We start from the raw sequence: 72,089 nt of genomic DNA on the forward strand, positions 1-72,089 counted from the left end.
TATCACTCTGGCGGCTCTGCGAAAAACGATGAGCCCGAGGACCATGATGCAAGGGGCCCTGGTGGATGCCGCGACTGTCAGCCCACTCCCAGCTGACGCCGTGATGTGGGAGTGCTATGGCCTCTGCGGTGCTATGTCAGAGACAGGTGTGGCTTGCCCAAACCTCTCTCACTGATGCCATCAGGACAGACCTGTTAGGTCTCCCCGTGGTGCCTGGGCATGTGTTCCATCCAGACTCCCAGGGGTGCTGGACAGAGTGGAACAGGCTGGCGCTTCTAGAGAAACTGGTCAGCGTGTGTGTGCCACAGGCAGGTCTGCTCCCCACAGGGCAGCATCAGGTGGGTATGGGCGGTGGCAGCCCGCCCAACACCACAGGTAAGTATCAACTATGCTGCCCCACAGGACCGGGCGCTGCACACCAGACAAGAGCTCAGCCCCAACTCCCTGGCCCAGACGGGCGCAGGCAGAGGTGCAGGCCGGGTGGCGGTCCTGCCTAGGATCCGGGCTGCCTGTCGATTGCCCTTCCCAGCTGTCCAGGACCTCCTGGGAAGGGATTGTGCCAGACTCTTGGGTTGTGGCTACGGTGACTCACGGTTACCGCCTACAGTTTCGACGGGCGCCCCTACGTTTTCAGGGGTCAAGATGACGCCTGTGAAAGACCCCCTTTAAATTCCATGCTTGTCAAGGAGGTCCAGGAGTTGCTTCTGAAAGGGGGCCATCTCAGAAGTACCGCTGCACGCCACGGCACACTGGGTTTTATTCCAAATATTTTATTGTGCCCAAAAGACGGAGGTTACCGGCCGGTCCTCGACCTCAGGCCCTTGAACCAGTACTCAAGGTGCTGCCATTCAAAATGGTCCACGTTGGAATAGTGATTCGCTCCATCCAGGAAGGGGAGTGGTTTACGCCTCTGGATCTAAAAGACGCCAGCTTCCACGCCCCTATCTGCCCAGCACACAGGTCCTTCCTCCCGCTTAGCCTTCCAAGGCAGGGTGTTCCAGTTTCAGGTCCTCCCATTTGGCCTTTCACTGGCCCCCCAGAATTTTTACTCTGCGTGGTGGCAGCCGCTTAGCCCCCCCCTGCAGGTCCAGGGCCTAAAGATCCCACCGCACCTGGACGACTGGCTAATTTGTGCCCCATCTCAGGTGCAGGTGGTGCACCACACCAACACGGTTCTGACCCATATCCAGGCCCTGGGTTTCACGGTCAACTGGAAAAAGAGCAACTTGCAGCCCCCGCCAGCAGGCGGATTTCCTTGGTGTCCTCCTCGACTCGGGTCAGCATGACGGCGTCTCTCACTCCACGGAGGGCAGACAGCTTGACCGGCTCTGACAGGCTTTTCGGCTGGGCAGACTGGTCACCCCACAAAGTCCAGAGGCTGTTGGACTTAATGGTCGCGCAGCTGCGGTACTGCCATTGGGCCTGCTGAAGGCACGCCCCTGCAGTGTTGGTTCAATGCCTTTCAGCTCCACCCGAGAGACGACAGGCATGTGAAGTTGCGGGTGTCTCCTGCTTGCATCCGAGCCCCAAGGCCCTGGAGGGACAGGAGGTTCTTACTCCAGGGTGTTCCACTGGGGGGCCTTCCTCACAAGAGGCAAGTCATCTCGACAGATGCTTCTCTGACAGGCTGGGGAGCTGTCTGGGAAGGGCTGTCAGCTTAGGGGCGTGTGGCCTCCCTCCTGGACGCCAGAGCACATCAACGCCCCTCGAGCTGAAGGCCATCCATCTCGCCCCTGCAGAGGTTCCTGCCAGGGTTGCAAAGCCAACATGTTCTGGTGAGGTCAGACAGCACCTCGGCGGTGTATCATGTCAATCACCAAGGCGGCACGAGGTCCTGGCGGTGCCTCCAGGTGGCGGAGGAGTTGCTGTCATGGGCATGGCCACGTCTGGCTTCAGTGAGGGCAGTACACGTTCCAAGCGTGGAGAACAGGGAGGCCGACATTCTCTCCAGGACCGGGCCACTCCCGGGGGAATGGAGATTGAACCCAGAGGTGGTCAGCCAGGTCTGGGCTCAGTATGGTACTGCACAAGTGGACCTGTTTGCGTCGGCGGAAACGACTCACTGCCCAGAGTGGTACTCTCTCGTGGGACAGGGAGGCAGTTTGGGCCTGGATGCTATGTCACAAGACTGGCCGACAGGCTTGTTGTACGCTATTCCTCCATCCCCTCTTGTACCTCAGGTCCTGCGGAGGATCAGGGAGGGCCAACACACAGTTCTGCTGGTTGCTCCACGGTGGCCGGCGAGGCCTTGGTTCCCAGACCTTCTCCGGCTCCTGCAGGGTCAGCCATGGCAGTTACCCTGCCGGGCGGATCTTCTGTCACAAGCAGACGGGCAGATCTGGCATCCGAACCCAGGTGCCCTGCGCCTGTGGGTTTGGCCCCTGCAGAGTCCGTTATTGAACAGCTAGCTGAGTCTGTGCAGGAGACTCTGAACAACGCCAGGGCTCCTTCTACTAGAGCTTGCTATGCACTCAGGTGGAGGATCTTTTTTCGATTGGTGTGCCAGCTTGGGTCTTGAGCCAGCGGTTTGCCCTGTGCCACAAGTTTTGGCGCTTCTTGCAGTCCTATTTGGATCAAGGCAAGGCGGTCAGTACTGTGAAGGTTTATGCCTCGGCCATTTCAGCCTTTCACCAGGGTGCGGATAACAGGCCGTTGGGTAGGCATCCATAACCTGACCCTAGCCAGATGAATGTCGTTCCGCTTAGCTCCGCCTAGCTTCACTCACATCCATCTGGGACCTCTTCCATTGAGAGTGATTTCTCCAACCAACTTTATGGTTTAGCCAATCAGGACGCAGGGCGGGGAGTTTCATAGATGTGACATAGCTTAGAAGCGACTGTGAGTCTGTTATTAGCGCCACGGGTTGGCTTCGATGTGAGTGGTTGAAGTAGCACGTCAATAGATGACGGACAAGTGGCTTATTCAATCATATGCAAGCATTTTTTGATTAGGCCCAGCCTTCTGAAGCAACACTTCAATGGATCGGTTCCAGATGGATGAGTGGAGCTAGGCGTAGCGAAATTCATCTGGCTATTGCCAGGTTAAGGCATCCACTGATTGGTCAGTTTTTAAAAGGAGCCCGCCGGTTGCGTCCAGTTCGCACTTTGCGGGCACCAAACTGGGATTTGCCCACTGTTTTAATGTCACTTACTGAAGGCCCATATGAGCCCATTTTAGATGCAGATCTACATCTTTGTCTCTGAAAACTAGCTTTCTCCTGGCTCTTTGTTCGCCAGGTGCGCCGGGAGCTGTGCGCCTCTCCGCCAGCTTAAGACTGCCTGAGGTGGCAGGCAGGGGGCACTAGCGTGTCACTTTGGCCTAATCCAGCCTTCCTGCCTAAGGTTCTAAGTCAGCAGTCTATCAACCAGGTTCTTGAGCTGACCCAATTCCAGCCGCCTGCTGCCTCACAGGCAGAGCGACAAGTTGCTCACTCTGTGCCAGTCAGGGCTTTGAGAGCTTATCTGGCCCTGCACGCAGTCGTTGAGGAGGGAACACACTCAACATTTTTTGTCTGTTCTGGGGCGGCGAAGCAGGGACTACCGCTTCCAAACAGCGGCTGTCGCGATTGGCTGGTTGAGGTTATTTCCCATGCCTACCAGGCTCTGGGAATGCCGGTCCCTTCGGTACAAGGGCTCACTCCACCAGGAGTATGGCTACGCCTTGGGCTGCCCTTAAGGGGTACCAGCAAGCGATATCTGTGCAGCGGCTTCATGGGCTTAACGCCTTTGCACTTTTACCAGGTTTTATAGGGTGGACGCCACTTTCGCCCAGCTCTGGTTGACGACGCTGCCCTCATGTCCGCGGACGGACCGGTTTAGGTTTTAATGGTTAGCTTAGAGCTCCTCGCGAATTTTTTGGTATGTGTCATCCTTTTTAGACCGTGTGACGGTCAGAGTGAGGTCGTAAAACAGATCGTAGTTACGCGATGTAACTATGGATCTGTGAGACCGAGGGATGACCGGGCCACTATCCTTGTCGCCGGACCATCCTGAGGGCCAAGGTAGGAGACTGAACCGAGCAATCTCCGGCTATTTACAAGCTCAAGTCGTTCTGCTTCCGGAGGTCATGGGCATGACTTTGTTGACATATGGTCTCGGTGATAGGCAGAACGAAGGTTATCATTCCTTTTTTAGACCGTAGTGACGGTCATCCCTCGGTCTCACAGATCCATAGTTACATGCGTAACTTACGTTTTCAGAGCCTGGGCTGCCTACAGAGACCGTTTTTTTTTTTTTTACAATGTAGGCCTACTTACAGAATTGGTTGCTAGCGGATTATGAGGAGGTGACTGCTTAATGTAATAAAGTTTTATGGGATTGTACAATCACTGACTGCACCTTTAATGTTTCTGTTTCTGGAAAAATTAACAAACAGGCTTTTGATTTAGCCACCTGTCCCACGATTTCCTCACCATGGAGATGCCATAACTCATCTTCTTCACTATCGATGTGTTCTGCCCATGAGAGCTGACTATCTATTATTGTACCCAGTAATTTTACTTTATCTACCTGTTCTCTAGGTTCCCCAGACAAGTTCATACTTATCTTTGGCGTGGTTGACAGTTTCTGACTCGATCCCAAGATAATTGATTTGGTTTTTGAGATGTTCAGTACCAACTTATTTCGCTTTATCCAATCAAAAAACATATTTAACTCACCTGTTAAAACATTGTCCAATTCACTGATAGTTTCTGCAGCATAATACAATGTGGAATCATCAGCATACATTTGTACAGTTGCTTTACACAAAACCGATGGTAAATCGTTTGTGAAGATGGCGTATAAGAGGGTCTATGTAGCACTCCACCCCTTTGTGGTGGATCAGGAAATATGCAATACCACAAGCATCCAGCAGGGCTCGCTACAACCATTGGGATTATGAGGAAATGGTTTGTGAATCTCCAGTGGTGCCAGTAAAAATGACAGTCAACGAGCTCCAAGACATGCAGCAACCCGCTGCAGAAGCCAAAATGTTCCTTTTTTACGAAGTGCTGTATTTAGTTTATTCTCTCTACTTGGAAATGTTGTTTCACTGTATACACTAACAAATATTGATAATTATTTGCCTGACTTTGTCTTTGTTCTACCCTTATAATCTAATCCAAGTACAAGAATAATATAAAAAAAATTATGATGAGTTTATTGTCACTTGTGGGAACTATGCTATTTCATTCCAACCAATTCGACTTATGCTAAGCTAAGGTAATGATGGAGCATCAGATACACAGAGATGAGATGAAAGGGGTATGAACAATGCAACCAGAAAGTTTTCAGACCCTTTCAAGTCTTACACATTTTGTTATGTTTTACACCCGTCTTACATCATCTTTTCACATCAATCAACACATAATACTCCAATACTCAAAAATAAAAAAAATCAGGTGTTTGGAGTGTTTTGTATTATGTATAAAAATAAAAGACTGAAATTTCCCATTTACAGTATTCAGCAGACCCTTTGTTATGATGCTTTCAATTGAGCTCTGGTGCATCCTACTTCTATCAATGGTCCTTGAGATGCTTCTACAACTTGATTGGAGTCCACCTGTGCCTAAATTAATTCATTGGACATTTTTAGGAGAGGTACACATCTGTCTACGTATACGTATAGTCTCACAGTTAATGGTGTATGTCAGAGTGAAAACCAAGCCACAAGGTTGAGAGAATGGTCCGTAGACTTGCAAAACAGGGTTATGTGAAGACACAGATCTGTGGAAGGATACAAGAAACTCTTTGCAGCATTGGAAGTGTCCAAGAGCACAGTGGCTTCCATCATTCTCAAATGGAAAAGACCGGAACAAACAACAGTCTTCCTAGATCTTGCCGCTCAGCCAAACTGAGTAATCCGGGACTAAGCGCCTTGGTCACTATGAATGAGATCCAGAGCTATTTTGCGGACATGGCATAAGAGCCCTTACAGTTGGACAAGCATCAGTGCAGCACTTTACCAATCAGGCCTTTATGGTAGAGTGGCCAGACGGAAGGCATTTTTTGCCAGGTGTTTGCCAAAAAGCACCTAAACAATTCTCAGACCATGAGAAGTAAAATCCTCCAGTCTGATGAAACAAAGATTGAACTATTTGGCCACAATTTCCAACGGCATTGTGGAAGAAACCAGGCCCTGAGCTGCACTGATGCTTGTCAATCTATATGGGTTCTCCCATGTTTCACTGTGTTATTAGTGTGCTTTCAACATATACTGTATATCATTGATGTCATTATACCATTAGACAATTTTTATATACAGTCATTTATACAACAGTATACAACGTTCATATTCATGGTGCTGGCACATGATTTGGGCCTGCAAAACAAATATGTGACAAACACGTGTGGACACCTGATTTTTGATTCCTGCTTTGCTCTCTGAATTTGCTCGCTTACTAAATTCTTCAGTGCAGCTTAGAAACAAGCCTTGGTTTTAATTAGAGAGAAAAAAAGGAAATCAGGGTAAATCAGGGTTCAAACCCCGACCAGTAGGAACGGCTGAAGTGCCCTTGAGCAAGGCACCTAACCCCTCACTGCTCCCCGAGTGCCGCTGTTGTTGCAGGCAGCTCACTGCATCGGGATTAGTGTGTGCTTCACCTCACTGTGTGTTCACTGTGTGCTGAGTGTGTTTCACTAATTCACAGATTGGGATAAATGCAGAGACCAAATTTCCCTCACGGGATCAAAAGAGTATATATACTTATAATACATGTATTTAAAATACATTTCAAATACAAAATACTATTTTGTAATTTGTATTTTATTGAGATGGCAAAAATGCCTTTGTATTTTGTATCAAAATACTTGTGTTGATACTTTTGTATTTTCAAAATACACGGCCACTAGGGAATTTTGGCGCTGTTTCACACTTGCTATGGGCATGTACATATTGCACTAGTCATCACAACACTAAAGGCCCAGTGCTGCAGATTTTTTTTTTTTTTTGTATTTACATTGATAGAGGTTGTGCACACACCAGTTTCAGGTGTATACAAAATGATTCAACTGTGATGAAACTCACCGTAAGTGTGGTAGTGATGCAGTTAAATAACTTACAGTATGTAAGAAATGTATTTCAATTGATCATAAAATGGCCCTGATATGTCACTAGACATTAAGAAATCATGTTCATTTCAAATACTTATAGTATTATACTTCATAGTGGGCAATCTATTACACCAATAGAGTAAACAAGTATACTTAAGGAAGGGTTCCATGAGTTACCAAACATTTTTCAGGGTAGAGGTTTATATTGGGATGTCTGACATATATATATATATATATATATATATATATATATATATATTATTCATGATTTATGCATTACTTCATTTGTGCATGACTTCATTTGTTAATATCTCATGATCTTCATGAATTGAGATGAGTTCATAATCTCTCATTCCTGACCTCATGCATGAACAACACATCAACTAAAGCATTATAGGTACGATGGGTAAATCATTATGATTTATGATTTATTAAGCTACAATTCTAGACTGATCTAGTGCTAGGTCCGGACCATCAGTCCAATCTATCCCAACTAAAAGTACCTCCTGATGCTTGACTCTCACTGTAGGAAACCATGCAAGCCTGTGTTTTCTATACATTTCCAGAGTGAGAAGGAAAAAAAGATGACATTGCTCAAGGATATTACATAATTCATATTGGTTTAGATATAAGATTTTATCTTTTCTCCTATCTGTGAATTTTCATCTCAGATTTACACTACAATAGTGAGAGTTGTCTTTTTGTCACAGATCTCTCATTCCTTCATGTAGAAGGTCAGCTACCAGTCATCACCTCGACTATAAACAATGTTGGACTCGGAAAAATCACTGCATAGCTTTTGGCAATGTAAAGTTCTCACAACGCTTCCATTGACACCTGCCAGCTAGTGTTCGAGCCGAGGGCTCAGTGACCGTATGGATCGCCTCATCTCCAGCCAACTTGGAGCCGCCTCCAAGCTCTCCCTCAAAACACAAAGGAGCGAGGGGAACAATAATGTCCTGTGCCTCTGAGCTGCACTGAAGTTACTAATCTAAAAGAGCCATAAAGCGCTGGCACAGGGCCTCTATCGTGGAGCCAGCGAGCGAGCCGGTGGGCGGGCGAACGGGGGGTGAGTCACGTCACCACGGCAGCAGAGGCAGAGACAACCTCGTGCATGCATATACACAGAGACTCAAATCCTGAGTTTTGTTTATCCAGCTCAAATCCAAATTCAATTCAGCAAACATAAATAAAAGCATGAGGACCAGCTCAGCGCTGCCAACACATGTAGAGCTAGCATTAAAGGACAAGTTCGGTATTTTACACTTAAAGCCCTGTTTTCAGATAGTTTATGATTAAATAGAACGTTTAAGATTGAAATTTGGACACATGCTGCTGTCCTGAGAATTTTCGGTTTCTGTGGTAGCGACCCCCCTCCTCCACAACGCTGCATAGGTGCACTGGAACAATCCTTACAACAACGCATTAAACTTTCGTTTACAAAGACGTGAAACTCACCGAGTGGTCAGGGATGTTCGCTGATATGCTCACACAAAAATCGCTGCAAAAGATGATTTCCAACAGGTGTTTTACCATGCGTTGTAAAACTGTGGAGCTATTTTTCCAAACGCCTCACACCCGTACATTCTTACGTTGAGAGCTTGAATAATAGACACTCCAGCCCAGTTGGTGGCGATAATGCACCTTACACCGTCTTGCAAATTACAAGCAAACCACTGGCATTTCATTGAATACACAGAAGAAGCAGAAGATCGCTGTCTTCAAGTATTTGAAACAGACAGCTACAAATGAGGCGATTTTGTGCAGTTCCGAATTGCGGGAAAATTCATAGCAAAAGTTGTCACAGACTTCCTTTTAACGATCCAGAAAGGCTAAACTTGTGGCTGGAATTTCTGGGGTTGGATGTGAGCACACCTGTTGAGAATCTGCAGAAAACTGATCACCGTGTCTCTGCGGTCTGCATTTTACTGAACTTCTTCGCCTGAGAAATACAGCGGTTCCCACATTACCTCCTGGGACGACAGAGTTGGAAGAACTTGGGGTAAGGTTGACATTTTGTAACGTAACGTTTGTAACAGGCGGAAAATGAACTTATTTGTTATGTCCATAACCTGTCATGTTCACATCATAAGCCTAAACCTAGCCTACATGAATAATTTGGCTACATGATTTTGTACGTTTACTATTTTTTTTGGTTGTGGAACTTTCATGATGAAAACGTAATGATTCACGTAGGCTATCATTCACATTGTGTAAGTTCCAAGACATTTTAGCATTAGCCATGGTTGGACGTGACAATAATTTGGATAGCGTAGTAGCCTACGATACCGCGACTGCATAAGACTACAGAAAGAATACAAACAACTCCATATCCGTTTCCGGCAGCGGAGTAATACCGTACCTCACAGCACATCCAATACAAGTCAATAGAGTTGGACAAAAACTACGATAAAACCTGTTGGAAAGAATCTTTTGCAGCGATTTTTGTGTGAGCATATCAGTGAACACCAGCAGCTGCTCCACTTAGAGAGGCTGTGAGCGATTACAGATGATGCCACATTTGTTGATATTCGAATCAAACACCAAACAAAACACTGAGACCGAACTCACCCCTGCCTTCACTTCCCCCAAACCCCCTTTCCCCAAACTCCTGTTCTCCCTTTTTGGTGGTATGTAGGACAGGCTTGCTCCACTTTGTTCGTTTCCAGTTCACTGAGCCATGGGTTGTGTTGTGTAAGAAGACTGTTTTTTTACAGTGAGAGGACAGGTGGCAGAGTGCGAGGAGATATTTGCTGTGTGACAGAAAGTGTTACGGGTTAAAAATCAGCACTTAGTACCAGAGCAGAGAGGGCCACTGCAGCTAGAATGCATAAGAAATCCAAAGGCAAGTCCTCAGTCGACTCTGCCTTGATAAATAGTCATGTATTGAATATTTTCTTCAGCAATGGGTATCTTTCCTTACAAATAAAAACACCTCCTGCACCCAGCTCCAACCAAATAATATAGTCCTCAGCTAACATCATGGGCCGGTCCCCCACCATCAACCCCACCCCCCAACCCACGCAGCAGCAGCATGTGTCTTTCAGCTTATGTTCTGAACAGGAGCCATTAACATTAACATGTCCCCCAGGAGTGCTCACCCTCACCTGGGCCCCAGTGCTGCTGCTACCTTCAAACAGCCACTATATAAATGAGGCCTCCTGGGAGTCACCCTGCTAAGGGGGGGTCGGGGGGGGTATCTCGCCCTGCGACTCCACCTGTGTACGAGGGCTGGAAAGTTACAATAATATGACTGCTACAGAGGATCTGACTTGACAGGAAACGGCAGGGAAAGTGTCCCAGGCCAGTAAAGTGTGTTGTAGTGGTTTAACTGGGGGAGCCACTAGTAGAGCTAGATGCTAATGATCCTGAGCCATGATATGGCGGGCAAAGTCTGAAGTCTAACCAAAGCTATTTTTTCTTCTATTTTCATATTTGATACCATGACCAAGAGCTTAAATATAGGCAGGCCAGCACTCCCACACACTACATGGTAGCTTTAGTAAGTTCATACAAGAAGGGTTCAATGATCAGGAAGCACACTGGTGCAAATGTATGTATAAAAGCATCTGCTGAATTACATTACAGAGTCATTACTGTATTTTCCTGACTATTAATCAAGATTTATTGATTTAGATTTTTTTTTTTCAGCTATGAGGTTAATGCAATGGGTTGGGCTATACATGGGAATGCATTTATTTTCTTCATTCTTTATGATTAAAGCATTATCTGATTGTAATTCATGGGGCTATTGGACACTGCGGTTAGTACATGGGCACTATAGGTACTCTATAGACTTTCACCTTAATATAACCATTACGAAGCCAATTTGATGTTAAACAAACTTGCAATAGGGGAATCATTCACCATAGCCATACAGCATACATATAGCGAGTCGCTACCAGGAAAACCATGCAACTTCAAGAATGGAGGACCAACAAATATTGCGAGAATCGTGAAACATTACCTTGTCACTAGAAATAGCTCTTTGCTCCACAACAAAAGCATTTGCATTGTGTAAATATATCGCGACTCTAGAGGGAGCCAAAAATACCTAAACCTGCATAAAACACTGTCCTGCGTCTAATACACAGGAAATTACTGCACCTATACACGAATCCGGTGAAACTACCGGAAGTAAGCGGGCGCCTTTACTGAGCTGTTGCTGGGTAGCATTGTGCCATTACTGAGCTGTTGCTGGGTAGCATTGTGCCAGTCCCTCCTATTGGATTTGTTGCGTCCACTGGGATAACAGCCCGCTATTTACGACTGTCTCACTATTATTTTATGTCGAGTGGGAAAACATGTTCCGTTTTCAATTGTTCCAATAGCAGCAATAAAATTACCAGTTGGAACAAAAAAAAATGTGAGATACACAAAATACCCTGGATGGACTGCCCCTGTCTGGTAGCCTAACGTTAACGTTACCATACGGTTTGCACAGATAGCAGTTAGCTGTACCTTACCCTTTCCTTTTGAAATGTAAAAATTAGATAAACAATGGTCACAAATGAAAAACATGAATTTGTTTATTTGATATCCATTCATTTATTTATTGTTGCCAAATGGACAGATATTTTTATAGTTTCCTCGTTAGCTAGCCTAGCTAGCATAGTTATGACGTTAGAGCTAGATATCAGTAGTTAAGTAGATATAATATCAACCTAGTCCTAATTATGTCTTTATTCCCTCATACTCTAAGCTATTTTCATAAATAATCAGTAAGATCGCTTGTACCTTCATCTGTGACCGGAGGCCACTGTCTAATATCATCAACCCAACAAGCCATAGGGGAGAGCCGGGACGATTGAAACACGGGACGAATGAAACAATCCAGTTTTCTCCGAGTGTAATGATGATAGACAGACGTCCTTCGGCCAAATATCTTCCTGCTATGTCATTTTATCACAGAGTTACTGGCGATAAACGAGTTTTGATGCGCAAAAGTAAACTTCATAGCGGTTACATTTTGTCGATTATCAATGAGTGTTTTTCATTTAAAGGTTCGACCTAATGCTCATTCAGTAGACCATTTGGTGTTCTCCACAATCCCAGACTTTCATATCGCATGCTTGTTTACATGGAAAGCAAAACAAGCTATAGTGACATATGTCTGTGTCGGGACAAGTGTTTCAATCGTCCCGACCAGGCTGTAACTCCATGCATTTTAATTGAATGTACAAATATCTGTGTTTAAACAATCATTTATGGAGGTGAGACATGGAAAAACAGTTTTAGGAAGATGAAAATACATTTGGGCCCACCAGGTAGGGGGTCGAGTTTCCCCATGGTATCCTATGGAGACTGACGGCTGGTGGGTCGTTAAGCCTACTTATTTGGATGTGCAGTGGCCTAACCCACGTAAAAACCTAGTGAAATGACATTTTCAACAATATAAACATGATATAAATGGGAAAGCTTTCTAGCTTCTAGCGTTCTAGCTAAAAACATGGCAGAATCATCCACAAAGCATATTTCAAAAACGGCTTCATACAGGACGCTTCACGATGATGGCAATGAGTTGTTAACAGACATGCACAAAGACATATAGCCCTGCAACAATCTATCTAAAATAAAACCTTTTGGGAGGACCATACATGCTATGTAGTAAGATTTTGAAGTTGTGGGACGTTTATATGGCTTAAACTGTATGTTTCATTCACATTATGTTGTTTCAACTGTCCCGACCAGGAGGGACGAATGAAACAATATGCACGTCCCACTTTTGCTGTAATAATTCCTGAACGGTTTTGTTCAAAGATGAAAATGCATCTGTATTTGATAGAGGACAGATGTAGGTTACTAGTGACCAAATTAGCTTTCAGTGTGGTACTATCGCTTTGTAAATTACGTTTAATTAAAAAGTGTTTCAACTGTCCTGGCTCTCCCCTACTGCCTGGCTGTAGCTGTCATTGTCACTACTTCTTTTATAATGTCGAGTGGGAAAACATGCCAAATGGACAGATATTTGTAGTTTCCTCGTTAGCTAGCCTAGCTAGCATAGTTATTGCTAACGTTAGCTAGCTACAGTAGTTAAGTAGATATATCAACCTAGTCCCAATTATGTCTTTATTTCCTCATTCTCTACTCTAAGCTATTTGCATACATAATCTGTAAGATCGCTAGCTTCATCTGTGACCAGAGGCCCCTGTCTAACATCATCAACCCAACAAGCCACACTGCCTGGCTGTAGCTGTCATTGAGGGTGCGTTATCACGGAGGTTTGTTTACATACCAGTAACAGCTCAGTAATGGCGTCGCCACAAGATGGCAACCTCCACAGAACGCTCGTCGGATTCGTGTATAGGGAGGGAAAGTAATCTCATCGCCATCTAGTGGTTGCGTTCCTAGAGTTTAGCGGAGGGGATGGGATTTTTTTTTAGAAAAAATATATCTCGGTGCACATTGGGATCTTAATTTAATGCCTTCCATATGTTTGGCACTGGGGTCACCTCTATTGCTTCAAGTGGTCATACCTTATTTTTAGGATCAGTTGAATTGTTTTGAGTTTTTGTCGTAACATGGTGATAACAAACTACAGTTGCATGTGGCGTCACAGGTTTGGGCTTTAATCTCTAACTGATCAATACAGCAATTTGCTTAACTGGCTTACATATTTTTGTAATAACGGAAGGTGATGTAAACCGCGTGGTGATAACCTTTATGTCTGGATAACTGGTGTTGTGCTTCTACTCACATGAAGAGCTGGCAGTAAGTGTTAAGTGGCAATGCTAACCAGGCTAATAAACAAACCATGCTACCGTGAGTAACGTCGAAGGGTAAAGTCACGTGGCTTTTTTGTAGTTCGTTTATGAAACAAAAGGAGCAATTTCGATTTTTTTAAATAAGGCAAAATATGGTCTGATATTTTCACAGTTAGTAGATTATTACTGTATAGACACTGAAAAATATTTTTGGTGGATAAGATCGCTGATTTGGCTTCACAGTATTTTTTTAAAAAATAGGGTCTATGGGACTTAACATTGGAGCTGCTCTTCGATAGGAACGCAAGAACTTGGGGCGCTGGTTTTCACTTTCCCTCCCTATTGGGAGAGCTGTCCAGGATTCAGGAAGGCCTTACAGAAACACACAAACACATCAAAATCATTCAGGAAGGCCTTGCAGAAACACACCATCACATCAAAATCAAGTCAACCCCTCAAGGTTTCAAATGTTTGTAGTTTATCAGAGTCAGGCCCACCTCAATTGTGCCACTCTGGCTGTGCCAAACCTGGCAGATATCAGCTTAACCCTGCATGTTAAAGTTGTCTATATCCAGGGATGGGCAGTATTTCTAATATTTCAATTACGTATTTCAAATACAAAATACTATTTTGTAATTTGTATTTTATTGAGATGATGAGAATGCCTTCGTATTTTGCATCAAAATACTTCATTATTACATTACATTTGGCTGACGCATTTTTAACCAAAGCGACTAACAACATGGTAACAGTTAAATTTTAAAGCAATTCTTTTAACAATTTTAGGACAATTTAAAAACGGTAGAGTACAGTAAGAATAAGTGCATCAGTGAGTGCTGTTTTTAAACAGTTGAGTGTCAGTTCAAGACGGCTGGTAAGTGCTAGCATCAGCAAGTGGTGCTATGAGAGGAGATGTTGTCTAAAGAGCTGGGTCTTCAGGAGTTTTTTGAAAATGGAGAGTGTTGTGTATTTTTGTATTTTCAAAATATTGTAAAATACTTTCTGTGAAGCACTGTGATGACATCTATCTATAGAGCACAAAATCTCTGTCTCTGTATGTCTGTGGCACCCTTGCATGGTCAAGCCCCTGTGATACCACTCTCGGCCACTAGGGAATTTTGGCGCTGATTCACACTTGCAATGGACATGCCATGCTATGCACTAGTCATCACAACACAAAACGCGCAGTGCTGCAGATTGGATTTATTTTTTATCTTTTACTTTTTATTGTATTTACATTGATAGAGGTTGTGCACACACCAGTTTCAGGTGTATACAAAATGATTCAACTGAGATGAAACTCACCATAACCCTGGAAGTCCAGAGACAGAAAAGTCAAGACAGGATCAATCGTCAAAATGTCGATGTCCACCACTCTACTTCATCCAAAACAAACCAGAAAAGGGACTCAAAGTGCTAAATACCGGAATTTTCCTTTAAATAACTTAAAAGGTTAACTTTCTAAATAAATCATTCATTTGGATTGTTTGTCTTTGAGTTATTGTCACTGATCCATAGTGGGCAATCTACTACACCAATAGTGTAAATAAGGATACTTAATAAGGAAGAGTTCCTTGAGTTACCAAACATTTATCAGGGCAGAATTTTATATTGGGATGTCTAACATGAGGGGTCAGCATATTCAACCTGTTGACTGATTATGAAGGAGTCTCTTGCTTTCCGATGTTTTTCCAGGTGGTGTACAAGTGAAGGGATAGACAAAAAAGACTTTTAGAAAGAAGTATTTTGTAGTATTTTGAAAATACAAAAATACAGTATTTTATTTCCATACATTTTTTGGCTGCTGTATTTTGTAGCTTATTTTGATACATTTTTAAGGTGGGTATTTGGTATTTTATTTGGAAATACATGTTGATGTATTTGTGCCCATCCCTGTCTATATCACACCACCAGCACAGCATGGGGACTTTAAAGGTTCTTGGGGTTACATCCTTCCCATGGTACATGTGGAAAAGATGATGTGTCATGTCACGTTCCCATGTCTGTTCTAGGGACTTTCCTCCATTTCAGATGAAAGATGGCAGGACTCTAACTCATCTCCCCCTCTTCAATGGTATCAGCCGTGGTGTTGACAGAGGTCAAAGTCCATGGTGAAATATAAGAGATGTCCTGCACGACAGAGACAGTGGGACTCCCTGTCACAGTGGAATTTCCACATTGGTCAGTCATTTCACACAAAACAAGGACACCATGGATCCTCACCTGCCAGGGATTACTGCTGCCAGCTTTCCTTCCTTTCTTTAGCCAACCTGGTGGCTGGTGACTCATACAGTTATTAGTAGTATGAAATTTTGTCAAATATATAATATACCGGTAACTTTTCACAAAAAGTGTCCACTATAATGAAAACAAGTACACAAATTTGCACAAACATTCAGCAGTTACTCCCACCATGCAGGAAACACATACACACATGGCAACAGACAGACACACACACAAACACAAACAGCAGCAACAGAGGTCTTAGTCATCCCTGACATACAAATCCCTGTCTTAAATTTTCATTAAAAGGAAAATGCTCAGTCTGAAAGGGCTACATCGGCTGCCCAGGGCCAAACACACACACACACACATACAGTGGCCGTCCTACATACTGTATCATGAGTCACCATCTCCAGAGCTCCATGTGTTTGGGCTTACTGGTGTGTGTGTACTGTATGTCTGTGTGTGTGTGTGTGTGTGTGTGTGTGTGTGTGTGTGTTTCCCTGGGAGTAATTTGGAGGAGGTCAGCAGAAGGGGAGAGTAGAGGAGAGATAGAGATAGAGTCAAAGAGGGAGAAATAGAAGCAGGGAGATATGGGAGAGCAGATGAAGGTGGAGAGGACCAGATGTGGAGGATGGAGATGAGCACAGCTCTGAGGTATGGACACTGTGTATGGAAAGAAAGATGCCATGAGAGAGATACTGTATGAAGACATAATAATATGTAATAACACCACTATCTTCTCCTTACTGGTGGTTTCCATTGTATTTAAATTACACAGAATGACACCTTTTGCTTGTGAATAATTGTTCCAGCATGTGAGTTAGTGTATCTGTTTCATTCCAGTTTGAATGGTGTATAAATTATGTGTCCGAATGCATCACTGTGATGGGTGAATAAAGCGTCTGCTCTCTGTGTTAGTGTTCACAGGGTCAGAATGACTCTCTCGAGGCCAGCTGGAGTCAATGCTTAAGGAGGAGATGAAAAGGGACAAAAGAGAGAGAGAGAGAGAGAGAGAGATAACGCACTCTTTTCTTAAAGAAGGAGCAGAACACAAGGTCTGGCCCTGTTGAAGATGGGCGACCAAAGGTAGCATCCCATTCCTCTCTCTCTCTCTCTCTCTCTCTGTGTCTCTCTCTCTCTCTCACACACACTCAGAGAGCAGCTAACCTGCGGTGGGAAAGTTCCGGAAACAGAGGTCTCCTTTCAGTGGCGGAGTCCGATAAGGTGTCTGCTCCACGGAGGTCCCTCATCAGACTGGTGTGTGTTACATGGGGGACACTGTCTGATTAAAATGGATGTGTTTTGCCTTTATGACAGAGCATGCTCCTCTTACCCACCTCTTTTCAGTGGATTGTCACTGACAGTGAGGGGAGAATGGGGTTGATGGCCTGATTGGGTCTGGGGATATGGCTATGGGAGTACTGGTTGGTGCTGTACGATAAGCCCTAAAACACAAAAACACTAACTCACCACACAACATTTGAAGCTGGAGAATAGCATTTTGGACCTGGAGGGTATTCCAAGGCAGCCGCGGCCTACTGGTTAGCACTTCGGACTTGTAAGGAACGGCTGAAATGCCCTTGAGCAAGGCACTTAGTGATCAATTCACTCATGAATTACAGCCACGGGCACTATAAGGCGGGGATCACATTAGCCAGCGGCAAGTGGCAGGTTTCCTATTGTTCTCTATGGTTCGGCAGCGGAACGGTGGCAACGCTGGCGTAACGCTAGCGTTGAACAAGCTGAGCGTTGAACTTAATTCAACTTTCAAAGCGCAACGCGAGCGTATTCAACTGACAAATCGTTTGTGTTGCTTAGGAACGAGATAAAACTTATTATGGTCTGAGCGTTGCCTTACGTTTGCCGCTGCCATTTGCCGCTGGCTGATGTGATCCTCGCCTAAAGCACTTTGGGGAAATTCTGTTGTCAGGGTCGTTTTAGAAATAAATCAACATTGAGATTCTAGTAGGGATTTTCTTCCAGTTGCATTTTACTTTCTAATACAATTAATTTGACCTTTGGCCCTCACAATGTCCCACTCTTCAGAGAGTTCACTCTATCTGAATAATCACTCAGAGAGAGACTTAGTGGAGTCTTGGGATAAGAGGTTTATGATGATGATGAGACACTAAGGATGATGAGGATGAGAGGTCTGGATATTGAGTTTAACATGTTCTCACCCTCCCCACAGACAGCTCCTGATTCTCTGTGCTGTGTTTTGGTTGTTGTGCTGGTTGCCATGGCACCTTGTTTCACTGCCCATATGGAGGCTCACTATGGGGCTAATTTGTCCCTAATCTGGCCCAAATCTGGCATGAGGATCTGGGTCAAGGATCTGATCTGCAGTACTACAGGTGTTTTATTTCACTCAGTCTTGGCCTCTCAAATGAGCGTTTCACTGTTTTAACCTCCTGCTGGTGATGTTTAACACCGTGCATCTGTGAAAGTGAGGAAGATCAGAGGTGAAACGTTTCTAAATGTATTTTCCGTCTGCTGTAATCTCCCATCTCATTTCTCTCTCTCTCTCTCTCTCTCTCTCTCTCTCTCTCTCTCTCTCTCTCTCTCTCCAGTGTACCATGACGTGCAGAGAGAACAATGTTCATCTCACCAACAAAAGTTGACCTTGGAGGTTTCATGACCAGCAATGTTCTTCTCAACAAAGCAAGTTGGCGTTTGGAAGTTTGGTTGGACTTTTTTGGTCAGGAAGGTGACACACCAGACCGCCACAGAGAGCATTATAAACGGAGAAAAAACGTCACAGATGATTCACCCAAGTTATTTTTGTATTGCCAAAAGGCAGCTCTTCATTTTTTTTCTCATTGACTGTAGTGCTGCAACTGTTTCAGCTACCATGCAGAGGATGTGACATTTCCCTTTTTCCAGAAAGATCCAGAGCAGACAGCAGAAATTACAACCAAAGCTTGTTCTCATTCGGGGATTGGCATGGCCCATGTAAGTTTTGTGCAATGAGTCACTGGAAAACTGGGACCCCGAATGACTGGCCCTCCTGCTTTAACTGCGGGCATCCCTCAGGGGATTCTAATTTTGCACAAAGTAACCCTGACCCTGGCCTGGTTCACCTCTCGTTTCAACTATGGCTGTAAAGCTGAGTTCAAATCAAGACGTGGCTTTTCGCAGTTTGCCTGCTCAGCGGAGCAGTTGCTCATCACTTGCCTCCTATAATGATAGCAGGCAACAGATAACAGCTGTCTCAGGAGTGGCCCGCGGTCTGACCCGGCTTCGATCTGCTTCAGCGGCTCCGAGTCTGTCCCAGAGTCAGCAGCAAACTGGGTTACCAGTATCCAGAGACCATTTATAGTTTATAAAACAAAAGAGAGAGAAAACAGCGATTCAGAGATGAAGGGAAGCTGAAACATCTCTGACCAGAATCCTTGCTCTATGGAGACAGGGTGGAGTAGATGCTGTTAGGAAATGGAGCTTGGCTCCTGCACCTGCACGCACATAATGAAGAGCTGGTTCCTTGGAAACCCACCACAAGCAAAAAGGTCACTTCAGTTTCCTCTGAACAGATGAATATGTGTGCTACAAATCAAGGCTTGTTTTGTGTGTCCAGTTCCACGTCTTATATCCAGTACTCTCCTTTTTTATATCTTTATATCAGATTCAAGTGATTTCAGATTATTTGATCATAACACTCCCAAAAACAGAAATCTATAAGACATGATATGATTATTACTGAAGTATACCACTAACCCAGTAATGCTTTGTGAGTTTGGCCAAAGGAATACATTTTTCACTGGTTTGACCAATAGCTTAATCTTAGGCGGGCCAGCACTCCCACACACCACATGGTAGCTTCAGTTCATACATGAGACATTTTGATCATTGCCTGAATTTGCTCTTTGATGGCCATTGAAATGAAGGGTGCAGTAGGTAATGGGTCTCTAACCTGCTGAGGAGCTAGCTTTGACCAATCATGGTGCATGTGTGAGGGACCAAAGCTGCTCTAAGCAATGCTGGGCAACGTCACTTCTGTTGACTTTCAAACAAAACAGACAGCTAGCTCCCTACTTCCTCCCCCTCCCTCCCGTGCTGCTCCCGAGCAATTGAAACTCTCCTAAACGCGCATCTCGTCTGTGATTTGCTGGAACAGTTTGTTTTGTTTTCATGGGCTAGGTTTGCCCAGGTTGTTTTTGTTGCCATTCTTGGAGCCTGGGCTGTCCACAGAGATCGCTTTTTTTTACAATGTTCAGGATACAGACAGCTAGCGGTTGGTTAGGTGATGTTTGCAGTAAGTGACATAAAATAAGTCAGTAAGTGACATTTAGCCTAAAAAATGCATGGCATTGCTTAGAGCACCTTTAAGGCCACAAATACTAAATGAATCCAATAGAAATAAACATATAAAAAAGTATAAAGACTCCCTTTTTGCTTGGGGGGTGAGGGTTGGGGATATGAGCAGCAGATGGGATTTGCTAATGGGACACAGTAATGATCAGCTATATTTGGTCAGTTATATATATAGTCAGTTATATTTGGGAGGGAGGTTGAAGGCAATGAACTGTATGAGATTTGAAGTCAGCTGCTTTGTCCCCATCCTATTAGGGCGGAGGCCATCGGATCTATACAGGAGAAACTTTGACCAGAAGGGGTCGAAGTTGTTTATATAGCCCTGTCCGGTTGCGATGCAAACGTTTTGGAGCCAGTGATGCAGGCTAAAGAGACGGCTAAAACGCTCGCTGCCATGTTTCAGTGTTGGGATTGGTCCAGACAAAACGCGTGTTCTGCCAAGATTTTCAACAGTAGAGGTCAGCCATTCAAACTCCTCGTGCAATTTTGTTGATTGTCTTGCCATGACGTCACACGTGCCCGCATGGATAATCACTGTATGGACAGAGGGGTGGCATTCGATAAGCAGTGGAATGAGCTCAAAAGTTTTGCACCTTGCCGCCAGCGAGGCTGTACGTAATCCCACCAGGAATGGAAACAAATTTGATGACAGAGTCACCAATACATAACAATTCTGGGGCTCCGCTACAATTGTTGACCTGTAGTGAGTAGCGAGAGAGGCGACTGGCTAGCCACCATGCTGTTCGCAGCCTGAAAGGCTGCGCTGGTAGGCTCAGCCTCAATATCGGCTTGAGGGGCCGCTATTGGCGAGGCAGGCTGCGTTTGGGGTGTAATGGACCTAAGAGGAGCAGCTGAAGCTGAAGCAGCCGCGGGTGATGGCCAGGGCAGATCCGCCACATGAACGCTTGAATCCACAGAGGAGCCCTGGAATCCCACGGAGGCAGCAGAGACGTGGACTGACAGCCGGAGTCGCTTGTTCTGGGGTGTGGAGCTGGGCCCGGGCGGAGATCGGTCCTGAGATGAGCTGGATGTGTTGTGGGAATGGCGTTTTCTCCGTCTCTTAGTTGCATACCCCGTCCGTCGTCGGGCACCTCTCCATGCTTGAGTCAAGGTCGGGGCCAGGATCAGCGAGAGGGGCAAACCGGTTGTTCAAACACAGAACACTATCTTTCCCCAGAGGATCGAAGAGAGGGAGTGACCGCTTCGTTTTCCCTCGGGTTATCGCTGTAGGCACCCATGGAGAGTTGCGGGGAGCAGGATCGTCAACAGGTGAAAGCAGATTCTTCCGTAGCTCCAACCTGTAAGAGCAAGGCTGTAAGTTCTGCTTGTCGACCAAAGAGATCCTTGATGACAACTTCAATGGATTGTAATTAGGGGTGTCACGATTATATATATCCTTTATTTGATTTAATTTTCGATTTTAAAGTCGATTTAATTTTTGATCTTTTTTTATATATTACTATTAATGCATTCCTTATATGTTGTTTACTTTTTTCTCTTTCGGGGGGCTTTTATTTTGAAACCGTTCCAACCGCAAGGTTGTAATGTAAACAGAACAAACATTAGGCTAAACAGAGATGTGAACATAGTGAAATGAAACAACACATAATGATAATTTGATTGTTTCAGCACACTCCGAAGAGACCCAAGGTTAGTGTTCATGGAATATGTACTTATCAATGTGCATTTTAAGCCTTAAAGTAATTTTGGACTGTAACTAGCCTAGATCATCTTTTCACTTGTTAAGTTGAGTAGGCTAAGTTAGTGTTGATTGACGTGAATGAACTAAAAAATACTTCCACACTGGTGATTTCAAAGTAGCAAGAGGGGCTTCGATTTCGGTAGGTTGATGTGTATATTTCAATTGGCTGCAGCCAAAATTAAAGGAGTGTAGACTCCGCAGTTCAGCACGTGCATGTGCGTTTGTGCATCTTGGCATACATGCTGGACGTGACATTGGGGGTGTGGCTGCATCGTCGATTCTACTTTTGAGTTCGAAGTTCGAAATTGAGATGTAATTTCGATCGATTTCGATATAAAATCAAAATCGTGACACCCCTAATTGTAATTCAGTCTTAGGGCTGTATTTTGGGCACCAGCGCATGGCGTAAAATCGTTATTCACCCGTGGAAAGTTTAATTTGGTATTTTGCACGTTTATTTTTTAAGCATTGCGCCCAGGGGTGTGGCAATTAACAACCTAGGGAGGGGCCTGTCGCGTTGTCTAAAAATCGCTATCATACACCACCTAAACTTGGTCAGAAGTCACTGGCGAGTTGTTCATATGCTATTTTAAGAGCGCATGTCAACAGTCATATTGGCAGGTGCACGCACCATCCTTCTATCATTCATGAACGCACAACTGCGCACGTCCATGCAAAGCATTACAAATTGCACGATTACAATGGGAAACATAATTAGAATAAAGATATTACGAAATACTGTACATCTCATAATGTGTAGTTATTCACCATCATTTGCAAATTGGTAATGACAGTTAAAAGTGATTAGGGGAGAGGCGAGAGATACGTATGGAGCACAGCTGAAGACGCACTGTCACGAGATATAAGCAACTCCTCTGCAGGATAAATGTTGTTTTATTCAGTCATTTGAGCAATATTAGGGAAAGTGTTGCTTTTTCCAGCCTATGTTTTCGGTGGTAACCCATTGTCAGTCAATAGTGAAAGTAACTGCATATAACTGTCTGACTCCTTGGTGAAGTTAGTTTCACTTTGCCAATGAGTTAAAATAATAGACGAGTGCAAATGCGTGAAGGCTATGCTAGGTTTTAGTAAAGCATGGTTTAAGAATGACTATTCCATACGGTCTCGCAAGCAGCCTCCTTCAAATGTGCCGTTGAATGCCAAAATACCGATGCATTTATTTGACATATCCCGTTAAAGGGAATGACAGATGTCATTCTCATTGGTTTAAAATGATGTTACGCCCCAAACACACCCATATGACTGATGAAAAAACCTAGGAACACCTTGTTGCGCCATGCGCTCCACGTTTGATAACGAAACCCCTCCCAATGTGAACTGGACATCCTACTAAATTTGAATAGACTTTTGACGAGTGATGATGCACTTTAGAATGTCATGAGAGGGCCCTTAATGTCAGCGACATTGAGGGAGGCGATCATAGAATGTTCTCCATTGGTAAGTCCAATTTCTTTGTGGCTGTCGAGCAGGCAGTGACGAGCTGAACTGGCGGCCATTGAGCAGACGCACCTCACCTCATTTACAAACTCTATGCAAACAACATATACATCAAACACACCAATGCAAACAAACATCCCTATGGAGGACAATAGCCTACCCCTTCTAAGGGGAGCAATGCTGCCCGTCGCGGCGTGGGCGCGTAAGAGCAGTCGAACAGGACAGGGAAGCAGGGAGTTCCCAGGGAGTGTGAGTTAACCAGGATTTTAGACAGGAACAGGAAGTAAATGGGATATGAAATAGTGGGTACGTACCACACAACATGTCATGCGGCAGCGTTATATGCGGTGATAAATGAGTTTAACCTTAACCTCCATTTAGGTTAAACCATTTAACCTTAACCTCAAAATTGTTTTTTTTTTATGCTGATGCAAAAAAATATATATAATTCAGGGTGGGTACAATTTCAATTTGACATTTTTAAGATCTTCAGATAGACCCTTCAAGTGTATCACTGACTGTAAAGTCCTTTGTGGAAATACCTTACATGCCACGCATTCCGTCCCCAATACAGCCACTGGGCAGCTACTGTACATTATCAAGTCGGTCTTGGACATCAGAGACACTCCACCCTCCAGAGAGCCAGGCTTTCCTGTGCTGTGCGTGAGTGATGACTGTATAGAATCACACCGGGCCAGCCGGGGCCTAGCTAAGGTCAACACTGGGCACAGCAGGGGGAAATTGGAGCGAGATGTTCAGGCCAAGGTGCAGAGGGGCATCTCCTGTGCGAGGATATTGCAGCAGAGGTTTGGGAATACCCCGCGGGTCCCTCCAGAGGTGCCAGTGTACAAAGTGGGTCTTTCTGCCAACGGGGCCCTTTAAAAAGGGGGATCCTGTCCTGGTTGAGCTGCAGTAGGCCCCAGGAAGGAAGCCCTGTCGTGGGCCCATTCAGATAAACACATTGCAGGTCTCCAGATACTGTATGCAGCATGGTGCTACCACTTAAACCCTGCACAGTATATTTAGTTCATGATGCACCTGGCCCTTACACTGCAGATAAACAAACCAGGATTTTGACTTTTGGGGGGAGAAGTTGTAGCTCTGTTTTTGCTCTTACTGTTCTGGCCTGTATATCATGTGATTGTTTATACAGATGAATTATCATAGAACTATTATTCCAACATATTTGTCTGTCTATGTATTTATGTCTGAAACAGAATTGTTATGGACTATAAAATCCAGTAAATTGGACTGGGTTTCACTGACACTGTAGTTACACATAATCCAGAATTGTGGGGAAAAATAAGAAGAAATAATATTGTTTTCCAAAAAAAACATAAATAAGTGGTTTTGCCATGAGTCAGTAGACCCGCTTCCATGGGTATCTTTAATTAATACGAATGGCAGGAGAGGAGGAAAACACCCTCTGTTTTTCTGTGTAGTGACAGCTTAGATTTGAGCTCAGTACTCCTTAGGTCTTACCCATGCAATCCTTCACTTCAAACTCTGGCCAAACCACAGACTTCAAGAGACACAACTCAAGCATACACAGACTACCAGTCATTGCAAACTGCTGGAGTATGCACAACCAAAGCATACAGTAACAAGCAGTCATTATAAACTACAGGAGGTGCAGAAAGCACTATTTCATAATCAAGGAAACCCAAAATTGCTCCCCAGGCTCCTACCGATCTGTGTTGGTAAACACAGTCCTTCCCTTAACATAAACTCTTCACCTGGATTATCCATAGGCCATTATCTCACTGAAATTTTTGTCAAAATCAACTAATTTCTCCTTGCATTTCCTGAGCTGTTCTCTACTGTGTGTTCTGGTAAAAAAAAACTACAGTGATTGTATCAAGTCCTGGGTGTGTAAATGCATGGTTGTTCAATGTTGTTTTAGGAGTATGGAATGGAAGAAGGTATTTGATTGGATGTTGATTTCAACAACCTTTCCAATTCCAGACGTTGTAGTAGATCTATGAAGGTTTTGAGCGGCTTCTCCCACCTCCCAAGACTCTTCTTGATGTTTTGACTGCAGTGTCAATGCAAATTGATACAAATGTTTCTGTCACTCAGACAGGCAAAACATGCTGACAGCAGCAAAAATGTATCTGTAGAGGACCGCAGTAGCAGAGAGGTGAGTGACTCCTCATCTCTGGCTGTTTACAAGGGAGCCTCAAGTAGAATCTCCAATGTCAAAGCTCTGTGCCAGAATGTTTAGATTAGCAGTAATAGTAGCAGTTACTGGAGTGATGTATTTTTCAATAATATTTAACTTGATGGATCTACTTTGGCAATAAGTGCACCCTTGACTTGATGTATGTGTCCCTTTGGCTCCAGGTAGATACAGACATGACTTTTCCACAGACTTAACCACTCAAATTGGGTTTGTCTTCTTCTGTTGGATAATGTGCTTCTGTATCTAGGCTACAGGACACAGATGGACAATGAGTATGTAAGGTCACTGGTGATCTCTGTGGTACTAAAGGTTGTATCCTTGGCCCAAAAAAGGCCCAAACATAAATGATCACATTTATCTAATCTTTCCTAACGATCCGCTAGCTGTCTGCCCCATAAGCAGGCCGTCAAAAAATCGTGTCTCTCTAGGCAGCCTAGGCTCCGAGATCTGTACACAAAAACAATTGCTACCAACAAGGGTTGGCAACCCACTCAAAGGCAAAATAAAGTGCTTCAACCAATAATCGACGAGATACGCGCTTAGGAGAGTTTTAATTGCACGGGAGGGAGGGGGAAGGAGTAGCGAGCTAGCTCTCTGTTTTGTTTGAACATCAACAGAAGTGACGGATCCCCGCTATTGCTGATACAACCTTTAAAGCAAACATGATACATCAAGTCAACATTAATTCGTGGCCAGATGTGCAGATGAGTCTGTCTTGGACAGATGTTGGGTGATATGTTTTAACAATTACAATACGGCATGACACATGCAGGAAATGGGAAATGAGCTTGTGTTGCACAGCAACTGTTCCTCAAACACGCTCACCCAAAGGCAAGTGGGAAATGTAAATGTGTGGTGTTTCAGAATCAAGTCTAAAAGAACAAATGACCCTGTTATGCTTTCATATGAATGCAACTGTATCCCTCTAATGGTTTTGGATTAGTATCCCTCAGTGCAAAACGTATCCAAATGTCAAGTTTGACTACTCAAGCTGAAACACACACACACTCACAAACACACACACACCGAAACAATGGCTGCTATCCCCTTGTCTCCCACAGAAAGAGTTGGATTTCAGATAGCACGGACATGCTGAGTTGCAGAGGCGCTAAGAGCCTGGAATTTTCAATCTCGGGGGACTCAAGATGTGCTCCAGTTTCCGTGGGAGTCGGGGTCCCCCCGGAGATGTGATTTAGTGGAGAAAACTCAGAAATTCCACAACACCCCTACAATTATATTCACAGGCTGACTTGCCATGACACAAACATAGCTGTACTCTCAGTGTGTATCATGACATTGCCCATAAATTTACTCACACTAGCTATGGTGTTAGTTTGGCTGTGAATTATGTACCAAGTTCAGATTTCAGACATTGACACTATGACCTGGTAGCAGTATACTGGAAAGCAGGCATGCTTCCCGGCATGTTTTATGGACGTGTTGGTGGTACAGAAAAGGTCCAGCCCAGGTGGACATATGTGGGGTGTCATATGTGCCGCTCACACAAGTTACAAGAAGCAGACCATAATACTATCATTTAAACTACAAGCTACTTTGACATGCATAGCTTTGACGCAGGCACGTTTTGTACTACAAGCTGCTCTGACGTAACCTCACTCACGCCAGATGAATTTCATTCCGCCTAGCTCCACTCATCCATCTGGGATCGCTCCATTGGAGAGGTGTCTCAGAAGGCTGGGCCTTATCAAAAATCCTTGCATATGATTGGATAAACCACTTGTCTGTCATCTTTATCTACGTGCTACTTCAACCACTCACATCGAAGCCAACCCGTGACGCTGATGAGAGCGACGCAGGGAAAACCAAAACAGAAACAGTAGCATATTAGAACGACCGGTAACACTTTACTTGACAGTATCGACATAAGAGTGACAAGAGTGACACTGTCATGAACAAGACACTGACACTGTCAGTGACAAGAGTGACACTGTCATGAACATATGACACTGTCATGACACATGAACCCTAACTCTAACCCTAATCCTAATCCTAACTTGTTATGACAAAAACAGAATCGTTATGTCATAAATGTTTATGACTTGTATACATACATATTTTTTTATCCTTTATTGACAGTTATTGATCTCAAAGGAAATGTGTGTGAGAGATGGGGAGAGGGCTCCGAGAAATGACCTCATACTGGATATCAACCTGGATCCCCATGGGCACTAGACCGAATGTGGTAATGGATGCTTCACCCCCATCGCAATGCTTTTTCACTGCACAGCCTTTACTTCACATCCTTTACGCATCCGCAGATGACCTGAGTCATCCTGGCAAAGCTGTACTCCTGACACTTTATTCTTTACTGAAATAAACCCCACTGTTTACTCATAGTTGACAGTATATGGTGACCTACAGCATCTTTACATGATCCTCCTGCCCTTCTTCTCAACTAAAAAAGAGAAACAAATGCTGCTCCCTGTATAATCCCTGTTGAGCTCTCTATCGTTTATCTGCGCTGTTGGGTTCTGCAGTTCCTCAGCTTTTCTCGGCGGTATCTCCCCCATCGCCATCGGTAACGGTCCAAGAGTAAACAGGAAGAAACAGCGCGCCTCCACTTTCCGTCCCAAGCGACTCACCCCCAAAAGCGATAAGCCTCTCTTTATTACCGGTTGTGACTTCAAATTCTTCAATTAGGGCCAGTGTGTTTGTCTTAGTGTTTGAAAAGGAGCCGTTTTGGGACAGGGCCTAACTGTGTTCCCTTGCAGAGAGGAAGTGCTATAAAAGCCTTTCATCTTTTTTTTTCTCCCTGGAGATAGCAGAGCATGAACAGAAGAACCGTTATGTTTTCTCCCACTTCTATTTTTCTTCCCTTCTTCCTTTCTTTTTTCCTGCTGTTATTTTTTTAAATAAATTGAGTGAAAATGGCAGTGGAAGCTTGGCTATAGTATACTCTACAAGTGTTAACGCAGTGCTTTTCCACTCATGTCCCCCACTCTCTTACTCTCTCTTTCTCTCTAACTCCCCTTCTCCCTCTCTCTCTCCCTCCCTCCCTTTCTCACTCTCTTCCTCCCTCCTTTTCTCTCCTTCTACTGTCTCCTGGAGCCCAGCGCTAGATAGGAAGACCACCTGTGAGGTCTCGCAGGCATCCTCCAGTCCAACCCACAGGTCGTTTCATGGTTTATGCAACAGTGTCCACACTGCCCTCAAACATCCATCCAGAACTCTTCACCTGAAAGAGACACTCGGACAAACAGTCTCACTGGACAGTCTAATCTACCACAATCAATGAATATGAGAATATGATTTCTGTTTGTGTCTGAAGTTTGGCTGATTGTGCTCACACCGCCAAAAAAACTATTTCGTTATTTCAAAATATTGAGGGGAAGTTCCAAGTTCCAATGGATATAGACATGGCAGGCAAAGAAAAAGGAAAAAAAAGCTTTTGCGTAGGGTAATTCTAAGGGTAATTTATTATTAAGAAGCAAATCCATTTAAGTCTGTGAGATCTTCTAGTGTAATCCAAGCCAGCTGAGATCCCTCCATGTATTTCATTGTAGTGTGGATGAGAGTAAATCGAAAACAATGGACAACTGTCTAGACACAGCAACCAGGCATCGCTGCCCAGAGTCTCCATGTTGACGTCCCTGTGGCTGTCTCTATTACATTGGCCTTCCAAATTTAAAATGGGCTAATTGGTTTGCCAGCCTATAATTTACTATTGTTACCAGGCACATCAAAGAGGTGGCTTTCTCACATACACATGTGCACACACACACACACACACACACACACAAACACAAAGGCATACAGACATGTGTGCAACAGATTTTTATTGTAAGCACTTTTAGTGCCCAAAGGCTTGTCAAAGCCCCATCGCCACCTCTACCACCAGGATCGGAACACTGGAGTGTCAGATCCTTTCAGTCCGGTTTACATTTACTACATGTGTGTTTATCCGTGTGTGCATGTGTGTGTGTGTGTATGTATGTGTGTATGTGTGTAAGTCCTTCATTATTAGTAAAGTCTGCCTTTGATACATTTGGGCCCTGGTGTGCACATGTGAGTGTGTATTTATGTGTGTGTGTGTGTGTGTTATGTATGCATACCTGTATTTGTCCACTATCGCCCTGCTGAGCTCTCAAACAAATCGTGTGCGTGTGTGTGTGTGCGTTAAACAGAGATTTTGTGGAGAATTTGTGTTTAGTATAGCCCTAGGGGTGGAGTGGGGGTTTCTATTTGTTCACAGTGGCAGACTCTTACCCTTTCACTGACTCTCCCTTAGGTCGCTTAGGTCACAGGACCAATTTGTTAACTAGTAGTCATTCCCCTTCTGACACCCTCTCAGTCAACCTATCTGTCCCAACAGGGATCTCCCCACTTTCATTCACATTGACAAAACAATATTAAATTATTACAAGGAGCCTTCATTGTTAGGTTATGAAAACATGCAATGAGTTGTTGCTAGCGTGACATTTGTCATTAAAAGTGCAGTATGAGCATGGTAGCCACCTAGCTATATGAATGGAATAGGCTATGTTTCAATCGGCTTAGCAAATGCTAGTTAGTCTGACATGAATATTTGCAAGCCTCCAAGCACAGACGCCACACTTGAAATCCTACCTGTTGCCTTTCACCATCCACTTATTTAACTGTTGTCGCATCCCTTGACATGCCATCTCCTTTTCCCTCTTTCTTTTTATTTTAGCCTCTGACAGCTTTTTTTGCTGTATCCCTTTTTTTCCATAGACGGCAACTCACTACTCGTAGGCCTACCTGCTCGCTCAGCGCTCACAGCGCCCCCATCTCTTCTATGTAAAAATTCTATGATGGAATCTAATGAGAGGGCTTGTGAGATAGTCCTCTAAAATGTTATTTAACATTGAGAAAATGTTGAAATGATTTAGAAACTCACAACAGTAGCTACATATAGAAAATACCAAATATATATATATATATATATATATTATTTTATTTTTTTTAGCATCACTTTGGCACCCCCATGGTGCTGCGCCCCTATGCACCGCATATAGCGCATACTCTACCCACTTTTTGCGCCACTGGGGATATCACTATTACATACCTATAATCAGTGTCTTGACTTTGTTTGTAAAGGCAGACTTTCAGTGTAGTAAAGGTATTGTAACAAGAGTCTTTAACTTCATTGAAGGTGTTTGCTTAATCATGGGGCTACAATGTTGCCTCAGAAGAACAGATACAAATTTGGCTGCTTTGCATTCCTTGTCCAGATATGTGTTGTGTGTGCCATGTGTGAATGTCTGATCACACTTGTTTGTGTTTATGCATGTATTCATGACAAACAAACCCTATTGATATCTCTCTCTTTCTCTCTCTCCATTTCTCTTTAAAAGCAGCTTAATTATCTCTGGCAACAACAGTAAGCAATGACAGCACCACCCTGGCACTCTGCAGGGCGGAGGGCCAGGTGCTGGTGGAGTGTGGGGTTTATGATATCTGTGATGTAAGCCTGGCCTGTGCCTGTGCCTGGGTGGTACAGAGGGCTGCGGTGTGTCCTGGAAGTGAATGAGGGGGAAGGGACCCCGGGGCTCCTGACCAGCTCAGTGCTGGCTTTTCTGTGACACTCACCAGCTGGGCCCACACAACACAACAGAGAACACACACACACACACACACAAAGAAGACAAATTGGAAACGAGACAAATTGGGGAAAAGAAGTGGAATTTTCTTTGGCACAAAACACATGTCATTGTCATTTTCACAATGATGTTTCATTTTGAAATTACACCACTTCAACACTACATATTAACACATGGTTACTCTGGACAAAAACTGGGCCCCACTAGGATATTTTATATCTTTCAATTGTCATTTCAAAGAAAGCATATAATTACCATAATTTTAACAGAAATTGCAGGTATTTGATATACAGGAGGGCAATACGGCAGAGGAAATACTTCATATATTCATCAAAGTAAGTAACAGCCTACCAACAAAATTTCAGATAAAATTTAAACATTATAATTTCCTAATTGTAAAACATAGTCACTTAAGTTTTCCTTCAAACTGATTTTTTTGTCCAGTCTGATTTTCTATGAATATGTTAACCTTTTTCACCAGTCTTATTTAATTTATGTTAACATAAAGAACAGTAATAAACACTACAGATATTCTATTAAAACTAATCATATATGGACTGAAATTTTCCTCTCCAACACAAATATAACATTGACAATTATGAGACATTTCTCAATAACTGTCAATGACCAGCTGCCATGAAACATTTTTATTATCCTTTATATAAACAACAACAACAACAAACACATAATGATATTTCGAGGGTTAATTTTTAGGCCTCGTAAAACAAAGTGCTCACTCTGATTGTGAAACTATCCTAGGTGAAAGTATGTGCAAATTTAAACAAACAACAGCCATGATGATCAGCCTGTTTGTCAAAATGGTGGGTTTTAGGTGCAAAAACCTTGTTCCTACTTACTAAAAGGAGCTTCTGATACCCCGTTTTCCCTAGCTGTGACTCATCATACCTTGATCTGGCCCTGCAGTAAGTGCTGTTCCAAGATGTGACTGTAACGTCCTTAAGCCCCTCTCCTTACGCAGGGCAGCGGCTCTGAGCATTTCTGCAGGGTTTGGATCAAGCAGTGAAGCACCAGGTGCAGCATGGGCAACGGAGTCATTATTTCTGAATGACCCCTACCAGCGAACATTATCCCAGTGTGGGCCAAGAGAGACCATGTTGGACAACTCCACAGTGCAGTAAAAGTGCTGGACCGCTCCATCAGTCATATGACTATGAGCTAAGCCTCCCTTCCCAAAACCAGGGAAATGACTGCAACAATTTAGCTGGTTCAGGAAAACCCCATGGTGGCAACACAGGCAGTTTTGAGCTTTGAAGCATGAGAACTGGAGACAGCAGCAGAAAACAACAGCATGTCACTGAATGAAGCATAGAACTGGAGGGGGAAAGAGGGGAGAAAATAAACCCTGGGCATGTAAGCTGGGAACAATGAGCTAGTTCTGTCGGAGAGTCCATCAATGGCCAGCGCGCTGCTGTTTTTGGACCGGGGGTGCAGTGTCGTGCTGCTAGACTGGACCAGAGTCTCGGTGCTTCCCTGTTCCTGAAAGCTAATGGATTACTGCAGCTTTCTCTTATTAAACATTTGTGTGTGTCTGTATATGTGAACCAGTTGTGAACAGTAATGTGTTTCTTTTTAATAAACTGCCTGTACACTTACAAAGTTCTCAATGCTTCAGTTTACATGTAGAGACCCTCATTACGCTACTGTGTAAGTGTGGTGCTATTTTGGGCCTTGTTAGTGGTATAGAAATAGCAATTTCTTTTTACTGTACGTGTGCCCCAAAGGCTAGCGTTAAACGCTAATTAGCGGTTTGCAATAAAACTGGTCACATTCGACTAGCATGAAAACAAATCCCAGCGAACGGTCGAACTCGGTACACATGTGTTATTAACCCCTAGGTTCATTTTGCGCCGGAATTGTCCTTTAACTCGAGTCGCAATTCAAAGACCGCTGTTCACCAGCAGCAGCACCCATCTTATTTGTTTTCAAGTAGCAGGAAATTCACGCTGAACCGTAGACGACTCTATGCACGATATGATTGGTCTGATAGAAGTTTAATTTTTCCAGCTTGCAAGCCAACGGAGAGTTGCTAGACTACCCTGGCTGCAAATTATATTTGCTGCCGCTAGGGTGCGTCTAGATTTCTAGGCTAACAAATCCAATGAAATGCAAACAAAACCAGCAAATTGTAAATGACCGCAGGCTCTCTCTCCGTTAAACACATGCAGTGGTAAAGATTCTCTTGGCTGTCTCGGCCCAGCTTGAGGCCTGTGTTTCAGAACTGTACAGTGTTCCTCTCTTCCACCACCCCTTCTCTCCCCTCCCCCAGATCCATCACACGACCCATTCATCGTGGAGCAGCCTGGGGACCCGTGCAAGGGGTGGCTGCTGTGTAGAAAAGGAGACACATCCCACCCACAGGTGCTGGAGCCAGTGAAGTTGAGACTGGAGCAAAGAGAGTGCACACACTGTTGTTTCCTTAAAGGTGTAGGTTTTTGAACATTCTAAGTTCCGCAACAATTGAAGGTTCTAAAATTCTATGTTGAATTCAATGAACCCAGATATTCTTTAGAATGTTCATTTCTCAACATTCCGTGACGGTACTCCTTTAAGGGTTAAAGACAGATATGAGTAGATGGTGTTAATCTATTTGAAGGCCAAATATCAGAAACACTGTGTTTCCAAATGATTGATATTGTTTTTATCATTACGATTATGTTCCATGTGCTTTACAACTGTATTTTAAAACTATTATTTATAATAGCAATTGTAATAGTTTACTCTAGTACTCTAAGTTGCCTTAGACAAAAACGTCCATAAGGACTATAAACATAAAATAATTCTTAAGCCCCAGCATCAGTCTGCATAGTCTCTTTGTTGTGATCTAGCTATTGTGTTGATCTACCTCATCTCATCTCGGCTGGTTTCCTGGTGTGGGTCACTGTGTGAGTCACTGTTACGCACTGTTATAGCGCTAAAAGCATTCCTGAGCAACAGCTCGAGAAAACAACACTTACAGGGCCCACACACACTCTGCTCTAAATGGAGCTTTACATTTATGGTACTTTTCATATTTTTATGTTAAACCACTGGTGTAATTTGTCACGAGTGTTGTCATCAAAGCACAGCATTGTAATAGTAAATGCAAATATGCATTATCCATTTATCATTTATCATACATTTTAGGTTATGGTGGTTTTGACATAATGAGATAAATTCTGTATTCGGTGTGTAAAATGAATAGATGAATAATGTCTTCTGGCTTTGTCCAAATACAGATGGTGGATCCACTTTAATGTTACTGTAGGGGATGAGGTCAGTATGAATCAGAATGACCTGGCTGGGTCAGACAGTCTGCTCTCTTGGCAACTGTGTTTAGCTAGAATTTATCTTAGTTACAGTACGTACGTGCATATGCTTACATGTGTTTAAATATATGTGTGAGTTTGTTACATGTGTGTGTGTGTGTCTGCCTGCCTGTGCTCATCTCACGAAAGCTCCTTCTCCAAGTGTATGATATGAGCTCTGAGTGAGGGCTTGAGAGTGCTGCCGTAACTTGAAGTGGTTGCCACACTCCCAGTGCTGTTATTAAGGGCTTTGAGGAGATCCTAGGTGCTAATGTAGGCCATGTGTTTGTGGGTTTGTGTGTGTGTGTGTGTATGTGTGTGTGTTTGGTGGGGGGTGAGTGGAAGGTGATTGGCTGTGCTTGTATGTTTGAACTTATCTGTGTGTGTGGGTGTGTGTGCTAGAAACCAGTCTATGTGTGGGCCTATATGTGTGACCAGTCAAGAAGTTGACATACCCCCAGTGGAACAGATAAGGATAACAGAGCGCTCACTCTCTCTCTCTCTCTCTCTCTCTCTCTCTCTCTCTCTCACACACACACACACACACACACACACACACACACACACACACACACACACACAGAGAGAGAAAGAGAGAGAGACTCCCCAAGGAAAGTGTGATTTACTGTGTGTGTAAAGCCTGCAGCCTGACAGGGTCATCATCAGCGCGTTGTAACGGACTAACTCTGGACAGAGACTTTGGGACTCCACATTCTTTATCTCTTTAAGTGTGTGTGTGTGTTTTGGGAGGGGGGCGGTGGATGTACAGTGTGTGAGTGAGAGTGTGTATGTGGTTCTGACAGGAGCCTCTGGGATTTTACATTCCAGCAATGGACTATTGGACATGTAGTGAAGAAGAGTGTGCTCCATGTTCCATCTCTTGAGCTGTACTTGAGAAAGTGAGAGTTTGAATGAGCAAGCATCCTTCTCAAATATAAATAGAATTGTGTGCGTGTGTACGTGTGCATGTTTGTATATGTGGGCATTTGCACATCTGTGAAGGCTGTACAGTATGTCTATTTGTTTGCATTAGAGGTTGTGTGTGTGTGTGTGTGTGTCATTGAGTGGACATGCATATGTAATAGGGCAGTGCCAGGGAAGTGTCACCAATGTGGTCAGCTGGAAAAAACACAGCATCATTTCTTTCTTGTCGCCTTGGCAACCCAGGCCCACCCATTCTGAAGGTCCAGACCTTCCCTCATGAAGAAACTCCTTCACTCTCGGTCCTGTGGCATCTATGACTTCTGTTATTCCACTCAACTTATCCTGCTTTCCCAGTGAAAACCTCAAACCTTCAAACCGAATCATCATTAAAACCACATCACACTCCTTTTTTTCAGTTTTGAAATGCACACCATGCCCCGAGTCACCCCTTCATTGGCCTGGTATTAAAAAGGACAGTCTCTTCCCCTATTAAAGTCATGTAACTGTTGCATGTGAAAGGATCCTTTGATAAGCACACTACTGGACAAACAGTGTCAGTCACATAAGAACATGAGAGTAACTTTTCCCCCTCTGAACATGCCACCAAGTCAACTGTGACCGGCCTCTCAATGCCTTATTGTATCATGCGTCCATTCCCTCTGACCCATACAAGACCAAGAATGACCACACAAAGCACATACAAATTGTACACATTTTAACCATCTGAAAAATGCAAACTCAAAGTGATGTTTCCAGTTAGCATGTAATGGCTAATGATAGCAATAGCATTTAAAGGAGCTGTATGGGCGTCAGCGACGAAGTGGGTAGAGGAGGGTGTGTGGTGGGATGTTTGGCAGTAGTTCTCTCAAAGGCCTTATATGGGATCACAAACAGAATCCATTAGAGCTGTCAAGTCATTTCACTAGACCCGTTTAGTCATTCTCCAACTTGCAGGGTGGTCTGACTGTCATGGAACTTTGTACATTGAAAATGACACAAAGGGCCCTGATGGCGAGTAAAGTGCAAAGACTGTCAACAAGCAAAGTTTTCGCACCTGAACTAGAGCTGTCATGTGGCATGTGGAAGCATTGAGCTGACTCATCCATGTTTGCTCTTTAGGTCTTGCCCATGGTGTTAAATTAGCAAATTGATGTTACTTAGTTATTAAATTAGCATTAGTTAGATTTTTTTAAAAGGCTTTGCACTTCATCTTTCAAATTAGGGCCCTGAAGGTATTGGTGCATCAAATGGTAAATACCAGAGGTGTAAAGTCTGGCTTCAGAAAGTAATGGTCCTGCCACATACTCCAACTATTCATTAAACCAGCTGATTGTAATTGGCACAACTCCTCAGCCAGGGAGATGAGTTAATTAGTGAAAACACCCATGCTAAGTGCACAGAACTAATACATGGTAGGACTTTTACTTTGTGAAGCTGGATTTTCACCTTTGGTAAATGCAAGTCCTTACATTGTGTTTCATTTTGTCCAGCTGCCTAAAAAGGCTACTAGTGAGGAGACAGGAAGGCATTTATATGTACTGTGCCTGAGAATATGTCTGACCTAGCCAATTGTCCAGACAGGATATGAGCAACAGTCAAACAAAAAACAAGCCCTGGGTGGCATGCACTGAAGAAACAACCCTTGACTGAGTGGTCACGATGCCTCCATCCAACTAGGGAAGAAAGTGCCTCCTCTGTGTTATTTATACCCTTGCTTTGCCATCTCTGTGTACGACCCAACTGGTTAGTTTTGGCAACAGCCCTTCCAATTGGTATGACTACAGCATTCTTTTGCCTATTTTCTGAGCCTGAGAACCTTCACTTGATCTGACTAAACAGCATTCCACTGATTGAGATCAGGCGTCACCAAACATCTTAAAATTCAGACAACTCAAACTTCAAAGCTTGGTATTGTGTTTCAATCATGTTTCACATCTGGAAAATACTGACAATTATTTATTTTCGTAAAAGATGGAATGTGTAAAAGTCAGATGAAAGTGTAAAAGTATTGATAAATCCAAATCTTGACCAGTCCACAACATATGTTTGATTTATATGCCTTTGAAGGTCGCTGGATTCATCACTGAGGTTGACCATAGAAATGTGGCATTGTTATTTATATGCTGTGCAAGCCAACAGAGCCTAACCTATGCACCCCAATGCTGTATTTTAGATCATGGGCTTGGTTTTAACCTGCCATATAGCCTACATCAAGCAGACGTCTCTCAAGATTGTGTTGCGACCTAAAAGTATTATTTTAAAATGTAATAATTTCCTAGAAAAGGGATATGCTTAGAATTCTGTAAGGGAAATCACTGTAATTTCATTGTAATTTCATTTGATAAATATTCTGGATATTATTCTGATTTATGTTACTGAAAGGTAAAAGTTCAGTTACGATGACGTCATCAGCCAGCGCAGTAGCCTAGTAGAGAGCTGAGCCAAGTGAAGTAAACGTAGTTGCAAAAGAGAAGATGGAGTCTGTTTTAAGAGTGCAACAATCACAGTCATCTTTAACCGCCCTCTCTGACAGAGATTGGGTCAGTTGGACTGAGCTTTTTACAGCTTCAGAAGAATGAATATCAAGATGGCGTTGAGGAGAAATAGAGAGTAGGAGGACAGGTGCTCTGTGTGTGTGTGTGTGTGTGTGTGTGTGTGTGTGTGAGAGAGAGAGAGTGAGAGTGTGCGAGCGTGTATAAATCAGCGACTTGTCTTTTGTCACTTGCCTCCCCTCACAGTCCAGGAGAAGGTGATCTGTTTTTCCAGACTCCACGGGGACAGCATAGACACATTTGAATTGCATCTCCCCCATGCTCCATTTTAACATGTGCCACCTCTTACATAGTATTAGATTTCAGACTCTGCTTTGATGACCGGGAGGTGTTAGGAGAACAACAAGTGAAGCCTGAGCATGCTGTGGGTGATTGTGTACTTTAGCCTTTTAGGAGTGGGTTTTACCTTATGGAGATCCAAAGGGAGGAAAGGAATGAGAAGAGTGAGAGAGAGAGAGATGGGGGGAGATAGAGTGAGAGAGCAAAAAGAGAAAGAGGAGTTAGAAGGGTGAGTAATGCAAATGAAGGGAAGAGCGAGGAATGTCAGGGCAGATAAAAGAAAAGGAGAGGGGGAGAGCGAGATGGAGAAGGATTGCTGGAAAAGGGTAAGAAGACGGAGGAAGTGACAGATATATAGACATCAGCAGAGAGAAAGAGGGAGAACAGAGCCTGGCTGAGGGAAAGAGAGGAGAAAGGGATGCAGAGACAGAGAAGAAGAGAGAAACAAAAACTCAGTGCCTGGCCACATCAGCTGCAGTGTTTCTGTTTCTGCCTCCATGGGGAAACCACTGCTGCCAAAAAGCACAGAGCAGGTCTGAGTCTCACAGCCAAAGCCCTGCACCGTTACAGGCCTCAGCTGATGTCAACGTGCGTGCGTGTGTGTGTGTGTGTGTGTGTGTGTGTGTGTGTGTGTGTGCGCGCCTGTGCATGTTGGTCTGTGTGTGTGTGTGTGTGTACTAATAGAGAGGGAATGTATGACTATGCCTTTAAGTTTTGGGTGTGTGGGTATGGGTATGTGTATGTGTGTTGTTCATGGAGACACTAAACACTTGCATTAGCACTCTCATCAAAGGGCCGTGATATCATATGAGCCCTCCAAAGACAGCTCCTGTGTTCCTGCCAAGCTTAGAGTCATGTTCTGAGGATCAGGACCAGATGCAGTGGCATGACCTGTCAGTGACATACTTTTCTCTGACTTGTCATATAGTACCATGAGCTCAGCCGACCTTAGCTGACCTGTGTTAGGTTCTCCCTCTTCCTCATCATCCTCCTGGCCTCTCGTTTTCTCTCCCTCTTTTTCGCACTCTCTCTCTCTCTCTCCCTTTCTGGCTAGCACAGGGCTAGCCACGCTATGTCAATATCTTCCCTGAAGCCTTTCAAACTCCCTCTGCCATTCTTGATCACTTCTCAGTCACTCTGAGGCCTTAATTGTATTTGCCTGTGAATGTGCACTCAAATAGCAGTGAACACCATGGAAGTGTAGTTCTTGTCATAGTACTTTCAAGTTACACAGTTTAAGCATGCAGACTTGGTGCCCTTGGGACGTTGAAGGGAGGTGCCCACATACCCTCTATATGTCAGTGGTGCAGTGTCAGTGCAGCAGAGAGGTGCTAGCATACAGTATGTTCTATATGTCAGTGGTGCAGTGTCAGTGCAGCAGGAAGGTGCCCACATATGCTCTATATGTCAGTGGTGTAGTGTCATGGCTGGTCTATGCCACATACGTCTAAACCAGGCTTTCAGCTCCTTTATGATTTTCACTTCACTCATTATGCATTGACTCCACCATCGTCGTCCACCCATAGACCCTCCCGTGTTGGCATCAGTCAACCGTTTTCGGTATCTTTCTCTTCCTCACCTTCCTCCTCCTCCTCCATCTTCGGCCACACTCATTGTGAGCTGGCAGGCAAGAAGCCATCCGGATCCTTTTCCGCTACGTCAGCAGTGCAGCCTGGTCCGAGCCCGGCCAAGCATTGCATAAATCTGGAGCAGACACAGGGCGGTGCCGGTCCACAGGGCTCAGGCCGGCTCGGAGGCTCCATGAGAGAGAGAGAGAGACTTTCGAGCACGAGCAGTGAGGGTGACACAGACCTGCACAGCTCTCCAGGTCCGCTTAATTAACATTGCAATTAGATCTTCTTAAATGTGAACCCTAGGATGTCCCTGTGGGTTCAAGAGAATTATTTCTGCATTTTATTATGCACACCATATATTATTCATTGTTTTAAGCCATCTATTATGTGCTTTGTTAGCCGATTAGATTACACCTCTTTAGCGGGAAAAGTAAGGAAATGATTATCCATCTCATCCATATTTCTGACAGTTTTGGCAACAGCAGTGGTCTGTTTCAAACAGCTTCATTAGGGTTCCAGCTGGTCTGGTCATCCATCATAGGGTTTGCAGTGTGGGATACCATGGTAGGAGGATCCCACTGTTATGACCAGTTCTAGGATCTTGTGAATGTAATGAATAAAAAAGTCTTCCTATGTTGTGTTATTTTGTGAAACGGCCATACATCACATCATTTCCTGTGGGCACCCTTTTTATTGGGATAAAAATATGACACACAGTGGTTACCAATGATACCGTGGTCTTATAAATGTAATGAGCCTTTTTCTCCCTTAAACCATAAAGTTAAAACTATGACAGTATTCCATGGTTGCTGTGTTCTATTAACTACACACATTTAGCCTAGCAAAAACACTTAAAACTGAATTAGTTGAACTGCATTGCTTTCTCAAAACATTCAAATGTATTCATAATGTAGGTGCTGCAAGTTATAGTAAGATTTTTTGACCCTTTTAGAAGGAATCAATCCATTCCTGTTAATGACCAGTATAATAATGCCAATTCAGTCTCTGCTAGGCTGGAAGGTTTTTCACTTTGTTAACCAGCCAAACTGTGTTGAAAGTAGTGTCTCAGATGAAAGCCTGGGACAGTCTCTGACTTCTTGAAATATATGCACGTGGCAGCTCTCAGCTTGCAGAGACATCTTAGCTTAGTTCCAAATTCACAAATAATTGTCACTCGGCTATTCTATTCCCAAAAATTGTCACACAGACTCCGACCGCATTAAAGTAGGAGACTCTTGACTTTGTTAATACAGGCAGGCTACGTTGAAATTCCACTGAAAGACAAAGTTTTTCAAGAGACTGGATTTTCAAGACAACTTTCAGGTTACAGACCTGAAATGGAAGGGAAAAAAAAGACGATTCTCTACAACAAGTTCAAGCTATGAGTGAATCATCTCCCATCTGCACCTGATGTGTGTTCCCGTGGGCACAGGGGACACAGTGGATCAATCATCCAGTCCTAAGGGGGCACTTTGGCAGAGGAGATCTATGCATTTTCAAATTATCGATCCTCATCGTGGATCCGTCAACAAAGTCTGTTTGAAATCAACCCCACCCTTTCTCTGATAAATCCCAGACAAATCCAGTTTCTTCCAAGTATTGCAAGCTTTCACAATTGCACCATGCATTCAGGCAGTTAAAATCTAGTCCTAAGTGTAATTCTGTGTGTGCAAGTGTATACATAGGTCTTTATCTCCCTCTCTTTCTTTCTCTCTCTCTCTCTCTCTCTCTCTCTCTCTCACACACACACACACAGTATACAAATAGGTGCAACATAAGCATTATGGAATAGCAGAGGCCCATCAGTCAGAGATCTTAGGAAAAGTAGGCTTCAAGTGAGATGTACATTTGCAGTTGACTTTGTTTGCCAGGTGAACTAATATTTCACATGATTATTACTATGTCACAGTAAAAACTATCCCTGTGTTGTTGGATTGGATCCCAAATTGCCTCCATCACCAACTGCCAACTACCACAACCCTTTTCTGCCTGCAGTGATAAGACTTGCCTGACAGTTATAAGGCAAATTTGTTCACAGAAAAACTTCATTTTCTTGTTATTTTTTTTTCATTTGCTGGGTCGACACACCCTGGGTTCATGGCTAAAGCATTTCCTAAGCAGATGCATCAGTTTGGCCTTGAGAATGGAGTTGTCTCATGGACTTGTTGCTGCGTCTAATTGCTTCATCCTGTGACTGCTTGAGTGGACACAGCCTGAATGAAGTCGGCCGTGGAGAGTGTCGAAAGTCTCCCATTTTGTCTCTCCCTTGCATACACTTTGCATGTAAGTTTGTACATGTGAAGGCCAGATGGAAATAGTGTATCTCTGCTGTGGGCCAGACTGACTCATGTTACAGATCATGCTCTTATCCCTGCATAAATGCACCTGATTGTTCAAATAAGCTGTGGCAATTCCAAAATAAACTGGTTAATCAATGCATTGCTCCCTGTCAAAGGAAACATGAACTCACTGTAATCATGTCAGCTGAGATACTAACACAAGCACAGTCTTCCATCTGGAAAACATTTTTTTCTTTCAAAAAAAAAAAAAACACTTTAAAAGAGTTTGGAGTCATAAACACCATAAATGTATGTTAGCATTGAGCCATACTGATAGATTAAAACAAGCTTACTGTAAATGTACTTTGCCACTCTATTCTTCAGTTTCTTTTCCTGAAAGGATTTTATTGGTCTGAATGCTACATCATCACTCTTCAAAACATGAAGATCAATATTTCATCTGTCCGTGTGACGTGTGTATGTGTGTGTGTGTGTGTGTGTGTCTCTCTCTGAATGAGTTTAGTCTGACAGAAAGAAAAAGAGAGAGGGAGAGAGAGAGAGTGTGTGTGTGTGTGTGTGTGTGTGAATTACATCTCGTCATAATTTATACACGCCTTAAAGAATATTTTCCAGCTGTCGACTCAAAATAAAATACTTCAGTAACAACTTTAATCTCTGCCTGAGAGTTCCATAAGAGGGGAGCCAGTGGCGTCTCTCTGGTTGTTTTTGTGCATACCAGGCAAAGACACACACCAGTGGAAATATCCTCAGTGTTAAACTGTTCTCGCTCATAAAGTACCCACTCTGAGGGCACACGGGCAGGTTAAATGTGCCCACAGCTGGGTGACACTTAACGCAGATAACTTTATGGGCCTAGTCAATGTAATGTCCTCTCAGGTTCACAGTCTGACAAACTGGGACGGCTTTTACAGGGTGGTGGTGCTTCAGAGTGGTTCAGTGGTGAGTGTGGCAGAACAGAAGTTAGTGGTGGCAAAGCATGAAATCTGAAAAAGCCTCTGGTTCCAGACTCAGATACTAATGGATATTACTGTAGAGGCCTGTGTGTGTATGTGTGTGTCTGTGTTTGTGTCTGTTGTTTTGACAGTAATAGTGTGCACATGCTTCTGCATAGACATGAATGTGCTGTGTCTATGAAAGGGTCAGCAGGCATCAGCATTGTTTGTGTGTGTTTGAGAATGACAAAACGTGTGTGTGTGTGTGTGTGTGTGTGTGAAAGAGAGAGAGAGAGACTGAGAGAGACTGAGAGTAAGAGAGAAATATGAATCTGTGCCTGTGCGCAGCAGCATGCAAATGTTTCTGTGTTAATGTGTGTGTCTGTGTGTGTGTGTGTGTGTGGGGTACTGAACAAGGATCCTCTTGGTCCTCTTCTGGCACCCATCCCAAAAATACCAACCCCTCTACACACAACCCCCTCCCCTCCACTCTCCTCTCCTCTCCTCTCCTCCACTCTCCTCCCCTCTCCTCCCCTCTTCTCTCATCTCCTCTCCTCCACTCTCCTCCCCTCTCCTCCCCTCTTCTCTCATCTCCTCTCCTTTCCTCCCTCACTTTCCTTCCATCTCCCCCTAACCATATCCAACCACTCTTCTCTCCTCTCCGCTCCTCCTCTCCTCTTCTACCCACCTCTTGCCACCCTTCTCACCCATTACTCCATCCTCCCCACCCTTCCCCGCTCCTCCTTCTTCTGCTCCTTCTCTCCCTTCTCTCTCCTCTCCAGCTTCTTTCCTTTTTCTCTGCTCTCCCCTCTCCCCCTCTCTCCCTCTCCTCTCTCCATCCCACCCTTCTTCTCTCCTTTCCCCCTCTCTCCCTCTCTTCTCTCCCTCTCTTCTTCTGTCCACTCCCCTCTGCCCTCTAACCTGACCCAGCGGGCCCAGCTGTGGCTCTGCGCCACTGTACTCTGCTCCGGGTGGGAAAATGAATGAACAGTATCTGGCCTGTAAACTGGATGCCACTTTCTCCATGATTCACATTCCATTGCGTCAGGACGCCTCAGCTCATCACTCTCACTCTCTCTCTCTCTCTCTCTCTCTCTCTCTCTCTCTCTCTCTCTCTCTTAATCTCTCCATCCTCCTCTCTCTCTGTGACCTTGGCGTGTGTTGGCATAGGTTGTGCAGTGCCCGGGTCTCGCCCTGTGAAAAAGACTCCTGCTAGACCTGCACCTGCGTCAAACCCACCAGCACAGCCAAATGGAAAAGTATCCACCCCGCCAAAGAACACTGGCACTCAGTATACTGGAGAAAACACAAAAAGTGAAAGTGTGTGTGTGCGTGCGTGCGTGGGTGTGTGTACTGCATCTGGTAGCATGTGAATATGCATGTGAATATGCATGTGTGTATACATGTCTGTCTGTGTGAAAATACCATCCGGAGCTACAGTAGAGCACTGCAGCTGTGAAGAACTGACGCGTTCCCAAGGGCAGTAAGTGGATAACTGACTAAGGGGGCTGCCCTCTCTCTCTTGTTACGCACGTTTACTCTGTTGTCATGGAAATACATCTGTTGGTAGTTCTAGTGTTTGACAGTAGTGTTTACTGCATCAGAATGAAATGAAATGTTTGTTTTGGTGGTAGAGTACCTGTCCATGTAACACTGTGTAGTGGCGTAACACAGACAAATCTCTTACTGTGGGAGAAGTCATGATGAGATGACCTTTACTATACCACATTTGGCTGACATACTGTAGACACTTTATACTGTACATGAGCTAGTTTCAAGGCAATCACTGTATGGCAGCGCATTTGCATTGGGTTGATGTTATCCAGCTGTCCTCTGTAAAGATATCCTCCATCCTATCTCAAGTGTGGTTAGCGAGGCACTATGGAACAGATTGTGTGTGTGTGTGTGTGTGTGTGTGTGTGTGTGTGTGTGTGTGTGTGTGTGTGTGCTTGTGTTGTGTGTGTGTGTGTGTGTGTGTGTGTGTGTGTCACAAACTGTGCACAAGCACACCACTCTCCTGCTGAAAGTGAGTGTCAACAACCTCCATGTTTCTTCCTGTTTCACTGGCGGGTCCCAAGACATAGGACCCACACTACAAAGTAGCTGTCCAGAGTGTCCTTTGGAGCGCACACACATCCTATCCTCCTTATTATTCAAAGCCTGAGCACTGAGACCAGCCTCAGAAACAAATTGAAACCACAAATCTCTCCTGCTCAGCATCAAGGCCTGAAAACAACAAAAGAACACTAACTGGGCCATGGAGAACTTGGCGAGTCTGTCCCAGCCGTTCGGTATGATTCTTCCTCATCTCTTTATCTCCAGGGCAAGCAAAGGTGATGTAATATTTGTCTGGAACATGACGAGGTCATGGGAATTCCTCAGTGTGTTGTTTGACACAAGATTTTAGTTCTATAGACTACCATGAAAATAATGTCAAAATACCACTTTGGTTGTGCTTTAAAGATAAATAGTCTATGGTGGGTTACTTACAATTTACCTGGAAGCTTTTTGGAATTCAATAAAAGTCAAGCTAGGGTTTACAAAACATTTGTCTGGCGCACAACCATATGACAGTAATGGTCACAATTCTATGCAGCTTAGGAGAGAGCAAAATACATTTTCTTAAAGTGCATGGCACAGACTGTGTGTGAGTTCAGCACACTAACCATAAAGCAAGACACATTCATTTCTCAGGAAACATTTTTTCTGCCAAGGATAGCCAATGAACTGACGACTACATACCATTGCAGAGTAGGACAGGGTTGCAGCCAGTCTTCCTCCAAATTCTGGACCAACACACTAAAAAGTGTTTTATGGTTATTATGGAATTTATGCTTAGAGTTTAAAGTTTGAAATATGTATATTTTCAGGATTTCAGGACGTCTTTGTGTGTGTGTGTGTGTGTGTGTGTGTGTGTGTGTGTGTGTGTGTGTGTGTGTGTGTGTGTGTGTGTGTGTGTGTGTGTGTGAATGAGAGCGAGAAAGTCTGTGAAGTAGCTGGAGGACTGATCCCTTTGTCAGGCCTTTTTCAGTCCTTTGTGTCCTCACACCACTGGTCAATGTTTGCTCTTGGGGTTTGTTTCCAAAGAGAGCTGCCACTTTCACGCCTTTTCAAAGACCCTTTTAGGGGGAAAGGAGAAAGGAACCAGACCTCTTTTCTCCTAAAAAGATGAAAAACTTCAGCTCGCAGTTTTTTTTTAATTAAGTACTGTCTGAAATAGCTGCCAGTGAAATTGGAGATGGAGAGCTTCAAATGAATAATTCAATTATGAATACCAAGATAGCAGTGAATGACTTGATATATTTTCTGTGAGGTACATTTTAAATTCCTCTGTGATTCTGAACATAAATCAAACAGGATCAGAAGCAGAGTGCTAAAGCTCATTACCATTTCAGTGGCTCATATGGACTCCACGTGTGTGGAAGACTTGACTTTTTATTTTCCTCACTTTTCTCGTTTGTCTCCGAGATGGAAACATTTAGGCAGTCTCCTCCCGTTAGCACTCACGATTCACGGTGGCATCATCGTCTCAGAAGGTCATCTTCTTAAACACACTCTAGATCAAAATAAACTTGCTTTGAAAAAGATGCCAGAGAAACCCCTTTCTATAATATCAAAACATCAAGGCCCTAACAAATGTCAATACTGTTGATAAAGCTGTGTTCTGCATCTTTTCTGTAGCCTTTACCAGGGAAGGTTGTTCTTCTGAAGAACGAAGAACATCTCCCAGAATCTAGCACGTCAGCGTGAACACTCACACCACACCGCACCACCATGGCCCTCTGACCACCACAACCATGTTTTGCTTTACTCTGAGCCTGTAATTGAGGTCAGCTTTGACCACACACACACACACACACACACACACACACACACACATGAACAAACACATGCAGACACACACACACACACAACACACACACACACACACACACACATTCACAAACATACACACTCACAAACACACACACACACACACACACACACACACACATGAACAAACACATGCAGACACACACACGCACACACACACATGCAATGAAGAAGGGCTAAGAACCAACAAACCAGTGGTCCAACCACAGTTCCAATGATTATTTTGCATTTGTTTTTACAGCATGGAGCTTATGTATGTTTGGGAACCATGCTAATTCATGGTTGCTACAGTAACACTGTTCACATCCCACATCTTCCTCATCAGTTGTTGGCAAATCCTTGAAAATTCTGCCTCAAATTAACGAATATTCAGTAGAGTCAGCATTTTGGTTACTTATTTTGGATATTCCACCACTTGAAGACGTTCCTGTGGTGAGACACACACAAAAACAACATGCACATCTAATTTTACTGCATAAACAACCCCTGAGCATTCCTTGATGTCCATTCCCTTACTCTAGTCACACCTAAATTCTTAAATGGCTCTTACTAACTCAATCATGTCCTGGGACTAAGGACTCTGCCTAGTTTCACATATCACTGCAGTAGGCACTCCTTCTGGCGAGCAGCACTTTAAAGTCTGCCCTTGAGGGTTTGTGCCGGGGCTCGTGCTGGTGCTCTCCCAGCTGCCGGAGCGAGTGAGCGCCATGCTGACTCATGCAGGGCCTTGGGAATCCGGTTCTTAATCAGACACCCACAACCTCTCTCCCACCACCACTGCTGAGTCCGACTCTGTCGCCATCTCCGTCTCCGTCTCCAGCTCCAACTCGGCTGATATTTATTTGCATCAACACCCGTTGCCGTGGCAGCAGCAGAAACTTTAATGAAAGCACTTCTGCAAATTCACCTACGCTCTAAAGGGCTGGGTTTGTGCTGGCTGTTCGAGGGTCGAATGAGGACGTTTTACAAGGGGCTTACCATGAGGCGAGGAGGAATTGCAAATGTCAAAAAAAGATGAGTTTTCATGACATGATGTCTTAATGGATTGATGATGGCTTGGCTTGATGATGACTACTGGCCTGAGAATTCCTCATGGTTTTGTTTTAGGAAGTATTTACAAATGTGCTGGGTGGCCAAAATAGTGCACTTGCTTGCATGACACAAACACCCAGGAGATGGGGTTTATCCTGTTTAGGCCAGATGTCACACATATCAGCACCATCCATCTAAGTATTATCTGACATCAGACATGTTTATGACTCAATGACTACCATGTGCTCACACATTAATATGACACCAGATGACCTTGGCATTGGGAGAAAAAGGCATTTTGCCTGATTTCTTTATCGACTGAATACCAGACAGCGTTCCTACTGTCTCCTGACCTTTTATTCCAGCTCTGGTCAGCCAAAGAGAGTCAACCAAACCCAACAGATACACTATACTATGAAAGTCCTTTGTCTGCCTTTACTGGTGTTTGTGGTCTTATATGAGCAGTACATCAGTGACTGCAATTACAATAAGTGGGTCAAAACAACTTTGAGTTCATTTATTTGCATATTTCCTTGTGCATATCTGTTTCAGAGTAATCAGTTTGACAGTTTCAACATGTTCCCTGTTCGTCAAAACATTATACAGATGTAACTGTTTAGCTTTGATATTTTATATATCTATAATTCATCTTTGGCTGTCTTAAGAGTAAGATTAGGTACATGATCATAGCCAAATGTGAATATAACTCAAACACAATTTTTTTTTTTAATATAGTCAACATGTGATCTACACAGATTCTGTCTGTCTGCATGGTGTGTTCTGTCTGTCGTGGTGCGAACACGACTGCTTCAATAACTGTATACTCTTATCCTGACAAAATTCTTGGACAAAAAAAATTGCACTGAGATTGTTCTGCGCCATCCAGAGATATTTTATTAGGTCATGATCATGGCAGATTCTTGAGTGCCAGAATTGATAGAGGAATTCTTGGAGGGCCTTTGTCAATGCATTACTTCTATGACAGAGAAACCCCGTGATGGCCTTCGTCAATGCACGACTGCTTGAGGAGGGTTTTTATGCGGCCGAATGTTTGAGTCAAACCTCTGGTCCTAGAGCAAATACACCTCCCCCATGACCTCTGGAACACCATCCCTCCACACACACACACACACATACACACACACACGCACACACAAATAAACATACACCCCAAGTACAACTATACTGGTTCAACTCATGATGATCCTGAGAAGTGCTAATCTCCTTGCAGTGTGTGTGTGTGTGTGTGTGTGTGTGTGTGTGTGTGTGTGTGTGTGTGTGTGTGTGTGTGTGTGTGGTGTGCATCACTGTCACAGTGCTTTGTGTGTGAGATGCCACTCTTGTGACCAGAGTGTTGATAGGTGGTACTCCCGACTTGAAGTGTGTGCTTCAAACTCCTGGCCCTGTTTGTGGAAGAGCCAGCAGCACAGGACTAAACACCCTTTTAAAGACACATTTACAAAAGCACTGAAGCTTTTAAAGTGGGGCTGAAGTCTCTCTCTTCTCCTTAACTCACCACCTAGGAATTCAGTCTGTGGAAGACCTCCCCCGTATGGGCTCCTCTAGATCTCAACATCTCGTTAAGGTTTAAAGCTTTAAAAGAAACATTGCAAGCCATAATCAGGACATTCAGATATTAACGTTTATTAATCATTCTTTAATTAACTGTATAAGGGAAATCATTGGCCTCTTGTCTCCTGCTTGTCTTACACAGAGTATAACTCTGAGTATAACCGAGTATAACTCTTCATCCAATCCCCTAACGGGCCAAAGAAAGGAATATATATCACAATACATTCTATTTCATCATCTGTCTGAAGACATCTGGTAATGAAGGAGAGTTAAATTATCTGCTTCTTTAGATTATTGCATGCCGTTGTGCTGATCACACTCATAGCCACACATGACTCCCTCTGAGTCTGCCTCATGACTCAGCTGGATATGTCTGGAGTCTTCTCCACTGGGCTACATGGGAATGATAAGGAGCTCAAGAGTTTTCCATTATTGGGTCACTATTTCCTGCACACGTTCAAGTAACTTCATGTCAGGACAATGTTCCATTCTTTTGTTCTTTCTGTCTTTCTTTCTTTCTTTCTTTCTTTCTTTCTTTCTTTCTTTGTCTTACTAAAGCAATCAGGCACAGCAGATGTATATCTCTAATGGCACCTCAGCAGCTGTCACGTACTTATATGCTGATAGAATTCAATTTCACTCAATTCATCTGATGAGATCAAATATGATTCAGATTATGTGTATACGGTCATCTCTGTATCGTAGAAACACTGGCATGAAAAAAAACAGAGGTCCCTGAATTATATCTGCACTCTGCATTGGCGAGAATGCCGTTGTCTTTGACATTGAGACAGAGCATCTATCAGTGTGGGGTTTGGGGGCTCCCTGGCCCCAGGCTGTCTGGCCTGGCTGATGAAACACCTGGAGGACTTTGCCATGTCTTTGCTGAGGAGTGAATAATTTACCACAGTTTATCACCACCCTAACTCACCCCTCTATCTGTTAATGGAGACTAGGCTGGTGTGATGGAGTCACTGTTTGAAGAAGGTTTAGCATTTATATCATTCCACTGGGCTGAGGCAACCACATATGGCATGACCACATTAATCTCTGTAGGAAATGGTGGCACATAAACAGCATTATCATCCAATGTACAACATTACTTACTCTAAATGCAGCTGGTCCCATATTTATAATTCCACCAAGATGTATCAAATGTGTTCATTATCATTAATCCATCTATTCAGTTAATTTGTCTGTGTATCTTTCAAATTATGCTTCTGAATTTACCTGTCAGTTTAGGATTAATCTGTTGTTTAGTCCCTCTGTCGACTGTTTGACAAATAGAACTGCAAATTCAGTTGAAGACTTTATCTCTTTAAAAGTAGCTACTTTTCATTATGATCACAAATGTATTCCTCAACTTGACCATGAAATTGACCTATTTAACCCAAACCCATCTTATTGGAGATGCACTGCCACCACAGGTCTGTGCATTTAACGCTAATCTTGGAGAGAGGAGGGAGGGGTGTGTATTTAAATTTGGGGTATAAACGTGTGGAGCGGTTTGCAGGATAAAGCGGTGGTCCAGCGACGGGCTGCGGGGAGTCAGGTTTCAGTGTTTGAGTCCCAACGAGGACTGAGGCTGTCTTTGTCTCATTTGGAACTGCAGGCAGTCGGGGGGAAATACGACCGAGCGAGCGAGTGAAGGGGGTGAGCGAGAGTCCGAAACGAGAAAGTGAGTGAGATAGTGCGAGGCCCCATCTCTCCTCACCGTTCACTTCTGTCAATAAGAAGACACGCTTCCCTGAGGATTTAATCTTCATTTTGAGGATGATGTCCTGGTAAATACTATTTTTATTTTATTTTTTAAGTGTTTCCTGCTGAAACGTTGTACGAAGTCTGAGCGTTCTTCTCATCCCGCATCTTTAACTTTCTCTCATCAATAGTGTCAGCTTGTGGTCCTTCGCTCTCGTCCTGTGGAATTGCCACTCAACGACTGCGTTCCTGGAAGGTACGCTACCTCAATGTTAAAACTGTGTCTGTTTTTTTTTTTTTTTTTTTTGCTGTGCCATGATTTGCTCAATGACATTTTTCTTTTTAAAACTTGCGATGCATGTGTGGCTTGTGTTGATTACTTGATAGTGTAGGTGGACTGTTGCATGGATAAGTAGGTCTATTCGCGTGCAATCGTTCCTCGGATTTATTTTGATGCAATGAAGCATATTTTAGAAATATCTATAGCTTACGTTCTTATTCAGTGCGACGTCATTCACATTGAAGACAATATTAACGCTTACTTGGTAATTTTAGCAGTGATAGAAAAAGTGAGTTTTGACTGAACTGATGCATACTATTTAGCCTGAACCAGATAATACAAAAGTTAATAGTCAGCAGCCTCTGTCAGAGATGCTCAAAAACCAGCCCCTGGGAACTGCTGCTCCAGTGTTTCCTCCTAAAAGATTACTTAAAGATGCTAATTGGCTAACTGACCAGTGGTTAAGATCAACACTTTCTTTCTTTCTTTCTTTCTTTCTTTCTTTCTATGCCTTTCCACCTATTTCACTTAAGTGTTGTAACCTGAGGATTCTGTCTTCTCCTGGATTCACTTATGTCCTGTTCATCAGTTCAGTAACTTAAGTTATGACCCATATCAGCCATGGCTATTATCATTGTTTAGACAAGCCAGTTTCAATTCATTACTGGATATAGGAAACTCAGGGTCCGTGCTGGTCAAAGCTGTCTAGTAGGCTGAGTGCTGGCCAGAGGATGAGGCTGTCAGAAAGGGTCAGTGCCTTGCATTGCGCTACAAATGGGGCATCTTTTCAGTCCAGGCCAATTACTGCCGTAGTGACTGACAGGTTTCCTGGTGTTTATGGCCTACCTTGGCCGAAATATCTGGAGAATTGCCTTCATAGGGAGCAGGCGCTGGATTGGGGACCACGCACTCCTCCGCTGGAGATAGCATTATGACATGGCACACACAAAAGAAGCTTTGTTTCCTCCCTGTAAAGTAATTGCTCTCTGCCAGCTCTTTCCACTAATTCCAATGCTTGTTCTCCATATCGCAGGGCTGCCCTGTACAAGCTCAGCAGTGAACTTTAATATATTTTGGAGAGGTACTGAAGCAATCTGGCCTCCTGCCAGCTGTGTGTGAACCAAACATTGACGAATGACTACTGATTGTATAGGGCGTTTTGGAAAAAGGGGTCGAAAATGCAGTAACATTCCCAAATCTCTCATACTGTTTTTCCTGCCCAGGGTTTTCCCGGAGTAGAGTCAGTTTTTGTATCACTGCCATTTTCATGCAAACCACAGCAACAGCATGACCCATCTATGATTTAGTAAATATTATAAAGAAACAGATGATTGTCCTGCACTGCTCATACAGACTGACTGCTGAATGGAAAAGTCTCATGCTCAAGTGTCAAGGAAACATGAAAGTAGACCCATCACTACAGAAACTGCTCACCTTTGTGTTTGCTGACATTGTCAAAATTGAATGGTAGAATGTTGAATGGAACATGAAAATTGAATGGTATTGAATAGTTTCCTTTTTTTCATACATGTCAGCAAGATATTAATGGAATTTTGTTGATATTATCAGGGTTGGGTTTGGCTGTGTTGTAGAAGGGCTTGGATTGATGTAATAGTTTCTCTTATCAGCTTAAACAAACACCTCTGTTTTGATCTGTCTCGCATGTTCAAGCATGCCACCCACACACAGAACCTGAGCTGTTTCAGGCCGATTGAAATACTGTGTGCTCGATGCTGATTGTCATATGGGAAGGGGATGTGGTGTTTCATAGTGTGTGCATCCAGTCAAACCACAGGATGTCTGGCATGCATTCCCATAATATCATGCAGCTGATTCACCGTCATAATGGCACTGGATGCATCGTGAAATCCCTCGCATGCCTATTTAAGATTTTCTCTAAGCAATAAATGTATGTTGTAACATTGAATTGCTTAATTAGTCATAATGGCATGTTCATGTTCAGTGTTGACGCTGCTAAGTATGCCAATTTTGTCATAAAATGCGCTTACATGAGGTGTAATTTTGTGATCGTAAAGCAAGTTTTATAACCACCCACTTGGATGCTGCCAAAGAGTGCTATCTTTCCCAGGTTATGGTGTATTTATGAGAGGCAGTTGGTTAAAACTGGTGGCCAGTTCAGCTCATGTAACATTATATAAGGGGTAGAGTATGAAATGATCTTCATCTTTGTTATTGATGCGGTGAATTCAGAACCAAGATCATTTGCAGCTGTTAAACTTTTGTATATGAGTCAGGATCGCTTCCAGTACCACAAGGTGTTTAACATACTGGATTTAATTTGGAGTCATGTATAAAGAATACTGTTGATCATACATCATAGCTGTCTATGGGGGCTTCACAAAACAATAACATTAATGCCGTATGTATTGTAACGTCGGCGCACAAGACATTGCATAGCGTTCTCCCACGCAGGGCATGCTGGGATACGGGGTGAACATTTGGGGTTTATGTCTGTGTTTCTCCTTAGTTTTGAGTGTAATGTAATGAGTGTAATGTAAGTGTCTTTATATTGACATGTTTCCCTTTTAGTTCTCCCTCTTGTGTGATCCTTTTTGTGTGGGGGGCTGCGTCCTCCCCTGTATGTGTAGTGTGTGTGTACTTGACCTGCTCCGTGTGTATTGTGTTCCGTGTGTGTGTCCCTGCTCTCGATCTCAGCTAATAAACCTTTTGATTGGACAACTGTGTGTGTCGCTATCAAATCGTTACAGGATGTCCTCTGGCATTTCTGGATTTTCACAATGTCAGTTTCATCTTAGCTTTTCGGCTTAACCGATCCATGAGTTCGGAGATCAAGTGAGCTTGTCAGTCTTTAACATGGCTGGACACGGAAATATGGAATTGCTTAAGGTACGAATTTGTTATGATGAAATCAGCATCATCTAATGGCAATTGCAACGCATTTAGTCTCGGCCATTACTGCCACCCCCCGGGCCAGCTGACATCATGCAGAGGCCTGGAAAAGCAGTTTTGTCTAGTTTCTGCATTGAAGCCTTGCAGAAAACCCTCAGCATGATATTACCCCCACAGACTGTAATAACTGTGTTTCAGTTCCTTACCTGTGCTACAGGTTGAGTGCAGCCATGAGTCTAGTAGAGAGACATTTTCTCTCTACTAGAGACCATCTTGACCATCTGGATCCGTTAATCAGCTCAATGGAACCTTGTGCCCCCCCCCCCCAAACCCCCGGATCGATCCATTCTGTAACTGTACCAGAACCTTACCAGAACTATTAAGCAGAATCAGCTGGCTCATTGTAAAAACAGCAGTGTCTTCATTTGCTGAAGTTGAAGCAAAGCCCTGATGATTGTTTGTGTTTGTGGGCTGATTTGTTTGTGGAAGGATGGATGCGTACGAAGAGAATCCCCGTGCCAAATAGCAGCTGTTGGGATCTGTGCCCAATCAGAGTGGGCTCTGAGCCAGGTCCAGTCCAGTCACACTCTCAGGTGATTGGCTCACATCCTCTGGCCCTTGCACGTCCCAGGTTAACCTGTGTTGGGAGAAGATTAGTCCAACACTGCACTCATACCTGTAGCCTCAGGCACAGGAGGTGTGTGTACCTGCATGGAGGCTGAAACCCATGAGTGCTATTATGTGTCACATGCACACACAGACAAACAGACAGACAGATAGGCGGCAGGCAGGTAGGCAGACATCCATCCGTCCTTGTATACATGCATACTTAAATCATGCCAAGGATCGATTAATGATCTTTTAGCGCACTGGACACTGTAGGCCTAGAGTCTTTTTGGAGTCTGTTGTATCAGTTGTTCACTTTTAATACTGTACACCATTGTTAGGTCCAATTTTGTAGCTAGGGGATAAGAAGAGATTGGAAAGGGTAAAGGGTCTCTGTAAAAATGGGAGTCTGTTTTTCCTGCAACAAAACATTTGTGTCCAGTTCCTGGAAAATATTAAACCGAGGACGCAGATCCATCAGAGAGAAGTGTTTCAATGTGTTCAAACAAGATCGGTAGAAATGAGGCATCATTTTCTCCAAACGCCCTGAGCTGGCTGGGTGTGTGGAAGAAATGGAGGTATTAGTTTATGGAAAGTAAAGTTCATTCCATTGGTCCAGGCCAGAATTTATTTTTAGATTTCAGATTTTTATACATATTGGTGACAAACATGTAAAGAGTTGTCATTAGAACATTCTTATTTGTCCTTAAAACTGATGACTATGCTGTATTGTCATGCTTAAGTGACTTAACAGTAATGATGCAATACCAGTGCAATACCAGTGGATATACAGTGCAATACCAGTGGATATGCAGTGCAATACCAGTGCAATACCAGTGGATATGCAGTGCAATACCAGTGCAATACCAGTGGATATGCAGTGCAATACCAGTGCAATACCAGTGGATATGCAGTGCAATACCAGTGGATATGTAGTGCAATACCATTTCGTTGCCACAGTGAAAGGGAAAACGGTTTCCAGCAAGACATCTTGACAGCCTGTTGACCAGTAATCTTAGTCTGCTTTCCCCCTTTACTAGAGGGAGAGTGGTCATACTTGGCAGGAACTTGGGTGAGGTGGGCTTTTCAGAGCCTCTCAGACTCACAGATTACTGCTGGTGACAGGGCCTGAGAGAGAGAGAGGGAGAGAGCGAGAGAGAGAGAGGGAGAGAGAGAGAGAGAGAGAGAGAGACTGGAAAGTGAACATTGCCCCAACCCAGGGACGGGAGATGTTTGGCTCGTAGAGCCTCCTGAGTCCTTATAAAGCAGTTGGACAGTAACACTGAGTGTTTGTAGTCTACGCCTCCTCGACCCTCTCCTGTTGTGCTCTCGCAATAGGAATGTCCAAACATAAACGCCAGGACGAGCCCCTGAAGTGTGGTGTTTTTACAAGTGGTGCTGAGGTTAAAGGCTGCTATGGAATAATGATGATGATGATGATGATGGTGATGATAATGGGGGTGATTGTGATGACTGGAATAAAAACAGGAAGTGAGTTTTGGGAGACCCCCTGGCCTGGTGACACAACACAGCTGTTTGAACAGACGCCATGGCGCGACTGTGCTTATTTCTGTCTTATGTTTTATTGTGATGGATCTCGGCTGTTCTCTGCAAATAGGGAAATGTATTTTTAAAAGCACTCAGAGTAATATGGTGCTACTTGATATATATTTTAATAGCTTTATTTGTAACAGTTGCTTTAGACAGATTTTAAAGAGCTCTGACTCATCAAGTTGAATGATGGATCTTGTTGTTGTGTAAGCATGGAGATGGTTGAGGTCAGTGCATTTACTGCTGAGAGTTCAGAATGTGTTATCAATCTGTTTGTATGAACTCAGACTTGATGTGTTGTCTTTAGGGGTGACTAAGATACACCATTTGTCCCTTCATATTGTGATAGTGATGCCAAAAAATGTAAAATTTTAGACTACTTCTCTCAAATACCTTTTATTCATGCACCAAGCTAGGAGGCATGCCATCGTTAGCCCTTGTACAGGATCGATCTTCAGCCAAAAAATACCTCTGAGGTATTTTTTTCACAATTGTCTGTCATCAAACCAAACGAGTTTGTAATGGAAAGCCTGGACCTTTCAAACTGTGTTACATTCAGGAGTGACTTAGGCTTTTGCTATATTATCCTCATTTGTACAATATCAGTGTTTTGTAGCATGAAGTGCAAATCAAATCAAAGTGTATATTATTATAAAAGCATGCTGACTACAAATCACAGTTACAGGATCTGTCAGCACCTTAGTCATTTAGTGGAGACCATGTCCTGCCACTCTAACCATAACTGCTGGTAGAAAAACAGCATATGATTGGATTTCTCCATGATTGGCAGGTCTGAGGCAGTCACCAGCAGTATTAAGCTGGGTGAGAGGGTATTGGTTAGCATGGAGCTAGGCAGGAAATGGAACTGAGAGGCTTCCTGCTTGGACAGGCATGTGATTGAAGTTTAAGGAGAGAGCTGTGAGCAGCTGGATTTTCCCCTCTGTCAAGCTGAGATGAACCAGAGGGGCTCATCTCTCTATCTGCTCTGTAATGATAGAGAGAGCAGTCAGTGTTAAAGGATTGATTTCTCAGAGAAAGAGAGAGAGATTGTATGTGTGTCTGTGTGTGTGTGTGTGTGTGTGTGTGTGTGTGTGTGTGTATGCTTGTGTGCATGTATTTGTCTGTCTGTGTGTGTGTGTGTGTGTGTGTGTGTGTGTGTGTGTGTTGATTCTATGATTTCACCACCTGGAAAAGCTGCAGTGTTCTCTGAACTTGCCCTCTCATTTAAACTGTAGTAAACAGGTTGTACAGTACCTTTGTGCTGAAGCATTTACTGCAGCACAGCACTTACAGTAGCTCTCCTTGCTAAACAGTCTACCTGCCCCCCTGCATCTCTAAGTCTCCATCGGTCATGCTTTTATTGGACAGCCCAATGCTGTCCAGTGTACAGACCACGGCACATTTATGAAAACTTATGTGTGCTCAGCTTCCCAGCTGGGAGTGAAGATGTGGATGGTGACGTCTGTGTTTCCAGTCTGCATTCTGTTAGTGTGTGTGTGTGTGTGTGTGTGTGTGTGTGTGTGTGTGTGTGTGTGTGTGTGTGTGTGTGTGTGTGTGTGTGTGTGTGTGTGCATATACATGTGTGTGTGTGTGTGTGTGTGTGTGTGTGTGTGTGTGTGTGTGTGTGTGTGTGTGTGTGTGTGTGTGTGTGTGTGTGTGTGTGTGTGTGTGTGTGTGTGTGTGTGTGTGTGTGTGTGTGTGTGTGTGCATATACATGTGTGTGTGCATGTGGGTGTGTGTGTTCGAGCATATTGGCACTGTATAGAAGAAGAGGAAGAAGAAAAAGAAGAAGAAGAAGAAGAAAGGACGTCTGTGTGCTGAGATACACTGATGTCCAGAGGCCAAGCCAAAAGCGCCTCTGCCCCGCCTGCCCTGTTTGGAAGATATGACTGTAGCAAACAGTGTGTTTACAGTGCTCCATTCAGCTGTGCTGTGCAACTCAAGTGTTTAACACTGAAGGTCACTGCAATCAGAAGATCTGCCAGCATTGATCATGAGTTCTGTTTTCTTTCTGCGCAGATCTTGTGTTTATAGCCGCAAAGAAATTGATAATTACTGATAATAACAGTGTAAAAAAACATACAATGGATGATAACTGTAAAGGTTTATTATTTTCTCATGCAGATTGGTCTCTCTCTCCCCTCCCCTCTCTCAATCTCACTCTCTTTCTCTCTCAAAAACAGATTGTTTCAGCCAGTAATCCCTGTTTCCCACTCCTCCTAATTAAGCTGTTAAAAGTTAATGGTGAAATCCACAGTTACTTCCTCTTGTTTGAGTTACAATTACAGTACCTGGCTGCTGGTTCTGCGGAGCCGCCTATTAACACGCATGTAGCTCACGAGGCTCGAGCTGGCGAATGCCTAGCCAGAAATGGCACCACAACCACACTGATTAGCCTCTGGAGCAGAGCCAGGAACCCCCTCGGTAGCCACTAAGGCATTCAGGGCTATATCTCTCACTAAGGTAGTAAAGGCTGATTATCGCTCCTACTGCTTGAGCTAGAAATGATCCTCTGCCAACAACGCAAAGCACCATGCGTCTGGGACCTATTCCGGAGAGCCCATATCACCTCATGGGTTTATTACAAACAATGGCTCCGCTATGTGTGGGCCAGCAAATCACATCCACCGTGTGGGAGATGGTCCCAGTGCTTTACAGGCCATTGACTCTACTGGAGTCGAGATGTTAGCTGTGGCCGGTGTTCAAGTGTACAAATAAAGTACGTTTTTTAAGGTTTCCTCCTCCAGGCAGAAGGATGATGCGGTATTTTTTAAAAATTCACCTCATGCCAAACTCAGTCAAACCCAGACCTCCTTTTCTCTTTTTCTCTCTTTCACTGTTGCTCTCTCCCTCTCTCACTCTCTCTTCTTCTCTTCTGTCTTCGCTCAATAGCTTGGCACCTCACAGTCATAGATACGTTTTTGTCATCAAATGTTCATGTATTTGTCAAGAAAAGCTTGTTATGGTTGAAGGGGCTGGAAAGAGGAGGCCTAGTCAGCCAGCTCAGCCATTGTTCTTGAGGATGTTATGGCATTGGTAAATATTTAGATTTTTGCGTCGGGTTTTATTGTGTAGTTGAGTTTAGAGTTGACATGCTTTGGGAGTCAAAAGATCTTTGGCGCTAATATAAATATAAAAGCACAAATTTATGGAACAGAATGGCCGTAAAATACACCATTGAAAAGCTGATTATGATGCAGTATCTGCGGCCTTGGAAGCTCTTCAGAAGCGGTGAATCCCTATGGTTGGACTGGATGTAAAACATCTCTGCATGCATGTGTATCTCAGTTCCTGTTGTCAAGGCCGCCGTGATGATTTAAGGGAGAGAGGATCTGCAGTTTCAGCTTTGGATTGAGACCAAGCTGAAACTGCCCGTCTGTTGCCAAATTTAAAACACAACTTCAAGCCAGATTAAACTGTTTGTGTCTGATTTTTTTTATTCAAAGAACTGCACTTTGGTTCAGATGTACTGAATCTTCAAAAAATAATATTTTGGTTGTGGTTATTGAATATCTTGTGTACAGGAAAATTGTAATTCTTCCAGCTCATGGATATAGGCTATGCTGGATATCATGTGTCCAAAAATACTGATGGACACGGCAACTCATAGCACATACTTTCCACTGCAGCCTCCATTAGTGAGCCAATATCAAACCTGCCCATAAAAGTTTCCCTGGATAAACACTCCCCCTCTTACTTCTCTGACGGATAGATACTTAGCCCAGGTTTAAACCCCTTCTATCAACAATGCTTTCAACAGCCAGTCAGTGCACTGTAAACCACTCACCTCTATTGCCTTGGTGGCTGTATCTCCACAACCTCCCAGCCCCTGCACCAGACAAAATGGGAACAGACAGAGAGATACTGGCTCTGGAAATGTAGGGAGAAACAGCAGTAGCCAAACTGCCCCAGCAGGCCAAAACCACAGAGCTCAGCTCCAAGATACCACCCCCACTTTCCCCTACCCCAGGTTCAACCAGGCTGCTCAATCAACAGCAGAGCACTGCTGAGTCAGGCCTAGGGAAGCTGCTTAATCAACAGCAGATCACTGATTCAGACCAGGGGAAGAAGGGCCTCCTGTCTCTGTTTGGCCTGGAGATCGCGGCATGGACGGAGCTGTGCCTGGCACGTGTTGTCACCGGGCTCACATCTTGGCAGGGGGCACTGCCAGGAAGACTATCCAGAGCTCAGATTTCCTGCTGCTCCTCGCTGCGATCCCGCCGGCCACATGGGCCTGCTGCGAAACCTTATCACTGAGTGTATTGAGCGTGAACTCCTGAAAAGTGCGTTCCTTATGGTAAATATTTTGAGCAGAGAGCGCGTGTTGTGACAGGATGGGATGCTGGGGAATCTGCTGAATCCGCTGTTTTGGCTTCCCCCTGTGCCTTTCAGAGCAGATTTTCAGCCCAGCTCTCAGAGGCACTGTGCTTGTAAATACTGATTGCCCCCAAAGAGCCATGTTGCCCTGCTGTCAGACTTGGGCTCTGAGGACCAGGAACAAGACATCAATTAAAGGCAGATGTAAGTGCTTAATGAAGCATGAATTACTTTAGTAGGACAGCTTGCCAGTAGGGAGGCCAAATTCAGTAGGGCTGTGTTTGTGCTAAAAATGAAAGGCTGTTATGTTTGTATGTATCAACTGTGACACTCAGAGAGAGAGAGAGAGAGAGAGTGTGTGTGTGTGTGTCAGTTGTGTGTCCATGATTATGTAATACTCGGCGGAGCATGTTGTCTAAGTTACCCCTCGACATCAGATCCATACGTGAACTCCAGTTGTCCATATGCTTTGGCAGTTTTATTGATGGAATGAATTTAGATTACTGTGTTTCCAGATCAAAAACTCCATTGTTAGAGCATCAGAAAGCCTTACACCCGAGATGAAGTAGTTTCACAAGTTACCCAGTGCTTTGTTCAATCTCTCTCTCTCTCTCTCTCTCTCTCTCTCTCTCTCTTTGTCAGGGGTCTTGTTTTTGATGGCACTAGAGGAGCTCTGAACTTCTGTGAACTTTCTCCATAAGGCTGATTGTTTTCACTTGCACATAACAAAGCCTACAGAGCATATGGGTTGAATGCGTGGCTTGTCCCTCGGATGATGTAATCAGCTCTGCTTTCCGTGTAATGGGAAGAGAAAGGAGCCGATGGAGAGGCTGGACACCATCACGACTGCTCTGATGTCTTATAGTAAAGGTCGGTGCTGGAACAGAAGAGAAATTTGGATGGTCCATTTCCTGAATGAGGGTCAAGTGTGTCCACTCATGGAAAGTGCTGGAAACAGTAGGCCACACTCATCTGCTGGTTGACCTCTGACCTCCACAGAGTAGTTATTGTTTACCTCCACTGGGTGCACCTCCAAAGCAAAGCCATGAGCGAGGTGTGAGAGGCAGGGGTGAGAGAGAGAGAGCAGAGATGAAGGGAGGGAGAGAGGGAGGGAGGAAGGGAAGAGAGAGACAGAAATAGGCCAGAGGGGTAGACAGGAGTGCAGGAAAACAGAACAGAGAGATAAATAAGAGGAAAGCTGAAGAATCTTCTGTGTGGATTGGTTTATATTAGGTTGATCACGTGTGTATGGCTTTGACTTATGGGCTCAGTCACAGCAAACCTTAAAGTGAGCTTGACCTTCATTTCAGCATGTAAAAAACATCAGGCTTTTGCAGAAATGCTGCATTTCTTCAGAAATGTTGTTTGTCAACCTGTATCATGCTACCCTTTTAACAGTCTATCTCACAGACCACAGTTGAGGTTAACCTGGCAATGTTCTCTCTGTTGTGCTATGTATAAATTTAGAGCCCCTCTTCATAAAGCTGTCATTCCTCTCCTCAGGTAGACTATTTTAGGGCTGCCATTTTTGGGATTGAACATTTTTTTCACCCAAACTGGAAGTTGCATGGAAGTCCAAAAAAACAGGTTCAGGATCAAAGAGGCACAGGAGGTCGTCTCCTTCTAACATTTCTAGCGGCTAGCCACCACCTCCTGGGTTCCTCGGCCCTTCGCCGCCCTGTCTGGCGGGGAAATCAGAGGTTCCAGACGCCTCATCTGCTGAGTTTCACAGTAGCTTGTGAGCCGACTGTGGGTGTCAAAGGTCAAGATTATGTGTGGGTGGGCCGCTTACATTGCTGGTCAGCTGGTGTGCTTGTACGAGCTGCAGGGCTGCTGTTGTCACTGTGGTTTGAGAGCATGAGGTAAAGTGTGCCAGGCTTTCAGTGGCTATCTAATCTCTCTTTGATGTGAATGGCTGCCCTTGTTTTATAGCGTAAGGAGGAGAGGCAGGAGGAGGAGGAGGAGAACTGTGCCAGCTATCTAATCTCACTCTAATACAAACATATCAACGTGTATTTCAAGGAGATGCTGATAGGCCTCAGGAGGGCTTTCTGTAGATCACATCAGGACGGCTTACTGCAGTAACACCGGAGGGTCATAGGTTCAATTCCCATGAAGGGAATTGAATACTGATGTCATGTCTGACTTTGATATACTGTGGCGCTAGACTAAAGCAACTGCTGCAATCCCACTAACAATGAGAAAGAATGGCTTTAAGAAGAAAAATGATATTAGATTATATTTCTGGACTGTGGATGCTGAAAGACTCTCTTAGTGAAACATATGTGGAGATTTATTCTATGTTTACTATATTTTAGCTGATCAATCTATCTTCTCTCTCACTATTTTTTTATAGCAGGGATATGAGCGCATGCACAGTAGCTTGACAATAAATGAATAAATGGACCTGTAATGCTCTCTACAGTAGATACTTAAGAGACTCCCGTACATGTGTTGAGACTCCCATTAAGTGCTCCCATCAAGATACTCCCATACATTACTGTAAAACACACTAAGTAAGACCTCACACACCCTTATGTCAATGCCACTAATGTGTTGCACCCGCTTGATGCTGAAATGGCAGCCATTGTTTTCCGATAGTCATGAGCACACCCTCTGACTGCCTGGTGGGAAGGTGGCTCTACACCTGCGTGTAAGATGTGCCTCTCTCACACCCCTGGGGCAGTAGTAACACCAGGCGGAAATGTAAGCAATGTCTGCCGTCTGCCCCGGTCGCCACAAACAAAAGGAGATTGGCCACACACTCTCATGAGAATGGAAAAGTGAATCTCATGGGTTGCTGTAAGACAGACAAGCAAGTAGCAGAGCCTCACAGATGGGAAACAGACTTCACAAGGACAGACTTCAAGGGCATCAAGCAACAAGGGCGACCTTCCTCATGTAGACACAGAAACTGTACCCTTCAGCCACTCTGCTATTAGAGGTACAGTAGAAGTCATCAGGGTGTTCACAAGAAAAGCGTAGATGTTGGAGTGTGTGATTATATGTGTCATAGAGCAAAAGAGAGAGAGGGATATTGCACATCATCATCCCCCATATACACACATAGTATAAAGTGACAACAGATGTTTCGAATCTTGCAGTGGTTTAGATTTGAAACATACCTTGCTCGTTATTGGTAGATGATGTTGAACATATGAAAACATTCCTTTGTAGTCATACAATGGTATTAATGATTTATGATGTTATTTACAGCCTAATAAATAGACAGCTTAATTACGACCTCTGACAACTCTCAGTAAGCCTGAACAAACATTTGCATTGGCCATGTTGTTTGTTATTCGGCCTTAGTCCTAGATCTCCTGCGTGCACTCAATAAATCACAGTCTTTCCTTATGGAAAATTGGACGGCTTAAGATCTGAGCTAAGAGTCTACATACCTGGACTCCTCTGGCTAAGCAAGTGTCCATCATCAAAATATACCATATTACAGCACCCTAATTGGGTGTTCAATGCCAAGCCTATATGGGCGAGAGTATAGCTTGTCCACAGGTGTGCTCGATTTCATGGGATGCCTGCTGCATGCCTTGTCCTCTGGCAGTCCTGAACGGCAGTGTTTGCGTGGACACGTTCTTGCGCCAAGCTTAACCCCCGGCTCACAGCTCAGCGACAAGCATGCCAATGTAATTGACCCGTTGGCAGATGATTTGCAGGGGCTGGAAAGGGAGGCCTAGTCAGCCAGCTCAGCCATTGTTCTTGAGGATGTTATGGCATTGGTAAATATTTAGATTTTTGCGTCGGGTTTTATTGTGTAGTTGAGTTTAGAGTTGACATGCTTTGGGAGTCAAAAGATCTTTAAGCGCAATATAAATATAAAAGCACAAATTTGCGTGAACAGAATGGCCGTAAAAATACACCATTGAAAAGCTGATTATGATGCAGTATCTGCGGCCTTGGAAGCTCTTCAGAAGCGGTGAATCCCTATGGTTGGACTGGATGTAAAACATCTCTGCATGCATGTGTATCTCAGTTCCTGTTGTCAAGGCCGCGTGATGATTTAAAGGAGAGATCTGCAGTTTCAGCTTTGGATTGAGACCAAGCTGAAACTGCCCGTCTGTTGCCAAATTTAAAACACAACTTCAAGCCAGATTAAACTGTTTGTGTCTGATTTTTTTTATTCAAAGAACTGCACTTTGGTTCAGATGTACTGAATCTTCAAAAAATAATATTTTGGTTGTGGTTATTGAATATCTTGTGTACAGGAAAATTGTAATTCTTCCAGCTCATGGATATAGGCTATGCTGGATATCATGTGTCCAAAAATACTGATGGACACGGCAACTCATAGCACATATACTTTCCACTGCAGCCTCCATTAGTGAGCCAATATCAAACCTGCCCATAAAAGTTTCCCTGGATAAACTCCCCCCTCTTACTTCTCTGACGGATAGATACTTAGCCCAGGTTTAAACCCCTTCTATCAACAATGCTTTCAACAGCCAGTCAGTGCACTGTAAACCACTCACCTCTATTGCCTTGGTGGCTGTATCTCCACAACCTCCCAGCCCCTGCACCAGACAAAATGGGAACAGACAGAGAGATACTGGCTCTGGAAATGTAGGGAGAAACAGCAGTAGCCAAACTGCCCCAGCAGGCCAAAACCACAGAGCTCAGCTCAAGATACCACCCCCCCTTTCCCCTACCCCAGGTTCAACCAGGCTGCTCAATCAACAGCAGAGCACTGCTGAGTCAGGGCCTAGGGAAGCTGCTTAATCAACAGCAGATCACTGATTCAGACCAGGGGAAGAAGGGCCTCCTGTCTCTGTTTGGCCTGGAGATCGCGGCATGGACGGAGCTGTGCCTGGCACGTGTTGTCACCGGGCTCACATCTTGGCAGGGGGCACTGCCAGGAAGACTATCCAGAGCTCAGATTTCCTGCTGCTCCTCGCTGCGATCCCGCCGGCCACATGGGCCTGCTGCGAAACCTTATCACTGAGTGTATTGAGCGTGAACTCCTGAAAAGTGCGTTCCTTATGGTAAATATTTTGAGCAGAGAGCGCGTGTTGTGACAGGATGGGATGCTGGGGGAATCCTGCTGAATCCGCTGTTTGGCTTCCCCTGTGCCTTTCAGAGCAGATTTTCAGCCCAGCTCTCAGAGGCACTGTGCTTGTAAATACTGATTGCCCCCAAAGAGCCATGTTGCCCTGCTGTCAGACTTGGGCTCTGAGGACCAGGAACAAGACATCAATTAAAGGCAGATGTAAGTGCTTAATGAAGCACGAATTACTTTAGTAGGACAGCTTGCCAGTAGGGAGGCCAAATTCAGTAGGGCTGTGTTTGTGCTAAAAATGAAAGGCTGTTATGTTTGTATGTATCAACTGTGACACTCAGAGAGAGAGAGAGAGAGAGAGTGTGTGTGTGTGTGTGTCAGTTGTGTGTCCATGATTATGTAATACTCGGTGGAGCATGTTGTCTAAGTTACCCCTCGACATCAGATCCATACGTGAACTCCAGTTGTCCATATGCTTTGGCAGTTTTATTGATGGAATGAATTTAGATTACTGTGTTTCCAGATCAAAAACTCCATTGTTAGAGCATCAGAAAGCCTTACACCCGAGATGAAGTAGTTTCACAAGTTACCCAGTGCTTTGTTCAATCTCTCTCTCTCTCTCTCTCTCTCTCTCTCTCTCTCTCTCTTTGTCAGGGGTCTTGTTTTTGATGGCACTAGAGGAGCTCTGAACTTCTGTGAACTTTCTCCATAAGGCTGATTGTTTTCACTTGCACATAACAAAGCCTACAGAGCATATGGGTTGAATGCGTGGCTTGTCCCTCGGATGATGTAATCAGCTCTGCTTTCCGTGTAATGGGAAGAGAAAGGAGCCGATGGAGAGGCACAGACACCATCACGACTGCTCTGATGTCTTATAGTAAAGGTCGGTGCTGGAACAGAAGAGAAATTTGGATGGTCCATTTCCTGAATGAGGGTCAAGTGTGTCCACTCATGGAAAGTGCTGGAAACAGTAGGCCACACTCATCTGCTGGTTGACCTCTGACCTCCACAGAGTAGTTATTGTTTACCTCCACTGGGTGCACCTCCAAAGCAAAGCCATGAGCGAGGTGTGAGAGGCAGGGGTGAGAGAGAGAGAGCAGAGATGAAGGGAGGGAGAGAGGGAGGGAGGAAGGGAAGAGAGAGACAGAAATAGGCCAGAGGGGTAGACAGGAGTGCAGGAAAACAGAACAGAGAGATAAATAAGAGGAAAGCTGAAGAATCTTCTGTGTGGATTGGTTTATATTAGGTTGATCACGTGTGTATGGCTTTGACTTATGGGCTCAGTCACAGCAAACCTTAAAGTGAGCTTGACCTTCATTTCAGCATGTAAAAAACATCAGGCTTTTGCAGAAATGCTGCATTTCTTCAGAAATGTTGTTTGTCAACCTGTATCATGCTACCCTTTTAACAGTCTATCTCACAGACCACAGTTGAGGTTAACCTGGCAATGTTCTCTCTGTTGTGCTATGTATAAATTTAGAGCCCCTCTTCATAAAGCTGTCATTCCTCTCCTCAGGTAGACTATTTTAGGGCTGCCATTTTTGGGAGTGAACATTTTTTTCACCCAAACTGGAAGTTGCATGGAAGTCCAAAAAAACATGAAACACAAAGTTCAGGATCAAAGAGGCACAGGAGGTCGTCTCCTTCTAACATTTCTAGCGGCTAGCCACCACCTCCTGGGTTCCTCGGCCCTTCGCCGCCCTCTCTGGCGGGGAAATCAGAGGTTCCAGACGCCTCATCTGCTGAGTTTCACAGTAGCTTGTGAGCCGACTGTGGGTGTCAAAGGTCAAGATTATGTGTGGGTGGGCCGCTTACATTGCTGGTCAGCTGGTGTGCTTGTACGAGCTGCAGGGCTGCTGTTGTCACTGTGGTTTGAGAGCATGAGGTAAAGTGTGCCAGGCTTTCAGTGGCTATCTAATCTCTCTTTGATGTGAATGGCTGCCCTTGTTTTATAAGCGTGGGAGGAGGAGGCAGGAGGAGGAGGGGAGGAGAACTGTGCCAGCTATCTAATCTCACTCTAATACAAAACATATCAACGCGTGTATTTCAAGGGAGATGCTGATAGGCCTCAGGAGGGCTTTCTGTAAGATCACATCAGGACGGCTTACTGCAGTAACACCCGGGAGGGTCATAGGTTCAATTCCCATGAAGGGGAATTGAATACTGATGTCATGTCTGACTTTGATATACTGTGGCGCTAGACTAAAGCAACTGCTGCAATCCCACTAACAATGAGAAAGAATGGCTTTAAGAAGAAAAAATGATATTAGATTATATTTCTGGACTGTGGATGCTGAAAGACTCTCTTAGTGAAACATATGTGGAGATTTATTCTATGTTTACTATATTTTAGCTGATCAATCTATCTTCTCTCTCACTATTTTTTTTTTTTTTTTATAGCAGGGATATGAGCGCATGCACAGTAGCTTGACAATAAATGAATAAATGGACCTGTAATGCTCTCTACAGTAGATACTTAAGAGACTCCCGTACATGTGTTGAGACTCCCATTAAGTGCTCCCATCAAGATACTCCCATACATTACTGTAAAACACACTAAGTAAGACCTCACACACCCTTATGTCAATGCCACTAATGTGTTGCACCCGCTTGATGCTGAAATGGCAGCCATTGTTTTCCGATAGTCATGAGCACACCCTCTGACTGCCTGGTGGGAAGGTGGCTCTACACCCGCGTAAGATGTGCCTCTCTCACACCCCCTGGGGCAGTAGTAACACCAGGCGGAAATGTAAGCAATGTCTGCCGTCCTGCCCTGGTCGCCACAAACAAAAGGAGATTGGCCACACACTCTCATGAGAATGGAAAAGTGAATCTCATGGGTTGCTGTAAGACAGACAAGCAAGTAGCAGAGCCTCACAGATGGGAAACAGACTTCACAAGGACAGACTTCAAGGGCATCAAGCAACAAGGGCGACCTTCCTCATGTAGAACACAGAAACTGTACCCTTCAGCCACTCTGCTATTAGAGGTACAGTAGAAGTCATCAGGGTGTTCACAAGAAAAGCGTAGATGTTGGAGTGTGTGATTATATGTGTCATAGAGCAAAAGAGAGAGAGGGATATTGCACATCATCATCCCCCATATACACACATAGTATAAAGTGACAACAGATGTTTCGAATCTTGCAGTGGTTTAGATTTGAAACATACCTTGCTCGTTATTGGTAGATGATGTTGAACATATGAAAACATTCCTTTGTAGTCATACAATGGTATTAATGATTTATGATGTTATTTACAGCCTAATAAATAGACAGCTTAATTACGACCTCTGACAACTCTCAGTAAGCCTGAACAAACATTTGCATTGGCCATGTTGTTTGTTATTCGGCCTTAGTCCTAGATCTCCTGCGTGCACTCAATAAATCACAGTCTTTCCTTATGGAAAATTGGACGGCTTAAGATCTGAGCTAAGAGTCTACATACCTGGACTCCTCTGGCTAAGCAAGTGTCCATCATCAAAATATACCATATTACAGCACCCTAATTGGGTGTTCAATGCCAAGCCTATATGGGCGAGAGTATAGCTTGTCCACAGGTGTGCTCGATTTCATGGGATGCCTGCTGCATGCCTTGTCCTCTGGCAGTCCTGAACGGCAGTGTTTGCGTGGACACGTTCTTGCGCCAAGCTTAACCCCCGGCTCACAGCTCAGCGACAAGCATGCCAATGTAATTGACCCGTTGGCAGATGATTTGCAAGGCTTTCACCTTGTCTGAGTCTAAGCATTGTGCACCTGGAGAGAAAAATGAAATGAGAGAGAAAGAAAGTGAGTGGAAAAGAGAGAGAGCGAGAGAGGCAGAGTTGCAGGCCAATTTTCAGCATACTTTTCCTGGACTGAATCGCTCGTTGAGGACATAGAGGAGCACAATACAGCACAGTCTAGCAATGAAAAAACATCTACTCATTGAGCTGACATTGAGATCATAATATGCCATTTATATAAATAAATACTGACAACACCGTAATGTAAAGGGAAACAGTAATGGCTCTGGATGTGGCCTTTTTTCAGAGGCCCGAAACAGGAGGCTTTTTGGAACACTCCAGAGCCTCAATTTAACATTTCATCGAACACTGAAAGCCCATGTCTGTGAGGGGAGTGTCTGGGAAGTGTGTGGGAGAGAGCAGGACATCAAGCAACCTGCTTATTCCCTGAGAAGCCATGACCTTGTTGCACGCTTGTTGCTCCAGCAGTATCCTTTTTGCCCCAGCAGCAGCAGCTATGCCGGGGTAAACCATTTGTAGGTATGGCATGAGAAGGGGTGGAGGAAGGAGGCTGTGTGCGAGTGTTTCCCCAAAACTCCATAAACAGCAGACTGACTCGGAAAAGTCAGGACAGATGGTATCGCTCTGCGCTAAGGGACGCTGCATTACTCACAGACCCCCAGGAACAGTTTTCATTTCTGCAGTGGGATATCCGCTTTTATGAAGGAGGAGAGAGACAGAAAGAGAGAGAGAAAGAGAGAAAGAGAGAAAAAAGAAACCAAGCTCTGGAGCTTGTAGTCCAGGAAACGTTCATGTGCCCCGATGAGAGAGGGAAGAAAAGCTGAAAATGTCTTTGAGAGAGATCATTTCCACCCAAGGGTGAGTTACTATTACTGTGGAGCTACTCTGCCAGTCTCTGAGGAACTTATTTGAATGAGTTACGGGGGCCCTGAAGGGACAAAATGTTGACCTCTTATGAGGGCAGCCAGTTCAGTCCTCCTCTCAATCTGTCTCTTTCTCTCCCTCCCTCGCCCCCTCCCTACTCTTTTTCCCCATCCGTCTATAACAGCCTCCTCTCCTATGGTATTTATATGGTCTAAATACTAACACGTCTATATCTACAGCAAGTGAAACTTATGCTGTCTATAGACCGTTTGTGTTTGCCATGTATCATAGCTATACCTACTGTATATCTGTCCCTATATCCAAATAGATCAAATGCAAATGTTGTATACATTTCTGACTTGTCAGTCCACACATGTGAGGTAATCTATGTACACACCATTATAGGGCCTCACAATGAAGGCCATTTAGCTGCGGTTCAGTGGCTCCCACTATGGATCAGTTTGCTCCTTCAGGACGGGCTTCAAACATGGGGGGAAATAATCCTCATTTGCCTGTCACATCAGCACAGCAGCTCTCCCGCTTCAAACATCAAGGACCCTAAGCTGACGGCTACATTTTAAAGGCAAGCTGCCAAGGCAGACGGGCGTATTTATCAAGGCTACTTTCCCCTGACACTTTGTTCTGACCATGAGCCCCTCCAGCTGGTCAAACACAGGTGGAGGCCCCAGCACCCAGCACCTGCTGTCTCCCTCGAGACACACACACACGAGCATACATACGCACCACGCACACACAGTCATCATCCAAAACGCATCCAAAGCATAAGTCTTACACACACACACACACACACACACACACACACACACACACACACACACACACACACATATACACACGCTTCATAACAGAGGCTTCCCATTCTAATCAGCCTCCCTTTCAGCTTCAGACGTCGCTGAGACGGAGTGAAGACAAAGTGTTTGACAGATGTAGACGAGCTTCATTTTCCACTGTGCTGAATTTGAAATTCTTTTCATTTCACTTTCTCTCTTTCTCTCTCTCTCTCTCTCTTTCAAAGTCTCTCCATCCTTGTAAAGGCATGCTGCCTTCCAACATGGATTTATTGCCTATTTGAGGTTTCATAAAATAAGCAGAGTTTTGATTTCAACAAATACAAGTTTTTTGCTGATATGGTGTGGTGATTTGGCTCCCACTTGTATTCTCCGATCTCACAACCTCTTTACTTGGGTCTGCCATGTATGGTGGCCTGCAGCGGCCAAATTCCAAATATTTTTAGTTTAGTAATACGTATGTGTATTAAAGAAAAGTACTGCTGCACTGAGGGTATTTTGGGGGGTACAATGTTCAAGCTGTTGCCCCCTGTTTTTCTTACACCGGCGAAAGCGGGACCGAGCTCCGTGGGGCCCCGTAAGTCAGGTGGAAAAAAAGCTCCTGAGCGAAAAAGGCAAAGCAAAAATAGTGGCTTTACTCGCCAAACAAAAGAGATACTGTTCTCCCCACCCCCCCACCCCTCATCTGTGGCGCAATGGTTGGCCCCTATATCCAGATCGTAGTTAGATCAAATGGCTTCGCGATGGATACTGAGGGAAACAGAGCAGGCCCCAGCCATGGAAGGCCAGTCATGAGTGA

At 44.2% G+C, this 72,089-nt stretch overlaps 1 protein-coding gene and 1 long non-coding RNA gene across 5 annotated transcripts in view; both read left to right on the top strand.

The window, feature by feature from the left end:
• The first annotated feature begins 8,743 nt into the window (after positions 1-8,743).
• Positions 8,744-20,017, top strand: LOC125309068. 2 transcript variants are annotated; one of them, XR_007196068.1, is made up of 4 exons: positions 8,744-9,033; positions 15,748-16,615; positions 16,880-17,047; positions 18,532-20,017. It is a non-coding gene; the product is annotated as an uncharacterized LOC125309068 (long non-coding RNA). The 2 variants fall into 2 exon arrangements; XR_007196067.1 differs by having other exon boundaries at positions 15,748-17,047.
• A 31,059-nt stretch (positions 20,018-51,076) lies between these two features.
• The window catches only part of LOC125309744 (collagen alpha-1(XVIII) chain-like), a 100,031-nt gene continuing 79,018 nt past the window's right edge, over positions 51,077-72,089 (top strand). For all 3 annotated transcript variants that reach the window (XM_048266834.1, XM_048266835.1, XM_048266836.1), the window contains exons 1-2: positions 51,077-51,323; positions 51,429-51,493. In XM_048266834.1, the coding sequence (XP_048122791.1) occupies positions 51,313-51,323; positions 51,429-51,493 (76 nt within the window). In that variant the 5' untranslated portion in view covers positions 51,077-51,312. The remainder of the gene's footprint in view (positions 51,324-51,428; positions 51,494-72,089) is intronic.

Source organism: Alosa alosa, chromosome 16 (assembly GCF_017589495.1).
Source record: "Alosa alosa isolate M-15738 ecotype Scorff River chromosome 16, AALO_Geno_1.1, whole genome shotgun sequence".
Classification (NCBI taxonomy): Eukaryota; Metazoa; Chordata; class Actinopteri; order Clupeiformes; family Clupeidae; genus Alosa; species Alosa alosa.